The 60,948-nt window shown below is 47.2% G+C and overlaps 1 protein-coding gene across 1 annotated transcript; it reads right to left on the reverse strand.

Annotated features, from left to right (window-relative positions):
• Positions 1–33,871: 33,871 nt before the first annotated feature.
• On the reverse strand, positions 33,872–57,720 carry Psat1 (phosphoserine aminotransferase 1). Its single transcript, XM_003472228.5, has 9 exons — positions 57,563–57,720; positions 55,095–55,155; positions 54,029–54,098; positions 52,187–52,392; positions 51,294–51,466; positions 48,684–48,853; positions 43,126–43,254; positions 39,186–39,323; positions 33,872–38,455 (listed from the first exon to the last, which is right to left on the reverse strand). The coding sequence occupies exons 1-9, from the start codon at positions 57,620–57,622 to the stop codon at positions 38,350–38,352; spliced, it is 1,113 nt and encodes a 370-aa protein (XP_003472276.1). The 5' UTR covers positions 57,623–57,720; the 3' UTR covers positions 33,872–38,349.
• Between the last annotated feature and the right edge of the window lie 3,228 nt (positions 57,721–60,948).

Raw genomic sequence — 60,948 nt, forward strand, 5'->3', positions numbered from 1 at the left:
TGCCTGAAGCAGGAAGGACGTCCGGAAGGGTTCCAGCTTAGTTTTTAAAACAGATGCTCCTCTCTCTACTTACATGTCCAGAGAATATCAGACTCTTCCCCAGCCTCCATTTCCTGCAAAGCATGCGTCCAAACCCTCACACACCCCCACACTCTCCACTTCCCTATGGGGTCCCCTCTCAGGGCCACGGGAGTGGTCACTAAAGCGCTGAGTGACAAGCTCCGACCCCTTGGATGACCGTGGCTCTCAGGACCTCTAATCCCTCACTCGTCCTCCAACACACAAGACCCTGTCCCACCCAAAGGCTTCACGGGTACTGTTCTTGCTCTCCCCTCAAAACACTGTTCCCTGGATGTGTTCACTTCCCATCAGGCCTCCACCCAAATGTCGCCTTCTCAGCAAAGCCCAGCTGAACTCTGTTCAGAAGGATGCCTCCTCTCTCTTCCCTGACTTTTTCCAAAGCTCTTGTTTTCAAATATACCACGAGCTTTTCTTGTATTTCCTCACTTCATCACCATCAGGAATGTGTGCTCCTGGAGGGCAGTGATCTGTTTTTCTATCCCAGCAGGCAGACCACGTACAACTCTTGTGTTCAGCTGCAGCCAAGGGACCGCAAGTGCAAGAGGCATTGAACAGGACAGGGAATAACGAGACACGGTGAGGCACAAGTAAGGGTGCCACACAGGCCCAGGTGAACTAAAATGGAACACAGGCAGTGACCAACAGAACCGCAGGCACAGAGCCTGTTCCTTGTGAGCCAGCATGGGCATAAGGTGTTCTCAAACCCGCTTGGTCACGGAACCTTTTTAAGTGCACGTACCTGACAGAGTTCTTCAACAGGACCTACTTTGGGAAACCCAAGCATAGGTGTTCTCTAACATTTCTCTCTCTGACACTAAAGTTTAAGGAGCCTGAGTCAAATCAGAGTGATTTAAGATATATAGGCCACATCATCTTCTGGTCATGACGGTGGAAATCCATACTCAATGTGACATCCAACCAAGACCTAGCCTGCTCCATCACTTACAATCCTTTCAGCTTCCAACGATAGCAAACCGCAGTAATGTGGAAAAGACCCCCAACTGTCTCACAGGACAGGAAACCTGGGAGCCGGCATCCCTGTTCTAACGACAGCATAGCAAGATCAAGGACGCACCTGGCTTTTTTTCTTCATTAACTCAGGGTTATATGTTGGTTGCTCTTGCTCCAGACGTGTGTCACTGAGCGCTCTGCACTGGGAGGAAGACTGAGGTACCAAAGCCTTTTCCTCATTATCTGGGACCCCAATCTTTCCTAGAGGTGCTAACAGACTCATCAGTCAGTGCCGTGCGGCCACTTAGAGCTGCAAGGAAGGCTGGCAGCGCGGAGTGGGGTTGGCCCAACCACACTCAGCGCTCTCATCCATCCCCTAGGCCTGAGGAAAGACTTCTATACCCTAGGGCCAAATGGTCTCCATGCCTACCTGAACAAAATAGGGATCTGTTACCAGGGGAAATGTGGGGACAACAGCAGCTGTGGCCATCAGAGATTGTCTGGTTAATGGCTTTAATCGCCAACACCCAGTTTTTGTGTGTAGGAGCTTGGTTTTTTAAGACAGGGTGTGGTTCACATGAGATCCTCCGGCCTCAGCCTCCCTAGTGCTGGGATGACAGGCATGAGCACCACACCAGTCCCACCCCAGCAGCTCCTGATGGTACAGGGCAGTGGTGTAGTGGGCTGTCTATATCACTGAAAGCTCTGCTATTGTGTTTATCTTGAATGCATGTGCTGTTTTTCAGTATTCACATTTAATTTCAGTATTGGAACTTTATGATAGTCAGTGGGTTTCAGGTTGCAGTTTGGGGCACTTGGTCTCTCTGAAGTTCAACATGGCTGGTATGGGGGATGGTACCACGGCCAACATTGACTAACCAGCAATCTCTGCCATGCTGTGCTTGTTCACAACCAATAAAACAAGTGTCCTGCTTGACAGCAGTGACCACAGGGCACAGCGCAGAGGAGTAAACGGCACACAGGTCCCGGGCTGTGCATCTGTGACCCTGACTGGATAGTCCCCAGCCTGTAACAGGCGAGGGTCAGTATGTCCCAATCCAACAGCAGCTCCTGTTTTCCTCCCCAGCAAAATGGGTCCCCAGAATCGTACCTGTGCTTGCTGGGTACCTCCCTGTCACCGGCTCACACTGAGGCAGAAAGGATGCAGCCCTGGGGAAGCAGAGGCAGGCAGGATCCCACTCCCTCCCGGCAGCTGTCACAGAAGCCTGAAGCTGACCTCACCAAGTGCTGAGCAAGATGAACTGCTCTGTGAGCACAGCCATGAGCAAGAACCTGAGATAAATCGATCTGGAAACTTTGCAGCTGAAAAATTATCTCAACCTGTGAGCACCAGTATTTCTGCACCATTTTTAGTATCTATTTTTACAAACCATTTTTCAAAGGCATTGCTAGCAGTAAGTCTAGGGCATCCCATTGCCAAATCTGAGCACTTTTACGCAAACTTTTCCTCTTTCTGAGCTGCAGGAGTTCGATCAAAACATTTCACTTATTAAAAGGTCCACACGGCAAAGCTGGCCCTGCCTGAACACAAGCTCTGTGACTGCAGGGACTTCTGCTTTGTCCTTCACTGTCCCAGCACTGCTTCACCAGATCGTGCAGTGGATACTGTTGAGTTAATGTCACAGGATGACTGTCACTACTGTGCCACGTAAGGTCTCCTCATCAGGGGAACCTGAGGATTACGGTCCTAATGAGGGCCTCCTTCGAGGTCAGTGGCAAGCCCCAGCTAAGAAGGCCGGCTGTGCAGGAGGATGGCAGGCTGAGTCAGGGCCACTGCTACATTCTTACACGGGAGAGTCTCAGGGGAGGGAACGGCAAGGGGACAGCGTGGGCCGGGAGGAACAGCTGTCCTGTAAGGACCTGCAGCCACACTTGGAAGTCACGTGACCACAGTGACAGCAAACAGTTAGGAAGCGTTAGACCCTAGTCTGGGCGCTCACTCACACCACCCCACTTAGTCAGCAGGCGGTGAGGCACACTCCTGTTACACTCCTCTGCTGTCACACCAGGGCCACCAAGATACAGCAGCGCCCAACGTCTCACACACAGCCACACAAACACCTTGCACCCACAAGAGGCTCCTGTGTGTGTGCGCGTGTGACATCTCCCCTGTGGGAGCACTTTGCTCTCAATGCAAGGACAGGACGGGGTGGATGTTGTGGATCTTGACCCCCCCCAAAAGCCAGACTTGCCTACTCAAATTCCCAGAAACAGGTAGCAAAGTGGATACCAGGGCTGAGCATTAAGGGAAACGGGGAATTGTTATTCAAATGGTATTGAGTTTGTTTCGCAAGATGAAAATATCCTGGAGATCTGTTTCACAACAACATGAACGTGCTTTACTGAACCATACAATTAAAATGGCTAAGATAATAAATTTTATGTGGTATGATTTTTACAAGAAAAATAAAAGAGATTGTACCTAGCAGCTCATCGAGCATTATAGACATGGCACTGCCTGATTTAGTAGGAACAGGAACCCAGGAGCCCATCCTTTGCTTCCTGTACTGGACACCCCCACTCTCCCCACCAGAGCAGCCCCAAGGGTCCCTGGGGTGAGGGGCGGGGGTGCAGCTTCTGAATGCTCTCCGGGGACTCCACAGGTCAGGTCACCCTCTCCAAGCATCAATCTCAAGCCCTTGTGGCCCCTCCATGTGTAATCAGTCACACTCCACATGGTCCTTGAGGCCTTCCACGTGTGGCCCCATCCACGCATCCCCATGCCCTCTACTGAGCCACAGCTGGCCCCGCCCTGTCCTCTGGTAGGACTCTGACACATGACGTCATGATGTCCTTCTGTCCACTCCCTCTGCTCGGCCAGCCCCCTTCCGCTGTGCTCAGGACCGATAAGGACAGTGCACAGGCCCTCTCTGTAGTGGCCCTGTCTTCCTTGTGTCTGAAGCAAAGCCATGGGCTCAGCCAGGGAGGCAGCTCAGAAGTCATCTCTCTCTCCACCTTAGCTAGGGCTGAGGCTCTCACCGCCCTCCAGCCGCTCCTCCAAGCTGCAGGGGCCACCCAGCCCTGCCCCTCTTCATTCAGGGTGCTTTTCAAACACCAGGATCTTGCATCGAAGAACCAAAAAGTACTGGGGACAGACTTTGCCTCCTGCCAGAGCCCCCATCCCAGTGAAGAAGGCAGACGTGGAGGCCAAGGAAAGGAGTCTCTGCTGTGATCGACCAGTAGCCTATGCCCCAGAGAGCTACAAAGACAGGTAAATGGGGGTCTTTACATTCTTAATTTAAAAAAAAAAAATCCCACTAAGCCACCAGGCATGTTGGCCCATACCTGTCATCCCAGCACTTGGGAGGCTGTGGCAAAAGGATCACCAAGTTTGAAGCCAATCTGGGCTATAAAAGTGAGCTCAAGGCCAGCCTGAACTGCATGGCGAGACCCTTTTCTGTCTCAAAAGAAAAAAATCCCACTGAAAGGCAGAACAGTTATTATATTTGCCAGTGAAACTTGACATCCTCCTTGGATCCCAAGCAACAATCTCCATCACATGTTCGTTCTACCAGCATCCACAGTGTCCACCACCCTCTCAGTACCCACAATGACCCTGGCACCCTGGACATGGAGCGGATGGAAGGAGGTCAGAGTAGGAAAATGAGGCATTTGAAAGGGAAATCCACACCTCCTGCTTCCGATCGGCATCAAGCCCTTGGCCCACCACAGGAAATTATTTGGCTACCCACTTCTCTTTGTTGGGAACATGGTGATTATACACATGAAAGGGAGTAAACAAGATAAATAACACAATGCAGACTAGATTGTTCACTGGGTGAGCAGAATGGAAATCATTTGAACGTATCCCTGTGGAAAAAATAATCAATTTTTCATAGACTTGTTATAGGTTTCATAAAATATATTGCACACATATTTTTAAAAGTAAGAAAATGGCTTTTTAATGATACTTAAAATATATGGCATGGCAAGAATTATTTAAAATGTGTATCTGAGCCCTGAAGTTTGGTACTGCCTGCTAAAAAATAGATGATTTGGATAAGCCTGTCTTCTTGGGATAAATGCGAGAGCTAGTTCATCTTATTATAAAGCTAATATGAAGGAACTTGGTATTTTCAGGCAGTTAAGTAATTGGTATAAATCCTACCAAGATATTAGATCCTTAAACTTGTACCATTTAGCAGTTGCCTGTTGGTCTGTGTATGCATTAAATAACTACTCTTAACAGAAGCTGGCAGAGCATTTTCACACAGGAAAAGTCGACCAGAAGCAGAGCAAACCCAGTCCTCACCTTCAGAAGTGTGGTCACCATGAATTTCAGGGCACCAGCAATTTAGGAGTGAAGGATCAGTGGGGCTGGAATTCCCAATCCTGCACACAGGCAGACTGGCTCCATTTTTATGAGCAGCTGGCTGGGCTTTGCAGGCTGACTGGCCAGCTCCTCACAGAAGCTCTGCCCCAGGCCCTTGCCCAGGTCTTCAGAGCCCAAACAAGAACACAACAAACACAACAGAGGACCAGCACCTTCAAAGCTGTCTCTGGCAGACCAGAAGTGGTACCAGAAGGGTCCCCAGGGCAGGGGTACCCATTGATCATCCTTTGAGAAAACTAAGATTTCCTTCACTTGCCTGGCACATAAGCAACACTTCATACACAGCCAGCATCCTTGGGCAATGGGCTCCAGGTCCTCCCTGTAGGTACCAAAACTGAAAGGGGCTCATCTCCCTTATGTGAAGTGGTGCATTGCATGGAATTACCCATGTGTGCACATCCTCTTCACCTCATCTTTAATGGCTTCTAATACCTAATATAAAGCAAATGCTATGTAAACTTCCTACAGGCAAACGCTGCAGAATCTCTCTCGTCTGTTTCTAAGAGCTCCAAGTACTTATTTTCTTGTGTTTCTTTACCAGGTGCCTCTGCATCCACGACTACTTCCCAGGGTTACCAATTTGGCTAAATGCAGGCTTTAAACCTGCTTTGTGCTCTCCCACAGGATCTGAGAAAGAAGCAGGTGCCCATACCTGGGAGTGTGGGAGGAAGACAGTCAGTAGTCTATCTTGGGGAAATCTGTTTCCTGATGAATACATAACCATGAGTACACATCCCCCACCAGTTAAAAAAAAGCGAGGCCATGGATTCTTAGTGACTTTCCTCCTCACTTGGGACAGAATATTCAATACCTACAACTTAAAGGAGGCGAGGTGTATCTTGGCTCTTGCTTTAGAAGTCTCAGGTCTTGTGCGGCCAAGGGCTGCCTGTATAAGCATCATGATTAATGTAATGATTCCCATGTTACCAATGTTTATGTTGACTCTCCCTTTTCATGCTTGCAGATAATCTGTTGTGAAATCCCCTCCTCCTGCTTTTGTTTTCTTGCATGCTTGAAAGTGTAGTCTGCTGGGTCAGAGAGGATAGTGTTCAGGGAATAATGACAAGAAAAATCTGTGCATGTTTAATATAGATGCAATCCTTTTCCAATACTTTCCACCCACAGTCAGTTGAATTCATGGATGAGGAACCCTGCGGTGGAGGCCAGCAGTACAGGATGAGTGGGTAGGTGGGCAGATAAGAGAAGGGCAATAAATATTTTTTTAAATCTGCTGGAATCATGGCACTTTTTGAGGCGCAGGCAGGATGACTTTTCAGTTCAAGCCTAGAGATTTAGCAACTTAGCAGGACCATAACTCAAAAAATTTTTTTAAAAAAGCCCAGTGTGAAGGCCCTTGAGTTCAATCTCCAGTACTGAAAAAAAGAAAAAAGAAAAAATATTACAAACTACTTTGAAGCAGATCCAATATATGAAGATCCAGACCCCGCCCCCAACATTGGGCCAATTTTCTGTGCCTTGAGTCCAATTCTTGCACCAGGTTTTGCCTGGCACCCTGCTTTCAAGGGTCTGAAGACTGTAAATGTCACCGAGGTCAGGCAACTCCTAGTCTGGCTGAGAAGACAAGCAACAAGCCCACAACACAAAGTTCATCCCACCGACAGCGTCAGGAGTGAAAACGTCAGGCATTTCCAGAAGGAAAGTTCACTAGGGCCTGGCCCCTGACAGGTTCCTGCAAGCTCCAAGAAGGGTGCTGAAATGTGTAGGATGACTCCAGGTTACTAACAGACAGAGGCTGTGAACTGAGAGCAGGGAACTGAGACTCAGATGCAGAAACAAGCTCAGTGCCGGCCAACAGCAGAGCTTGGGGAAATCGAGCTCACTCAGGCAGGGCCTGGGAAGGAAGAAAGGGCAGCAAGCAGCCTGGGAAGCAGCTTGTTTGTTATACAGGGCTGGGATCTTGAGCAGGAGTGACAGGGAGCCGTCAGAATGGTGAGAATTCACCAGGATTTATTTTTAAAGTGTGCTCCCCCTGACACTGAGTTAATGATTTCCATTTATGCTCAGCTTTTCAATATCCCATCTCAGTGATTCCCGACTTACAAGCCCCAGAGTTATGGCAGAGGTCCCCGAAGTCATGCAAACACTGCCTAGAGAGCTCGCTCTCAGAATATTGCCACTATTTTGTTCTAATACATGTAGATACACAGTGGGAGATACAATGCAAATTCATTCAAAAGCAACAGTAACCCGAGTTGCCCCAGGCACCAGCCCACGGTGAGGAATGGAGTCACTGTAACAATAACCTGGTGTCACTGGCTGCAGTCTCCCTGGCTGCTGCTGCTGCTGCTGCTGTTGCTGCTGCTGCTGGGCTCCAGCCCTGAGGAAAAGGGCCTTTCTTAAGAGCTCCCGAGGATGCAGAAACAAACCCTGCGTCTCCAGAGAGCCACTGGGCGGCGCTGTGCCCCAGCACCCTGTGAAGCCTTCCCACAAAGGCATCCCAGCAGGAAAGGACCTGCAGGATGCTTTCGGGGTGTGGAAGAGATCTCATTCCTCTCCCCATCTCCTCAACCCCAGTATCCCCAAGCAGCGATAGCTGAGGTGCAATATTTCACTGAGGATTTTTTAAAGAACAACAGCACTCCCGGTTTTTACTTTCAGCCTCTGATCTGGAAATGAAAACTGTAGCATTTGTACGTGAGTCCTGTGGAAATCAGGGGGAAAAGCACAGGGACAGATCCTGCCCTGAGCAGTACCCACCACTGTCCCGTCTGTATCTGTGGTCCGAAACAATCCTCTCTGACCCAGCAGACTACACTTTCAAGCATGCAAGAAAACAAAAGCAGGAGGAGGGGATTTCACAACAGATTATCTGCAAGCATGAAAAGGGAGAGTCAACATAAACATTGGTAACATGGGAATCATTATATTAATCATGATGCTTATACAGGCAGCCCTTGGCCGCACAAGACCTGAGACTTCTAAAGCAAGAGCCAAGATACACCTCGCCTCCTTTAAGTTGTAGGTATTGAATATTCTGTCCCAAGTGAGGAGGAAAGTCACTAAGAATCCATGGCCTCGCTTTTTTTTAACTGGTGGGGGATGTGTACTCATGGTTATGTATTCATCGGGAAACAGACTTCCCCAAGACAGACTACTGACTGTCTTCCTCCCACACTCCCAGGTATGGGCACCTGCTTCTTTCTCAGATCCTGTGGGAGAGCACAAAGCAGGTTTAAAGCCTGCATTTAGCCAAATTGGTAACCCTGGGAAGTAGTCGTGGATGCAGAGGCACCTGGTAAAGAAACACAAGAAAATAAGTACTTGGAGCTCTTAGAAACAGAAGAGAGAGATTCTGCAGCATTTGCCTTGAGAGGTGGCCATGGGGAAGGGAGCTGGCTAAAACAGGGTTTCCCTGTGCTCTGCTGCCCTGTGCATGTGACCCACTCGGAGCAACACAGTGAACATCTAGGATGCCGAGCTGGGCTTGGAGGACCCACTTTGTGTTTCTTTTGCGTGTCTCTGTGCTGCCCATAAGGTGAGAGCAGGAAGTCTAGTTTAAGGTTACAAATGCATGGAAAATGCAAGGCAGGAGGCCCAAGAAATTCTTCTAGCTATTGCTTCTGCAAAATTAGGTGTGGGATGGTAGCACAACTGGGATACGAAATGTGAGGCACTGACTTTCAGGGTCTTGCTCACTGAGGGGTACCATCAAGCACCCCTGTAAGGGAGTGGCCCCCTAAAGTCTATATCTTGGTGTTTCATTGCTGAAACAAAATATTTGATGCCAAAAATGAAGCAAGGAAAGGTTTATTTCTTACAGTTTTTGGAGGTTTCATTCCATCCAGCTAGCTCCAAGGCAGGGTGGTACAGCTGAGGAGCAGTTGTTCATGACAGCCTCAAGTGACAAGGCCAAAAAGGCAAAAGGGAAAACACACCTCCTTCCCTCCCTTATACTGTATGCTGGGTCCACCCCCAGGCAGGTGCAGCACCCACACTGCCGATCCCAGCACCATGCAATGAACCATTCACAAATGCTGGGCTCAGCCACCTCCAGGACTGCATGAGCCCTGGGAGGCCACCCAGACATGAATCATAACACCTGGCTACCCTGCTTGCTTCATCCCAGTGCTCCCTGCCTCTTCCTGTGACCAATCACAGTGCCAGTTAATTATTTAAATCATTCCAGCAAAGACACTATCTGCACACACACACTATATACAATACTTCATCATTTTAAAAACACATCTCATGGCCTCTTCCTAAGGGTTTCTGAAAAAGATGATCCAAGTATCAGAATTCCTACTCTACAGAAGAAAGACCAGGAAGCTTAGGAGATGCATCCCAGGTAAGTCACACAGGTAGCCAAGCAGCTATCAACCCTACCCAGTTCAGTCCTCCACTGATTCCCATGCAAGAGTGTCTCCAAGACTCCACACGCACAGACACAAATGAATCTCTCTGAATGCATCCCAGCACCCAATAGTCTGAGGTATGAGCATCACTAGTTCAAGCCCAGGTTACATAGCAACTCCAAGGCTAGCTGGACTACACAGTGCTGCCCTGGGGCCAGAACAACAACAAAATAGAATCCATACCACCAGCAGGAACTCTTGCAGCTGCTAGTGGTTCTCAACTCTGGCTTTTCCCCAGAGATGGAGGGAAATGATATTATATAGTTCGAGTGGCCAGCAGCCCCAAGTTCACAGGAGTGAGCTCTGTCAGGCACCAAAGCACCTGTTCCTCCAGCCAGCTTAGGATATTAGCAAGATCCTGACACTGCATTTCATCAGAATGAATACCTCCACTCTGCCCTCTCGATTTATTTTTCTTGGTTCCCAACTGGTACATTTTTAAGAACTGAAAGCTAAAATTGGCAGAACATACTCATTTTCCAACTCTGCATTTTTTTTTTTCCAAATCTAAATCATACCTGGCAGGGTTCATTCTGTTCTCGTTTCCCTGGTCTCTCAAAGGAACATGGATTCCTCTCCTTGCAGCCTGGGATTTAGATACACTGTTTAGCTAAGCCTTTGCTTCCCTCTTCTGTTGGAAAGAAGAATAGCGTTCAGCAAACACAAACCCTGAAGTGGAAAAACTGCTAGAAGGAAACTATGGTGGGATGTTTACATAAGCTGTGTAAAGTGACTCTAAAGAGGGTTTATAACACTTGAATTAATACTTCCCAGAAAAAGTAAACTTTAAATCAGATAAGATCAGATCGGGATAAATTGCATAGCCACCTGAGTAGCTGAGCAAAATCAATGAAGTGATTCTTTGGTCACTGGACTAAGAGATTCAAGATTGATTTTTCCCCCTTTTAGTAAAATATGAAACTCCCTGGTAACGTGAAGTATTATTGGAGTCCTATATCTTATAAAGATTTATGTGGCAAAAGCAGTGCGATTTATCTAAAAATTTTCTCTCAGCAGCTATACAGATGGTTGAATTTGCATGATCTCATCAGGCAATGATTTTTAAAAGCATTAACCTCAGAAATAAGGGGGAAAGGTTTCCTGCTAAGTACCACGGTTCTCAATCATAAAATTAAATATTCCTTTGCAAACTCAGTTATATCCTAATCAATTATGACCTCTTGCAATATTCAATGCTCTGCAGGGAATTTTGAATTTCTAAAGGACTTTATGTGGTCCTGAATGTACTCTGTAATGGAAAACCTCATTGCAGGAAGTTTTTCCATCTGAGGAAGAGCCTACCTACTATGGAACACTGTCATAAAGCCCTATCATTTCCCCAGTGTATTATGCACGCTCACCTTGTGTCAGGCACTTTATGGACACAGGATAATAACGAGTTACTATATTCTCATTTGTGAGGCTGGGAAACTGAAGCTTGAAAGTAACTTACCTGAAATGACAAGGTTTCCAGGGAGGCACCAGGGAGTCTCAGCCTCGCTGTGGACAGCTCTGCTCTCACCCCGTCTTGCACGAAGGCACACCAAAGTCCAGGACTTCTGTTGAGTTGAGAAGTGCCAGGAAAGCTTGCTCAATGCAGCTTCTCACACCCCACACTAGAGATTCTGACTCCGTGGGTCTAGGCAGGACCCAGAAATTGGTTTTTAACACATGATACAGGTGGTTCTTATCAAGGAACTATGGAAATCATTTTAAACCAGGAATCAGCAGAGAAAGGGACCAGACGGGATTTCTGCTTTTGTGGGCCAGGTCCCCACCTCACAACTATTCCTCCCTGCCACAGTAGCACAGAAGCAGCAAGTTAATTTGCAGATGAATGGGTAGAGTTCAAGTCCAATAATTTATTTCCAAAATCAGGGGACTGGCCATAGCTACTGATCCCTCTCTGAGACCAGTCATAGTACCATTCTTTAAAACAAAAAATTAATACTTGCTATCTGCACCTCATTAATGCTATATATCAAAGACAGCTAAATTGGGTGTTGTGGTGCACACCTATAAATAATCTCAGCACTCAGGAGGCTGAGGCTTGAAGATTGCTATAAGTTTGAGGCCCACGAGAGCAGCATAGCAAGTTCAAGGCCAGCCAGAATTACATAGTGAGACCCTGTCTCAAAAAAAACTCAAAAAACAACAATGACAAAAATCAAAAGGCAGTTGATCCACATGAGCATCTTCCAGCAGGATCAGGAAACATCTCCCACATTTAGGAATCAAGTCACAGTTAGATTGCCCTCCCTCTTCTGGAAAGAGCTCTTGGAACAGCAAACCCCTTCTGTCTACACAACTGCATGACTCGGGTGGACATTAGGTCAGGCAGAGACAGAGGTTCCAAGTCACCATGTGGGTGTGGGTAGTGTGTATCATTCTCAGCTGGGCTATACATGTCTTCTTCCACTAATCACACCAATTTAACACTACCACAGGGGATTTTGCCTGTATAACTAAGGTCCAATTAGTTGACCTAAGGGTTGAAAAGTTTCTCTCTTCAAACTTGAGTCTAGAGGTCAGAGACAGGCAAATCAGAGGAAGTCAGGGAGACAGTCTCTGGCTTAGGGTAAGGGGGTCACAGGACAAGCAATGGGCAGCCTCTCGGAGCTGAGAGTACACTACCTGAGAGCAGGTCCCAGTCCCACAACCCTAAGAATGCACTATAAATGCTTCTGCGAATACACAGTGAGCTTGGAGGAGGACCTCAAGTTCCAGATGACGCCCAGAACCTTGACCAATGGCTTTGACACCAGCCTGAGCATAGCAAAGAATCTAGTCCTGCCATGCCTGGACTTTCACCACATATTGCCAGATAAATTTATGTTCTGATAAACTTCTCTTTGTGGTAATTTGATATACAGCAACAGAAAACTAATCAGAAAACCCTAGAGTTTTTTGATGTTTGAATACTACTGGGCATGATAAAGTCCAGCAGTTTCTGTGATTTGGTTTGGTCTGGTTTAGTTTGCTTTGGTCTGGTTTGGGGTTTTTGGTCTTGGTTTTTGCTGCACTGAGGGTTGAACCATAGGCTCACCTAAGCCTTTTTGTTTTAAATTTAATTTCAAGACAGGGTCTCACTAAGTTGCCAGATTATCCAGACTGGGTTCAAACTTGAAATCTTCAACCTCTCAGAGTTACGGGAATTTCTGGTTACAAATGCAGTGTCTTATGCATGGGTTGACCTGGATTCTCACATAACTCCACCAGAATATACAGCCTTCCCATGTTGAATGTGATTATCAAGATGCCAACTGCAAGGACATCTATCCGAGACCAGCCTGCAGATTTGTTCCAGCCCATCTGTCATGCACAAAGCCTCAAATCAGATACTGGAGATGAATGGGTGAGAGCCATAAAGATCAATAAGGAGTTAATGCCTTATCTTGGATAAGAGACTGGTATTAGAAAAGCTAATTATTAGACAAGAGTTACAATTGGAATGTAAGGATACCATACTGGAGCTCACAAAACAAGATAGTTTTAAACAAGAAAAGATGGACTTACATGCAGAGACATGTAAGTAGGTAACAGGAGCACACAGTATCTGAGAGATTTCAAGTGGAAAATGTGGCAGCAGGGTGTATAAGTCAGCTTCCCCACTGCTGAGACACAATACCGGACACCCACAACTTACAGGATGGGAGGTCCAATTTTGGCTCATGATTTCAGGGGATTCAGTCCATGGACAGCTGACTCCAAGGGAGAAATTCATGGTGGAATAAGGCTGCTTAGTTCATGGCTTCTGGAAAGCAGAACAAGAGAAGGTGGCATAGAAGAAAGCCCCAGGGACAGTGTCTAGTACCTTAGTTACTTTTCTCTCATTGCTAAGACAAAATACCCAATGCTCAAAATTTAGGAAGGAAAGGTTTATTTAGCTTACAGTTTTTAGATGTTTCAGTCAATAATCAGCTGGCTCCATAGCAGGCTGGCATGGCTGAGAAACAACAATCCTTGGCAGCTGAAGATCGCAAAAACAAGAGCAAAAGGGGGGGAACACAGCTCTTTTCCTTCCTTATAATGCATGCAGGCTACCTGCATCAGGGCAGAGGTAGCACTCACACCCCCAACCCTAGCACTAGACAATGAACTAACCCAAACTGCAGATTCAGCTGCCTCCAAAAAGCCCCACTCCCCCACCACGACTGCATGAGGCTTTGGGGGGACATCCAGGCACGAACTGTAACATCTAGAATGTAGGCCAGGCTTCCATGAACCACCCATACACACCCAGGAGCATGTTTTACTAATCTGCTGGGAGTTTCTTAATCTAATGAAGTTGATATCTCAGGATTAACACTCACAGAATGCCATGAGACTTTGAACTATGTGACACAGTAAGTCCCCAACTTAGAAACACTCAAGTTGAAACTTTCACAGATAATGAACACAGCTTGCATCACAAACGTTCTTGCATGAGAACAAATCTCCAAAGTAGCTTGAGTACCTGCTAAACACTGTCATAGTCGTCTGCTGTGTGTTCACCATAATACGTGATAGCGCACAGTTGCACAGTGCTCTGTCAGAGCCCAGGGTGTCCAAAACCAGAAGAAAGCATGGTGATGTGGAAGGACCACTAGGAGTGCAAAGAAATACACATCACATATTTGTGTCAGAGGTGTATAAGACTCACTCTAATCAGACTTATGAACCAATCCAACTCACAAACCTCCTGGAAAGGAACTCATAGTAAATCAGGGATTTACTGCACAGTCAGCAAACCACCGAGAGTTCCCAAGCCTTCGTCATGCTGTGAGTTCACAGCCCAGCTTCTCACAGACTCTCCTGGGTGCCTGCTATTTTTCTCTCCATTCCTCCTCAGGAAGATGGACTGATGCTTCACGCTGTCCTCTGGTAATGGCTATGCAGAAGGCATGGGATGTCGCTGGCATCACAGATCACTCAGACATAGGGGTGAGAGCCACCATTACCCCAGGGCAAGAGAGAGCAGAGGGGCCAGTCGGGGCGAGAGTGCCTGGGTTTAACACAGCGAGATTTCTATTGGCAGTGACTCCCCAGCAGCCGGTTAACAGAGATGTTTAATTGATCTTTATTGAGCAGAACCTTCCCTTCAGCTTATAAAAGAAATGATCGCTCCCCCCACCTATCTGAAGAAGCTAATGGCTTCAGTCTTCTTATAGCAGTGATACTTAATGACCGAGACTATCATAAAGAGAGTTTATTGTCCGTAATGCAAGCCACATTTTAAGCAGCCTTCTCCGCTGAGAATGCCGTGTTTGCCGCTGTTGATGTTTCTGGGTCTTTTCCCAGCTGACAAGGGCATCGTTCTTCCCCCTCAGGATTTGCTGCCCAGTGAATGGGTGCCTCCCACAAAATGATCTAAATAGGCTTTGGCCAAAGATCCTTGAGGACTCTGTGTTGGTGTCAATTGGATCCTGTTGGGCAGTGGCTCCCAGACAGGAGCCAAGACCCAGGCAGTAATTATTTGCTCATAAAGATTTTGCATTTTAAAGGCCATCGTGCCCTATTTGCAGGACTCAAGAGATGCTCCAGGACCCAGCACGGTGCCGGTGCTGGCTAGCCATGAAGAGTAGCTGAAAAGGACTCATACTTTCCATCAGCTCATTATTAAAGGGCTTAACTGACATGCGTCTCCCCCAGTAGCTTCAAACACTGCCAGCACAAAAGCTGGAGTCACCGCTTCCCAGTAGTAGGCTATCAGGAAAATGGCTTATTAAAGTAGGGGCTGTCCCTGCAGCCACTGCCAACCCTGTGGCTTGGAGGTCCGTGTTACAGGAGGGACTTTCCAACCCTCCTCCGGCTGTGCATTTTCCTACCCTTCACCTGCAGCTCCCCACCCACACCTCACTGTGCCACCCCAAGCACAATGGACGCCAAGGCGTGAACTGTTTATGAAAAGAGTGTCTTTTGGAGAAAAAAGACAAGAGTTTCTAAACTGTGGCTGTCTAGGAAAATGTCAGATATGTGCTCCATCTAACAGACCAACCATCACGTACCCAATGGCCCACAAGGAAGGAGACTGTGGAGATGCACCTGCAGTTTAATGACACCAGAAAAATGATCCAAGGGGGTGCCAGACCCGGGCCTGAGGCAGAGATGGCAAACCTGTGGCTCACGTGCCTCAGAGGGCTGTGGGTCACTGGGCGCTCTGAAAGGTTTGCCGTTGCTGAGGCCTTAACTGGAACCTGAGAGGGATGGCAAGGTCAGTTTATATCTCAGATTTTGGCTTCCACTTTTTTCTCTTTTTTTGATACAGGGTCTTGCTACAAATCCCAGGTTGGCCTCAAAATTGCAGTCTTTTTGCCTCAGTCTCAGGACTGGGATTGCAGGCACCATGCCCAGCTCATTCCATGTGGTGTCAGAGATCAGCACTTGGGACTGTGTCACTGATGTTGCCAGGTCTCTGTCAGGTACTATGGACTGAATCCTGTCTCCTGTGGTGTCTGCTACTTGCCAAAGCTGTTCTGGATACATTCTGTGTATTGGCCGTACGCAGTATGGGCCATTGTTATCATCCCCCCCCTCCCCATTTCACAGATGAGAAAACTAAGGCACAAGGACATCAGTGAATTGTTAAGACTGCTCATCAGCATGTGGAAAAACTCGGATTGGAATCCAGTCGTCAGTCCAATCATTCTCTGTTCTGTCTCGAAATCACCACGGAGGTCCTCCCAATCGATTGTCCACAGGTCTTCCAAAACCGGGCTTGAAGGCAGCATGGGAGGCATATCAGAGCATGCCGGGTTCTGCTCCTGAGTGCTACTGCTAGAGGCTTTGAGAGGCCAGGAAACCCAGTTCACCTCAGGGCTCATGGATGGGCAGGAGAGATTCAGGTGTGGGGGACCAAGGGCCCAATGTAGAGACCTGTGGGGGGGAGGGGGGGGGCTGCCACTCTGATCTCCGACCTAGCAAGGATACCACTTTGCAGCCTGGGGTCCCTCTGAGCGTGTTGGGCAGGCAGCAAAAAGACCCTGCAAGACCTGGGGATCCCTGCAAGAACTGGATGATTCTGAATTCTGCTGGGTTTTGTTTGGGGGAGGTGTGCACAGGCACCCCAGATGCTAGCTGCACACTTGCCTACTGCGATAATAAAAACTGCCAGGCGTGGTGGTGCACACCTATGATCCCAGCTCCGTAGGAGGCTGAGGCAGGACGATCATAACTTCAGGGCCAGCCTGGGACCTTCAAGAGACCCTGTCTCAGAATAAAACAGTGCTGGGGATGTTGCTCAGCACTCCCTGTGTTTGATTCCAGCAGTGTACTTCAAAGAAGTTTTTAAAAATTCACTCTCCAAATAGCACTGCACATTCCCTAGGGGACAAAAGTCTTCCCTTGAGAAGACTTCTCCGCCCTCTGAGAGCAACAGAAAAAGGGTTTCCTCAAGACACTTAGTTTTATCTGTTGAAAAATTGTCATGATATGCGCGATGTTCTGCACCTATGACATGAATCAGGCTGGTTTAGAGGAGCCCCGCCCTGCGCAGTGCGCAATCTGCCCATCCGCACACTGCAGGCCTCTTCCCCATCTGTTTACTCCTCAGATTGAAAGAAGAAGCTAATATGTCCCATCTTTTGATCATTCCTTTCCTCTTCCCAAACCTCTAAGATGCTAAAGGTACCCTAAGAACCTAAGACATCCTCAGAATTCAAACTCCCTGACTTAAACTTGGGCTGGGTCAGGAACTGACCTTTTTCAGTTCCTGGGATGAAATGTAAGGAAGTAAAACCTACACTGAACCTCTGAATTCCTGCCCAAGCCATCAGTGTGACAGGCATGAGCTGCTAATAACATTTTTTCCCTCACTGCTGAAGCGATAGATAAAACGATTTTATAGCTCTGCCCCCTTTTCCCTAAAGTAGGCTGTATTAATTAGGAAATAAAGTAGTGACAGGGTGGCGTTAATGGGCTATTAATGCCTGCCTGTGGCCTGAAGCCAAAGGACAAGTGAGTGGCCACCACCTGTAAGTATTCTAATAGCCAATTAAAGCCCCTCCTCAGTGGGCTCCTTTTCCTAGGTCAAGAGCTTTTCAATTTAAAAAGTCGTGAAGTTTCCGAGCAGGCTCAGGTCCTCTTCAAAGCACCCTGTTCCTTCCTCTTCTTGCAATAAAAGAAGATGAACACACAGAGGATGAGGGGAGAAACAAAGGAAAGGTGGGGGGACAGGGACCACCATCCTCTGACCCCAACTGCTGGAGGCAGGGGGCCCCAAAGTGTGAGTTATTTACTCCACCCATTTTGTGTCTGTCTGTCTGTCTGTCTGTCTGTCTGTCCAAGCCAGAAGAGGAAACTGACATTCTGTAGAAGCCTATTTGAGAGTCTATGTCGTCCTGCAGAGGCTTGTAATAGGGTAAAATAAATGCCTAGGGCAACTGTAATAGCCAAGGCTTGAATTTATGCTTTATCTTCGCATGGTATCTGTTTCTGATAACTGAAAATGTACAAGTGCTTACTTGGCTCCGGTGAGCATGCCTCTCCCATCTCATTTAATCTCCTAAGGGACAGACTCCTAAGGGAAGGGCTCTGATGAGAAACTAGCACTGAGGGGTACATGGTTTGCCCAAGACCACACACATAGCAAGGGGTCAGAGAACCAGCTCCCCAATCCAGATTGCCCGGGTCCAATTCCAGCAGCACCGCACTGGACTCCATGCCCACAGGTCTCCAGTTCACCTTGACTTGAAGGTCAGGCCTCTCCCTGTGATGCAAACAAGTAAAATTCCCCCAGACCTTTTCTCTTCCTGGAGACAGAGGTCTTGCTCTACCAGGAAGCAAAGGGCAGGCAAGAGCCAAAGCTACAGTTCAAGTACAACCTACAAGTGGCAGGTGTCTTGCAGGATCTGGGACCTTTCCAACACCTGCAGCCTGAGATCCTGCAGCGGAACAAGGTCTGCATATTAAGATCTCATGCGCATACTAAAATTTGAGAAGCACTAAGCTGGAATCTGAGTCCTAGCCCTGGAGTCACAGTGTTCTCTGCACCTAATAGGAAGCAGAGATTGACTGGACACCTACTCTGCCTCATCACTTTGATTCCTCAACAGCTCAGAATCTGCAAAGAATACCAAGGTACACAGTGACCAAGGACAAAACTTACAAAAAAACAGCACAATGAAAGTTGCATCAAACCCAAAGCACCTTGAAGCTTTAGCATGCACAGGGAAACTCGCACCATCGGCAGGAGAGCAGCTAGAGTCTCCAGAGCCCACAGTTCCCTGAAGATACCTGCAGGTACACAACATCAAAACATACAATAGGAGCCCTATTCTCTGCATTTCTGTTTACCATAGAACTGGAGCAATTAAGCAAGAAAAATGATTTAAAGCATCCAAAGTAGGAAAGAAGAAAAATCACAGATGACGTGATCTCTGTAAGTAGGTAGCCCAAAGATTCCTCCAAAACACTCTTAGAATAAATAAATTCAGTAAAATTCAAGATAGAAACATATGAAAATCAGATGTCCTATTACACAATAACAATCAACAATATGAAAAGGGAAATCAAGAAAATAACTTATTACAACTACATCAAAAAGAACAAGATACTAGGATTAAGCAAGGAAGCAAATAATTTGAATGTGGAAAAAAATTAAAATGTTGAAAAAGCCAAGTCCCATGGATTGGAAGGCAATATTGTTACAATGTCCATCCTGCCCAAAGCAATCTATAAATTCCATGGAGGCCATATCAACATCTCACTGGAATTTTTGCATAAATAAAAGGAAAAAAATATAAATTTATATGGAATCTCAAGGATACAGAGTAACCAAAACAATCCTGAGTGAACAAATCAAAGTAAAAACCTCACATGGAAACATGATCAAAACATGTTTCAAAATCACATTAATCAGAATAGTATGGTTGTGTCATAAAAACAAATATAGTCCATGGGAAAGAATTAAGAATTCAGGAGCAAACCTTCACATATACAATCAAATGATCTATAACAAGGGTGCTAAACCAAACAATGAGAAAATAGACTATTCAGCAAGTGGTGTTAGGAAAACTGAACATCCACATAGAAACAGGGAAATTTAAGCGTATACCACATACAAAAATCAACTCAAGCTGGATGAGATGTGTGCATCTACAATCCCAGCACTCTGGAGGCTGAGGAAGGAGGACTGCAAATTCAAACCCAGCCTGGGCAGCTTAGCAAATGAGAGTGATCCAGTCTCACAGTATTTTTAAAAACCTGTGCATGTGGTTCAGTTCAAAGATCCTCAATTCAATCCTTATTACCACACACACACACACACACACACACCTAACTCAAAATGAATTAACTGTCTAAACACAACTATGTCTGAAACTATAAAATTCTGTCATAGTATGTCTGTGGCCCCCAAGCCTCATGAATTATGGAATGGACCAAATCTAGCATTTGTGATTAGTTCACTGTCTAGCGCTCAGATTGGTGGTGTGAGTGCTGCACCCGCCCAGGGGTGGAGCCAGCATACAGTGTAATGGCAGGAAGAAGGTGTGTCTGTCTCTCTTGCCCGTTACTGCCTCGCTGTTTGCAGCTGCCATGAACTGCGGCCCTGCCACGCCACCCTGCCTTGGAGCCTACTGAGTATGGACTGAAACTTCCAAGAACTGTAAGAAATAAACCTTTCCTTCCTTAACTCTGGGCGTCAGGTAGTTTGTCCCAGCGACAAGTAAAAAGTAACTAAGATAAATTCCTAGAAGTAAATGTAGAGGACAACTTCATGACTCTGAATTTGACATGATTTTTTGAATATAACATAAGGGCAGGCAACAAAAGGAAAAACAGATAATGGAACTACACCAAACTTAAAATTTTCTGCCTTTCAAAAAAAACAACAGAGCATATCAGCATTCTACAGAATGGAGAAAAATAATGTTCAACATCCAGAAAATATAAAATGTCTACAACTCAACAACAGAAATTCAGTTAAAATCAGGTAAAAAGCTGGACATAAAGGCAAATGCCTGTAATCCAAGCACTTAGGCGGCTAAGGCAGGAAGGTCATAAATTTGAGGATCTGGGTCACATAGCAAGTCCAAGGCTGGCCTAGACCCCATAGCAAGAGCTTCTTTCAAGAATAAAATTGGGGGGGGGGTGCAAACAATTTAAATAAACATTTCTACAAAGAAGGTACACATAGAACCAAAAGGATTTCTAGCAGCATTAATCATTGGGGAAATACAAATCAAGACAAAAACATCACTCATAGCCTCTACCAAAAAGAAAAAATGTTGGAGAGCTTGTGTGCAAATTGGAACCTTCATGCACTATGCATGGGAGTGTAAATTGGTACAGTTGTTAAAGAAACCTGTATGGTGGCTTTCTTAACTTAAAAGTCAAGTTAGCATCTGAAACGTAAATCCCACTTCTGGACATAATCTCAAAGAACTAAAAGCAGAGTGTCTGAGACAGACTGTTCATGCCTGTTCCCAGCAGCACTGGTCACAGAAGCCAAGAAGGGGAAACAGTCCCAGCAGCCATGGAGGAACAAATGTGTAAACAAAACGAAGGAGCATGGTCCACGCAGCAGCAGGTTGTCCCTCGACCTCAAAAGGAAATCCTGTCACATGCAAGTGCCTGGAGGAACCTCGAGGACATAATGCCACGTGACATAAACCAGTTGCACAAAGACTGTGTGACTCACTCTCTAAAGCAGTTAAAGTCCTATTTATTAGTACATGCGATACATAATCAAGATGCTCATTGAGGGGAACTGGTACGCGCACACCCCACACTGACAAGCAGAATGGTGATTGGCGGACTGAGGGGAGGAGAAGGAGCATGATAGTTCTTCAGTGGGTGTGGAGGCCAGCAAGAGTCAGATTAGCAAAATAAAAAGTCCTGGAGATCTTATGTACAACACAGCGCATGTAGGTAACACTTCTGTGCTGCACACTTGTCCGTGGTTAATATGATAAATGCTACGGTACATAACTTTACCATACTAGAAAACAGTGGCATTAAAAGCACGAGGCAAGTGTGAGAAGTGAATGCATACTGTGGGGTCTCTGAATTCAGAGATTCAAAGAAAAACATCTAACTTTCTGGGCTAGTTAAAATCCAGCACAGCCAGGAGTAGAAGGAAGTGAGAGAGGGCGTCCCGAGGTCCCTTCTGGACTTAGGGTTTAATGCCTGCTTATTGAGAACCTCTGTGTGCATTTGCTCAGTACTACATCACGATGGAGTTGTTCTCTGCGTCCTAAAAGCTTATGATCTAAGAAGGCCGGAGAAATGGAGGAGACATAAAAAAAAATGTGAGAACAGTGCAACAGCCTTAATCAGACTGTCTTTGCTTTGCTTTGCCCGTAAGTCACTGGCTTTAAATTTAATATAGTGTCACGTCTTTATTTTTCTTGAAGTTTTCTTAAAAGATCATATAAAGATTTTCTTCCATGGTAAGACTTTTATATTGTATTTTTCTTAAAACGGAGTATGGTACATTTACCCTTCACCACACGATTGCTTATAGCTCACCTTGCTTTATTAAGAACACTGCTAGAGGCTTCTGTGCCCCTAGCAATAAAAATGTATTTTCAATCCCATTCAAACCAATGAAAATCTGAGTCTTCAGAGCACAAGATAATGAAAATTCTCTAGATGGGTGTCTTTTACTACTTTTAATCTGTTAACAGACCCCGAATGTCTCAGACAGAAAGTACTCTAGCGTGAATTACTATTGTTAATAGCATTCCATCCAGGTAACTCTTGATTATGCCAATTTCTCACAAATTTGGACAGTTTTACTATCTCTATAACATCTCTAGGGAGTGAGGCAGGGAAGAGACCTGTGCAATTTGTTTCTCAAAATACACACAGAAATATAATGGCACATATATACAAGAAAACCTTATACATAATGAATGAGGAGCACTGAGATGCCAATTACATTTAGAAACGTGACACTTGTCCCAAAATGCCCCTCCCCAGGGTAGACTGAGAAATCTTAGGGACAACCAGAGCAAAGTTGGAAATACCTTGAGAGTCATGATGTCTGAACCCTGGACATTTTGGAAGCCTCCCTCAGTAAGGCAGATGCAGAAGTGGCCCCATCTCACCTCCTCCCATACTTCGTCCTTTGCAATGGGATGGGACAGCTTCCCTGCAAGACACGGGGTCCATTCCGCCAGCCCTAAATCTGTCCTGAGACTCCAATGCATTTTAATCAATAGAACAGAGCAGAAATGACAAGGAACTGCCTCAGGGCTAAGGCCCCAGTGAGTCCAGCAGCCCCTATGCTCCCAGCTGGGGTCCTGCCACCAGTGCCACCAGCTTTTCACCTGCTCCCTGCTGGATGGTGAAGCCCCATCTGTGTGGGAGCCCCAGGGGACCCCCCAGCAGACCCCTCAGCAGCAAGGCCAATGCCAGCGGGATATACTGAGTTTTAGAAGAAGAGGAGCAAATAAATATTCTGTATAACTGCTCCACAAACATGTTGTTTTTCCAAAGCATTTATGATCTTGTGAATTCTTTTATGGACGTTTTAAAAATAATGAAAACTGACATTGAGGGTAACACATAGGTGTAATCTAAATGTATACATTATGTACAGTCTTCGGCTTACAATGGCTCCACTTACAATTTTTTAATTTATTGATGATGCAAAAGTGCTTCAAATTCAAGAGAAACTCCATTTTGATCTTTTTGTTAATCACAAGGGTAAACAAGCCACACCCTAGTGTTCTACATTGCCAAGCTACAATGCTCGGTAGGCTAGGTGTATACAGTTCCCACTTCCAACAGTTCACCTGAAATATTTTCTCAATGCATGGTCCTACTGTAGGTGGAGAAGCAGCTGTAGCAGTAGACAATCGATGAAGGTAAACCAGACTTGAATGACAAAATAATGCAAAGAGGAAAAACAGTGAAGAAACAAGCCAAGCTAACCAGAGCTGTGTGGGGGTGGCGGAAAGCACCCACCGTTCATGTCTGGCTCTTTGCATGGTTTTGTTAACAAGTGCATTCTGATTTGTGTATTTGTGGAAGAAAACAAAACATTAAGATTATCCAGAAAGAAGGAAGCCACAAAAGATGGTGGCCAAGGACAGAGACCACTCTCATGCTATTAAAGGGTGCCAGCCTCCCTGACCCGGGCCTGGGACACCTCCAGGAACTGCCCCTGGGGTGGTCCTGACCTCCAGCTGGGGAGGACAAGGGCAGGACCCTGACTGGAGTGAGGACAGGAGTGAAGACAGGCAAGACCGGGCCTGTGAAAGTCTAGGCTCCAGCTTGGGGGCTGAGCTCGGAAATGCTAACAGGGCAGGTGCAGAGAAAGGAAATGAGCAGGGGCCGTGTTGATCTCCAGCTTCATAAGGTGGGTTTGATTTACATCTCTTACAGAAGTTCAATTCACCTTGCTCTGAATAAAAAAGATGAAAGTTATTTAAACCATGTTGGTGACTTTACACACCATTCATCTCGGCAAGCTGGGACCCCTGTGTGGGAGACAGAAGGCATCAAGCTGCCTCTGTGGCAAGGAGTCTCAGACCTCAAGCCAGAAGCATCTTCCCTCTGCATTTTTCCAGGGAGGGTGACAGAGCATGAAACTTTGAGAAAGAATTATTTTGTGCTAAAGGCACTTGAAAATTTTAAAAGCAAAGTAGTAACTTAAAATGGGCCTCCACATCAATGATGGATTAAGCATCAGAAGAACTTCTGCTTATAAATAGTCTCTTTGGAGGCAGCTGCACGTGAAGGGCGGGAGCGGCAGTGCCGGGCTGGAACAGAGCCGTGGCACGGGCTGGCGTGTGGCTCAGCAGTCCAGCTCTCGCCTGGCACGCACAATGCCCAGGTGCAATCCCTAGCACCACAAAAAGAAAAAGACCACAGCACACGTTTAGGGACTGACTTTGAACTGTGGGGGAGACAAGAAAGAACTGGAATGTCCCCATTCATTGACTGAGAAATGTTAACGCTGGTATAAATGTTATAGAATCAATTCCAAAAGAGTATGTATCAAGGTCTAAATAACATTAGTGATGCAAATTTTTCCAGAATTTATGTTTTTTTCACTTGTTAGGAAGCATTTGTTATTTTGATAATAGTACTTAAAATTGCAATTTCTAAACATGAAATAAAATATTTATAACAGGAAATTTCTTTTAAAAATACTGTCACAAGTATAGTTTTTCTTTTAAAAAAAAAAAAAAAGTTGGGGCTGGGGATTTAGCTCAGTGGCATAAGCACCTGCCTGGCAAGTGTGAGGTCGTGAATTCGATCCCATACCAAAAAAAATTTTAAGCAGGAGAAATAAAATATTCTAATCTCCCTTCTTCTTCCAGAAACCAGCAAATTAAAAGTCCCCAGTGACAGGTGCTGGCCTTTGACAGGAGAAATTCTTCCTTGGGAAACCAGAGTCAGAAAAACAAACAGACCTCACTAAAATAGGCTTGATCTTCTTTAGCCTCTGCCTATAATTTACTTTTCAAAAACTGCTCTCATTGCTCAGCCTAAGAGAAAAGCTTGTGGGCTCTGCCACTTCTCTGGGTTTTCATTTCCTGTACGCACTGGGTGTTTCCTCCTGTTAATCCATCCTGGGCCAACTGGGCTGGAGGCCCCTGGTGCCTCAGATGGCGCAGGGGAAGTCCATCCCCTGCTGTTCGAGCACTAGGTGATCGTTAATTGCGATAAGTCAACTTCTGTATTTTATTTTAAAACAAAGACTACAAACAATGGTGCAGAAATCAAATCAACATAATACAAAATTAACACTGGTTACTGTATTTCAAGTTACTATCTTCAAACTAGTTGCTCCGATTACAAGACAGGCATGAAAATATGACCTAATAGTGAAAGCACAAATCTTTCTTTTGATGAACGGAGGTTCGTAGTATAATTAGTTATCTCCCATGTGTGCATATTTTTCTCTTTCTTTCTTTTCTCCTTTTCTCCATTGCAATTGTTCTTTCCTTTTGCTCAGTTTCTTTCCTTTTCACTAAATCTACTGTACATTTTGGTTTTTATTTACTCTTTCAGTTTTTTACACTAGAGTCTAATTTATTTCACTTATGAGTATGATCTCGTTGCATCCATTAACCTATAAAAGCCTTGAATTTTTCCTTCTTTATAGCTGAGTAACACTACAGTGTATAAAAATATCACCTCGTTTTTATCCACTCCTCAGTTGATGGGCATTTGAGTTGTTTCCAAGACTGGGCTATTACAAATTGTGCTGCTATCAACATGGGTGCACACATATCGTTGTGGTATGATGTTTTTAATTCTTTTGGGAGGATACCCAGAAGGACAGTAGCTGGGTTGAATAGGACCTCTAGATCTAGCTTTTTGAGGAATCTCCATACTGATTTCCACAGTGGTTGCACCAGTCTACACTCCCACCAACAGTGGAGAAGGGTCCATTTTCCCCACAGTCCCGCCAGCATTTGTTATTGCTTGATTTATTGAATCTATGCTCATTAGAGAGATTGTCCTGAAGTCCTCTTTTGTGGTTGGGTCTTTGTCTGGTTTTGGAATCACAGTAATACTTGCCTCTGGAATGAGTTAGGAGACTTGGTGCTCTTTCAGTTTTGCTGAAGAGTTTGAGAAGTATTGGCATTAAATCTTCTCTAAACTCCTTGTAGAATTCAGCCGTGAATATCTCAGGACCTGGGTTTTTGTTAATAAGTTTTTTATTACATTTTCAATTTCATTAACTGACATAGGGTTATTCAAAATGTGTATTTCTTTTTTATTGTTTTGGTAATTGATGTTTCTAGGAATCTTTCAATTTCTTCGGTTTTCTATCTTACGTGAGTAAATATTTTCAAAGCAGGTATTGATGATCTTCTGAATTTCCACAGGATCTGTAGTGATTTTACCCTTTTCACTCTTTTTTTTTTCAATTTTAACGGGGGTAATATTAAACACAATAAAACAGAACAAAACAGGACATAAGAAAGCAATGTGAGATATAAATTTCAAAGCTAGACAACCTGAGATCTTCACAGTCTACCATATTGTCTCTTGTTTTCTTCCAAATAGTTGTCATGTCTTTGCATACAGAGAAGTCATACAAAACAACATAGTATAAAACTGATCTGAACAGAATGAGGAAGGTATTTTAGGTCTTCAAAACCAGACAATAGAGAAGTCACCAATGGCTGTCATAGAGTCTCTTGTTCTCTTCAAAATACCTGTTCATACTTTCATGTATACTGAAGTTCAACAAAACAAAACAGGCTAAAATAACATCATTAGTTAGAACAAAGCAAAACAGGGATAAAAGTATTTGTCTTCAAAGACATAGTCAAAGGAAATCCCCCATTTGCTACATTGCCTGTGTTCAACCTCTCAAGGGATATCCAGATCACTGGCTCCCACTTGCTAAGGGCAGGGTGAGACAGGGTGTGATGTTTGATTCTCAGCCCGAGGTACCTACAGGTTCACAGCCACTCAGCAGGGAGCAGGATGGCTGCTTGGTTTACCAGCACTCCAGGTCCCAGCATGGCACGGGTCCCAGTAAATGCTGGGGCTCCTGTCCTAGGCCGCCGGAGCCTGCCACACTCATAGCCACTCACCAGGGAAAGGAAGCACCCTTTCCATCCGTTATTGCATGAATTTGAGTTTTTGTACTTTTTTTGATAAGGCTGGCTAGGAGTTTGTCAACCTTATTTATTCTTCCAAAGAACCAACTCTTTGTATTGTTTTTCTTAGTTTCAATTGCATTACTTTCTATTCTGAATTTTATAATTTCTACCCTATGGGCTATGAGCTTTTAGAAATTTCATGTGTAGTATTAGGTTATGTGTGCTCTTTCTGATTTCCTGCTATAAATTTCCCTCTTTGGACTGCTTCCATTGGGTACCACAGATTTGTGTAAGTTGTATTTACATGTTCATTTAATGGTATTGTTTAATTTCTTCTTTAATGTGTGACCTACTGGTTGTTCAGGAGGAAGCTACTTAATATCCATGTGTTTATGGACTATTTGTGGTTTCTTTTGTCATTTATTTCCAATTTTATTGCACTATGGTCAGATAACATGCATGGGATAATCTCACTTCCCTTGTATTTACTTAAGCAGGATGTATTTTAGGGAACATCCCATGTTCAGCTGAGAATGTGTACTCTGCTGTTGTTGGGTGGAACACTGTTAACGTCTACTAAGTCCATTCATTCACAGCTTTGGTTTAGTTCCCTTATTTCTTTGATTTTTTGTTGTTGTTGACCTCTTTGTGACAATGGCATATTAAGGTCCTTTGTTATAACTGTATTATTGCTTATATGTTTTTTCATGTCTATTAATATTTTGTCTCACAGAGCTGGGTGCTCCCATATTTGGTGCACATATATTCATGATTGTTATTTCTTCCTCTTGAATTATTTCCCTAACAAGTATGGAGTGACCATCTTTATCTGTTTTAATCATTCTTGGCTTGAAGTTCACATTATCTGCAGACAGAATAGCTACCCTTGCTTTTCTCTGGGTTACTGTTGCACAGAGTATTGTTTTCCATCCTTTGACTTTTAGTCCATGATTTTCATTTTAAATTACATGTATTTCTTATATATAGTCTATTGTCAAATCTTGTTTCTGAATCCATTCTGACAATTTATTTCTTTTGATTCACGAGTTGAGGTCATTTAAATTCATGTTATAACTGATATAACTGATATGATATGTTATAACTGATATGTTTTGCTTTATCTTTGTCATGGTACCTCCTGCTGATGGTTCCCTGCTTTTCCCCTTTGTTTAACTGCTTGCCTGGCCTGGTAGTTTCTGTTGTTGTTCTTGGAACTGTGGTCATTTTGTGTGTCTATAATATCACTCATTACCCTTTATAGTATTGGCTTTGTAGTCATGCAGTTCTTCAGTTGTTCTTTGTCATGGGAGTATCTTATTTCTCCATTAATTTTGAAAGATAGTCTTTGGAGATACATCAATCTGGGTGGGAAGTTGTTTTTTGCTGCTGTTGTTTGTTTTTTTAGGGCTTGAAATACGTCACTTCAAGCTCTTCTTGAGAGTTTCTGTTAAGAAGTCTTTCACAATTCTATTTCCCTTATAGGTAATCTGTTGGTTTTCTCTAACAACTTGTAATATTCTGCTCTTGTGCTGAATTTCTGGAATCTTGATTATGTGTCTGGGTGTACATCTATTTTGGTTATAGCTAATTGGAGTTCTATATGCTGCATGTATCTGTATGTCAGATTGTTTTCCTATATTTGGAAAATTTTCTATTACCTTTGCAAATTGTGTGTGTGTGTGTGTGTGTGTGTGTGTGTGTGTGTGTCTGTGATATCTGTGTTACTCCTGCTTTTTTGACATCAATTATTCTTATTTTTTTTTGCTTCACCTTAAAGCAGATGAATTATTTCCTGACCTTTTGTTGTTTTCAAGAGGTCTTTCATTACTGTTAGTCATAACTCTGATTTTAATGTCTGAAAGTTTGTCTTCAGGTTTGTTCAAGTGATTTTGCCAGCTGTCAATGGAATTTTTAGTTGTCTGGATATGTTTGAATCTGGTTCATGCATTCTATTTCTTTCCTATATTGATCATTCAGTTTCCATCCTCTTATCATCATCTATTTTTTAAATCTATTTATACCCCAGATTTGCTGAGAAATTACTTTATAAATGTTGACCTTTTTTACCTAGAGATTTTTTTTATCTTATTTCCTCTGTAGCCTCACAGATTTTTTACTTTGGTTGATATCATTTCAGAAATTTTAGATGTGTATTTTCCAACTTCTACATTGATGCCTCCTGGGTTTGTTCTGGGTAGGCTGGAGATGAGACCGAATTTTGCTTTTTCATCTTGGCATTTTCTATTTCAAAAAATTTGTATTTTGTTTTCTTTCATGATCCTTGTGAGTTTTTATAGTAGGAAGCTATATCACTAGCCTCTCTAGGAAAAGTCTGTTCTTTGGGGATGTCTTGTTTGTAGGAAATTCTTGGTTTGTGTTTGTCCCAAGATCCTATCTTCCCATTTCGGTAAGGGTGGAATGTCGGTATCTTTTGGCTCAGTCCAAAGTCCTCTGTTGTAGGGCTGTGGTGAGGTCATTACCCCAGAGCTTCCCAGTATTGCTACAAAAGGTAAAACTGATTACAATAGGAATGGCATCCCAGCTAAAGCAGTAAAACTGGCAATAACAATAATATCACACACAATTTAGAAACTGACAAACTAGGGTTAACTATTGATTTTGTACCTAAGACCAAAGTTACAGAACAGAGCCAGTCATACATTAGGAGTCTGTATGCAGGGTTTTTCCTTGGTAGAGTGGTTCTATCCTGTGGCAGGGAAATTTAGGGATGGTAGTGTATAAACTAGATAACCAGGAAGGAAGTAAAAGCAAGGCTGGAGGACAAAGGATGGTCACACAAGGTTTGGGAAACTAGAGAAGGGGGGAGGGAAAAGCACATGAAGGAACATTCTAGGGATTATCTGAACTTGGTCTCTGGGATGCGGAATGGGATTAGTTTCTGTGTCTGGAGTTCTCCCCAGCCATTTAGAAAAGAGAAAGAAAAAAAAAAAGGAAGAAGAATAAAAAAGACAAAGAAGAGAGAAAAAACCGACAGAACAGGGCCAGTTACCAAGCCCTGGCTTCTTCTAGCACTGGTCCCGTGGTGTCGTGGGATGGCCATGTTTGAAAACTAAGGTCTAAGCTCCTCAGTCTGGCCTCCAATTTGAATTGCTCCAGCCTCAATCTCCCAAATAGCAGGGGTTACCTGGATGCCTGGCCTCTCATGATTTCCTTTAATGTGGCCATTAACTTAGTTGTCAGATGGTTCAACACAGCCACGAGTTCATTCTCCAGTGGAGATATCAGCCCGTATCTCCAGGCTGACTTCCCTCATTCCAGAGACCTCAAGCATGTGCTGATTCAGTTTCCACAAGTCTCCAGAAGAGAACCGATGGTTAACACGTTCAGGATGATTGAGTGACGTATTTGCCAATGTTGCTCTGAGAAAATCTTACCAGTATCCATCAGGTATGCTGGATGTAGAGCATTTTTCTATGGCTGTCAATTCCGTCTTCTGTTTAGCCAACACTTGCTGAGTATCATCCCTGAAGATGGATGGATGGTAGACAAGGGAAGACGCTAAGACCTTGAGCCCCCCAGGGGTGGAATCCAGCAGTATTGCGCACCTGTGGTCTACACATTCACCTGCAGTCTGTCACAAACCAGCTTCCCAGGCACTGAGGAGCTAACCCCTGAGGGCAGTTGCTGCCCTGGAGGGGAGGAAGGGACTTTTCCATAGGCGCCCTCTTGTGACCACTTGCTAAAACTGCCGCTTCTACAGGCTACCATACTGAAGGTTCATTCTTGTGACTGTCACTGTTCTTAAAAAGTCAAACGAGGGGCTGGGGATTTAGCTCAGCGGCATAAGTGCCTGCCTTGCAAGCAGGCAGTCGTGAGTTCGATCCCTGGTACCGATAAAAAAAGGAAAAAGACCAAAAAAAAAAAAAAGTCAAACAATAAATGCCCCCTCCAATGCCCACAATTTCTCATCTCTCTCCTAAAGTCCTGTCTTGATTTACTCCTACCCTATCATTCATATGTCAGCTCCAATGTGCTCTCCCATCTTCCAGTCTGGACTCTACGCATTTACCTGATACACTGCAACCATCTACTGATTGTCTGCCTCCTGGACTAGGCTGTAAGCTGCATGAGAGCAACAGAAAGAATTTTCTGGCAATCTACTCAGATTTCCACCTTGCATAGACGTGTGGGACCCTGCACCCAGCTCAGAAGAGGGCTTTCATTCTTGCCAAGCAACCTGTCCCAGTGGGCACCTGCTCTGAGACGGCCCCATCAGAGCACGTCAAGAATCCTGGCTGGGAGAACCAAGGTGCAGACCCTTCTGGAACCTGGCAGCACATACGAAGAGGAGCAGATCAGAACTGCAGCTGCTGTGTCATGATCACCAAGCAGAAGTAGAAGGGCAAAGTCCTGGCACCTACTAGGTGAACCCTGTGCAGCAAAGCAGACCAGAGCTGGCCCTTGCCTTTGGACTTTCCAGTGATACCAGAGATCTGGGGATGTTTTCCCTTTGGCCAGTTTGGCTCATTTTCCTATCTTTTGTAACCAACAAAATCCTGTACAAAACCTTTTACTGACCCCTGTATCCACAAGAATTTTGCTCATGGAAAACAATCTATGTCTGCTGAATGAACTGCTGGAAGAACTGGGGATGACTTAATGGAGGTTAAGACAGCTGGAGCCTTAATTTGAATGTATATTTCCTTACCAAAGAGGGAACACTGCCTTAGATTTAAATGCATCTAAAATACAGGAGTATTTTCCCTAACATATTCCATAACAGAAAGCTTGCCAGCTGTGATTATTAAAGTGCTAAGGATTTTTGCATCAACCTTGGGCTTTCAATCTCAGCCTTCCAACCTCAAAAGCTGGTTTTAAACTGGAAGAAGGAAACAGGAGTGATCCAGCCTCAAGCTTTCCTCTACACTCCCTGATGAGAGGGTCTCTCCCTTCTACAAAACCACCCTAACTCCTCACATTCCCTATGCTTCCAGTTTCATTTCTCAGACACTTAAAATGCCTTCAGCCTCTCACCTCGCTAGAGGGAAGCCACTAGTTTATTTTCTCCTGGGGACCATTCTGCTGAGCAGAACCATCACAGGTAATGCTTCTTTGGGTTGTTGTATGACATCTTTCTGAGCATAATCAGGCTGTGTGGTTCGCGGGCTGGCTATTAGATTAAATGCATATGTAGCCAAAGGGCCGTACTGGTCAAAAATAGCAAGACATAAACAAACTGGACAGGGCAGGGAAAAGAAAATTGTACAAGTTGAATTCGCTATATCCTGGGCAGAGAATTCTCTTCCTAGCTTCCAAAAAAAGCACACTTGCCCAGATTCTCAAAATATGTTTGTTATCCTCAGGATTTTCAGAATATATATCGTTCACCTATTGATTTTGACTTAAAAATGCACTTTTTGGCACAGCTTTGCTTATATTTTCAGTATTTTTTTTGTCTTTTGTTTGTTTCTTGGTGGTGGGGGCAGTTTATAAACATAAATGATAAATCACCTTCCCCGTAAGTAATTCCACTAGTCTTTACATGTAATTAGTGTGATGAAGAACACAGGATTCCAAATACCCTCCCATAAATCACTTACTAACCAGAGACGAGTGATCTGTTTTTGGGGAAATCTCATAGATACCAAGAGGACAAACCATGTTGGACACCCCTGCCAGTGTGTGGTGAGGACATAAGAGCTCTTCTATGGGTCTCAGCCGCAAATGGGGAACCAGAAGAGATCGCCAGGAACACGGGGAGGTGCCCACAGCAAGACCGTCTGCGGCGCACCTGGCCTGTGACCTTCCCAAACAGCTGATGACACACGTAGAAAGAGGCGAATGAGTAGCTGAATTTAGATGAAGACATGATCACAAAAATCCCCTGTGGTCTAGATACCAGCAGAGAAAAAAAATAGCTGCAAAAGTGTTCCAGGAACAACTGAGAACGTTTGAATATGGACTGCAGATTCGTTAAATGGATGTGTTAAATTTCTGATTGAAAAATAAAACAAATCTCTGACTTACATAATTGTGCTGTGGTCACACAGAACGTCCTTGCTCTTAGGAGATAAGGTCTATGCAGTTAAAAGGCACAACTTCCACAGCTCAGAAAAAGATAAGTGTGTAGGGAGAGTAAACACTGAAGCCAGTAAGGCTGAATTTTTTTTTTTTTTTTTTTTTGTCTTTTTCATTTTTATCGGTACCGGGGATCGAACTCACGACCGCCTGCTTGCAAGGCAGGTGCTTATGCCGCTGAGCTAAACCCCCAGCTCAGTAAGGCTGAATGTTAACACCGTGAATCCAGCCAGGCGCAGAGGCGCACAACTGTATTTCTAGAGCTCTCGAAGGCAGAGACAGGAGGATGACAAGCTCAAGCTCAGCCTGGACAACTCAGCAAGACGCTGCCTCAAATTTTAATAAAGGCTAGAGGTGTAGCTAAGCTCCATCACCAGGCAGGGAGGCAAGGGGGCGGGGGCAGGGGAGCAAGAAGGAAGCAAGGAAAATCTAGGTAAAATTCACACATGCATACATACTGCATCTCTATGGACACAGTTCTAGATAAACTTCAATCCAGCGCCCCAACCTAAAACCTAATTTCATGTCTTCTTAAGCAATGTGCACAGAAAGGAAGGCTTGGACAGCAATAGAACTGGAGTCAGCGAATTTATTAATCTGTCTGTATTTTTAGGAATTTATTTCTTCACTTGAATAAACATTTTAAGCTTCATTAAACTTACTGCAAGCTACTTATTTGTTTAAAAATTCAAAGTACAAGTGAGGGCCAAGGCTGTCATAATCTTGTGCTCTAACAAGTAAGCAGGGCTGGCAACCTAAAGAATTTCTGTATATATACTATTCTGTGTATAGTTTTTCTAATATATCAAGCATTTCCTTAGAAATTCCAATTTACATTTCTAGGACTTAAAATATGCAAGCTCTTGTTTCTGTCATATCAAGATATTTTATTCGTTAGCTTCTTTTTAAAATTTCAGTAAACCTTTGCTCACTGCTAGCTTTTCGTTCCCAGGATCGCTTTGATCAAGATTACCCATCCATTCTGGAATAATCCAGAGGTAATTAGAACTTGTTACCTGCTTTAGCCCAAAAGGAGCCAATTTATCACAAGCTGTCAGGGATTCTAATTTTCAAATTACCAAGAGCCCAATTATGGACAGAGGGAAGGAGCCATCTTTCCAATTAAAGCAATTGATTTCTTAGTGAACTCAACAGCATTTCACATTTTAATTACATGCATTCAAATCAAACGTGAGAAGACTCTTCGTCACTGTTTTCCTTCCAAAGAACCTGACAAATATTCATCACAGTGGACACGAGGCCAGCCTGGCAGTGCCCGTGGCAGAGCTGGACACCTCATCATCTATCAATGGATCTTGTCTATTTTTAGGGTCTCGGTGGCTCCTTTGGCCTTAAAAGGAGGAAGAATTACTTGTTACCCCACAAAGTTCACCCAAAAGCATGCCAGACTCTCCAGTGTTAGCCGCTAGGCTGTGAGGAAGCAGCATTAAGATCTCAAAGATGACCCAATGGGAGCAAGAGGAACTGAAGCGGAACCATTTGCTTCTTGTTCACAGAAGAGAAACACAACACGGTAAGCGCACGGCCTCGGAGCACTGAGTTACCAACAGTCGCAGGTCTAGCGTTAAGAGTCCCGCATGGAGGGGCTGGGGATTTAGCTCAGCGGCATAAGCACCTGCCTTGCAAGCAGGCGGTCGTGAGTTCGATCCCCGGTACCGATAAAAAGGAAAAAGACAAAAAAAAAAAAAAAAAAAAAAAAAAAAAAAGAGTCCCGCATGGACTCTGGAGGACTCGACACACTAGATCACGAACAGGTCAGTCTCAGGAGTATCCCTGGGAACTGGATCATAAACGGGGGTGGAGATAAGGCCATGGTGTGTGGAGAACATAGCAAACACAGGCGCAAGGGTGCTTCTGACTGGGATGGCACAGAGTGAGGATGATTCATAAAGAACTTTGAACAAGAACACTTCCCATTCAGCTGGGAAAGTACACTTTAGAGAAGCCCAAGGGAGGCAAGGCAGGTGCCCCCACCTAGCCCCTGTGGGTGCCCAAGGCCTGGTGTCTATCTACCTGGCTCCTGGTCTGCAGGAGGCCGCCTGCACCTGGCCTCCCCACCCCTACCCCTGCCCTGCTCAGTGAACGCGCAGAGGATGAGTCTAACTGCTTTCCCTAAGTCCACGCCCCACAGCCTCCCCATGGCTCCCCATCAGCTGCTGCCTATTTCCCAAAAGCGCTCAGATTTAGCGTTTTAAGGAACCTCTAGGACTTTAGAAGTTCTTATTCAATCATGGAATCACACTGGACCATTTCAGTAGAAAATAACTGTGGTCTATGCTAAACTTCTGAAAATGATCACACAGCTGAGATCACACCTCTGTCTTTCCCGCCCCACGTCCAGGGTGCAGCCTCGGGAAGACCTGTGCAAGTTGGGGGCTCCCAGGGCCAGCGCAGTGTCCAGCACCTCTCAGGGCACAGCTGGAGAGGAGCCCGGGGGAGGACCGAGCTGCTCCCACAGACAGCAGCCTCTGCAAGGTGAGGGCAGAACAGAGCTGCTCTGAGAGGAGGAAAGCTCTGCACAGTGAGAACAGAGAAACAAAAGCCCCTGTGCTGATAAACAGGAGCACAAGCCAGGCTGGGGCTGGCTAGTCTCACCCAGTGGGAACAGGGTCTCCCGTGTAGGAACTGTCACACGTGGCCAGACGGCAGCCACTTCCAAGGACATCAGCACCCGAGACAGAGGCCAGTCTAATGCCACAGGGCAGGGACTGCCCCCGAAGCCCGAGGTTTTTAACGTGGGGTGATCAAAATACACAGAAAATGTTTCAATTAAGAAAACATGTTACAGGTGTGGTGGTGCACACCTGTGACCCCAGCACTCAAGAGGCTGAGGCAGGAGGCTCATCATAAGCTCAAGGTCAGGCTGAACTATGGAGTGAGACTTTGTCTCAAAAAACAAACATATTACTGTAGTAAACACACGGCCATCAATCGCTCTGAAAATATTCCCCCTCTAAACACACGCACTGCATTGCTCCTGTCACGTTCTGAAGTTCTGAAGCCCTTTCATAAGTGACCAAAAATATGGCAAATGCCGAGCACCATCCAACAAAAAGGCTGCTCATAAACACAGTGTCCTCACCCGCCTTATCACCAGATCCAGGATGTAAAACTTCTGGCTCTTCCTCAAAGGCAAAATGACCACAAAAGCTAAGTATTTTAAATTGATTCAGAACATCAAAATGGCCACAGCATGCGGGTGTGGTGGTGCAGGCCTGTAATCCCAGCACTCAGGAGGCTAAGGCAGGAGGATCGCCACAAGTTTGAGGCCAGCCTAGGCTACGTGAATTCGAGGCCAACTTCTCTCAAAAAAAACAAAAAGCAAAAAGCAAAACAAATTCAGCAGGACAGCCAACTAAAGCCACTTACAAAAGACAACTTCCAGGACGGGGACAACTGTGCTCAATGCAAGGGGCAGCGAGGGCGCGGCGGGGAATGGCAATGTTATCTTGTACTGCAATTTTATATAAGCACTAGCTGCTCCTTTTGGTCACACCTCCCATGTGTCCACAGGGGCACATGGGAAGTCCAGCTGGTTGTGGTGGGAGGTGTAGATGGGCAGTGTCCACTCAGGCTGACACACCACAGCTGGCATGACATCAACGGAGATTCGAGAAACATTGAGAAAAACAGGGCTGGCTCAGACAACAGGCCTGTGCGACCACCTGGGAGGTAGGGAGGGTGCGCTGGGTAGCCCACTGCTGTCTGGGACACTGGGTCAGGTCCCACGGACTGGCCGGCTCTTGCTGCTGATTTACTGTGATCATTCTTCAAGTGCGTCAAGCCCCGGCTTTACCCCTTAACCACCGGAGGTCAGCGGGAGAGTTATTTCAACTCTCCTCTTACCCATGAGAATCCAGCCAGGGCAGCCGGGGCTGACCAGGGGCTCCACGCAGCAGCACACGCAGCTGAGTCCTCGTTACACAGCCAGAGGTGACAGCACAGGCTTCTGGGGCAGGTGGACAGAGGTCACCGAACCATGCACTGTGAGCTGTGTGGGAGCACTGCTGGCTGGAAATGTCTGTTAGAAAGCAATGGAAAACTACCACACTGCCTTGAACTTTTCAAAAATATTTGCAGAACACTCAAGTCTTCCACCTTCGATCAAATCAATTTACTCTTACCGGGCCCCATTTTTAGACTAGTTTTTCCAGCAACAAGTTTAAAAAACAAACATTTGTCTAAAAGGCCAGTAGAGAAGTTTTTACTGCCAAGGGTTTCAGTGTTTGAGGCCTTTAATATTCTCCACAGTCAACATGAGATGTTGACCAGAGCCCCACGGGGAAGGACCCTCCACTGGACCTGGAACTCGCGTGTTCAAAAGAGACTTTTAAAAAGTGAATTGTGGAACTTGCAGAACCTTTTCACGAAGCAGCGCATCACAGGGATTGGACACATTCTAAGTCTCTGCATGTATCACAAAGCACCATTTTATCAGAAACATAAAAGCATAGAGATATAAACTATGTGTGTTAAGAACCGACCTTAGAGTAGAACCATTTACAGTGAATCATTTATCTCTTCATGAGGCTAATGATATAAAGAGATGTCCCGCTCCACCCTTCGCCTGGAACTCCACAGCCCTCCCCATGCTGCTCCGAGCTGCGCCATCGGCCCTGGGAGCCGAGAGACCCACTGCTGTCCACACCTCCGCCCCAAGCCGGTGCCGTGTGTGCACAGCTTCAGAAACACCTGCCCTGTACAATGACGTCCCAGGCAAGTTCTGACACTGACATCTACCTAAAAACAAGCAGCAGTGAAGATAAAATTAGACCAGAATTTGTTAGAAAAGCAACAGGATGATTAAAAAGAAATTTCCAGTTCCAGTTGGGACTAAAGTGGCCGTTAGCTGGTGGTCCCATCAGCTTTGCAGAACTCTGCAAGTTTCGCTGTGTTCTTTGCAAAGTGAAGAATCCGCAATCACCACGTTCATTTGAAAACACTGCCAAGTCTTTCATGTTTCTGCAGCCACTTCCCATGGTTCTCTACCCTGCGGCACTCAAGGGCAGAGTCCAGACCACTTAGCGTGTGTTCACAGTTGATGCATTTCCAGAAAATTTTCCATGAAGGCCGCCAGCTTCTGCACATCTTCTACTGTGACAGCATTGTACAGGGAGGCCCGGATGCCGCCTACCGACCTACACGAAGATCAGACAATGAAGAACACAGGCAGCCAGGAGGGGGCTTTGCTCGGTGGAAAATGGTGGCCTGGCACATGCAGAGTCCTGGGTTCAACCCAGTTACACACACACACACACACACACACACACACACACACAGCCATCACCACACCCTGCCCCTCACTGCTCTCCTGAGAGTCACCACACCCCGTGTCCCACTGGAAACCCCCAACAGGTGGCACAGAGCTTTCGATGCTTTCCTTAGGACAGGCTCCCTCACACAGGGACAACCCCTACTACTCCTCTCTGATCAACTCCAACTAGACGCTTTGGACACAGAAACTAGAGGAGGCCAAGGAGAGCGCACTCTCTCTCTTTCCAGAGCTCTCTGGCTGGTGGACAGATCGCTGCCATGGCTGCTCACACGTGTGAGGATAGTGACTGTCCAGGGTCTGCATCGTTAATCTCTGACGCTCAGCTGGAGTCTCGGCAAGGTGCTGCCCCAGCTCGGGCAGGCTCTGTGCTGCGCAAGCTGCTCAGACAAAAGCCCCGTGGTGCCTCCACCCGAGAGCCAGGAGCCAGTGCTACGGGTTCTGTGGTCAGAGGCAGGGCCCCCTCCCAGGACAGATTCCCGCAATTACAAAATTGCCAGGCCCAGCTGAGCCAGCTCTTCAGTTCGTTTCACTCCGTGTGTGAAGTGGAAAACCCAGTCCCAAGCCAGCTCCTGGATGGGAAGAGGGGTACCCACCTATGTCCTTTTAGGGAGATCATATTGAGCTCCAGCGCCTTATCGAGGAACCTTTTCTCCAGAGCATCGTCTCCCTTGGCATTGCCAATGCGGAAGGGGATGTTCATCTTGCTTCTATTCTGCGGCTCCACTGGACATCTGAAAGCCAAGGACATTACTTTAGCTCCTGCTTCAGTGCGTGGGCTACCATCCACAAGTCTACAAGCTTAAAAGATGTGTTTTTTAGATGCAAGTAGGGGATTAAATCCAAACAGACAAGAATCTTCCCCTCAGAAAGCCAAGCAGGTAACTAAGGGCCTGGCGCACTGCAGGGCAGATGGGTCAGGACGGATGAAGACGAGCTTTCTGGCACTAACTGCACCCAGAAGCCGTAGAGGCCACCTGCAAGTTCTCTGACCTAACTGGGGTGCCAGGCTCTTGCCGGGGTGGCTGTAATGCCCACAGGATCCTGCAGAGTGCCCTCCCGGAACGAGGTGGATCTACAAGCATGGGGCAGCAGCCACAGGCCCAGTCATCTGAACTTGCACCTCTGTGCGCCACAGGGTACCAGGAGAAGGCGGCCACTCACACACAGCACTGCTGGACGACAAGAGTTCAAACACCAACAGCAAATGTGGCTTTGCACTGTCCAGATGTACACCTCCACCTTCTGCTCTGGCTGGGTGTTTCCTCCAAAGTTCTCCGAATTAAACCCAGGGCTTTTGCCCTGAGCCATTTACCCAGCCTGTTTTATTTTGTTTTGTGACAGGTCTCACTCTGTAAGTTACTAACATGTCCAAGAACAAGACTCAGACTTATAATCCTCCTCCTGCCTCAGCCTCCCAAAGTGCTGGGACTACAGGCAAGGGCACCATGTCCTATCAGGTCCTGGGTTTTACTTGGTTATTCTTCATTGTGGCTTCTCGCCTATTAAGACTAGTAACCTTTTCTATGTTATATACTTCAAATGTTTCCTGGTGTCTGTCATCTGTTGTTTTAACTATTTATGTCTTCAGTTGTATAACACTTTAAAATTTGAATGAAATTAAATATATCATTACTTTAATGCTTCTGATTTTTTCTGGCTTTTTTAAGGAAAGCTTTCTATACTCTGGCACTTAGAAATTCTTACCAATATTTTTCTACAGGATTTTTATAATTCTGTTTATTGTTTTCAGATCTTTATGACTGTTTAGACTTCATTTTTTAATATGGTCTGATCCAAATAACTAAAGTTGCCAACATGGATTGTCACTGCTTCAAACAGCATGTTATGAACATACCTTTCCTCCCTATTTAACAAGCAACTAATTCTCAAGTAAGCCTGTGTGTTTCTGGATTTCCCTCCCACTGAACTACTGTCTCTTCCTGTGCTGCAGTTTAAATGAACACAGTGTTACAGAATTCTGATACACCACTTGCTAAGTTTGTCCTGAACTAAAATTTTCAGCTACCCTTCTGCACAAATGTGAACAGATGTGTCTGATTAAGTTTCAGTTCTTGTGGCTATTACGAATCCTTGCCTCAGGACACACACATCCGCTCCTGGAGAAGATAGACTCCTGGCAGACACTGACACACTGAGCTCAGTCTCGTCACATTTCTACTCCTGAGCACCTCCGTGCCTTCTGCTGGCTCTCACACTGTTTAGGCAGAACGTCATGCTGTCTGCGACCCGCTCTCGCTGGGGTCCTTAGCAGCATAATCAAAGGGGACCCCGGCCCCAGACCAGCGCTCGTCAGAGTCCAGCACCCCTCTCGCAGTGCCAGTGCACATCCAGTCGCAGCCTGCAGGGCTGGAGCCTAAGTCACAGACAGCAGTGACGATCAAATGACACTCTATGCACACCCGCCAGGGAGGCCACTGCCTATGTCGTTGGTTTTAAGGTCTTCACTAGACCCTCCCACACACATTCTTCTCTTTCCTAAGGCCTGGTCTTCCATAGAGTAACAGAAGCGGCTCTGATCCTGACTCAGACTCGTGGCTTGTACATCCTTATAGTAAAGACACTCTTCTGAAGCAGTGTCTGCAAGGAGCCTCTGAAGCTCTTCACACAGCAGTGACTGCAAGTAGTGTCAACAGCTCACAGGTGAGGGATGCTCATGGTGTGCAATGTCTGTGGTGCTTTATCAATCAGTGCAAGACCGGTTCACCCCTCACACGCACCTGCCTTTCCACGTAATCCTGAGAGATACACCCATGCTACAGACAGCTTTAACTCTGTCACTAGACCAAGGTCACCACCAGCAGTGGCACAGAGCTCCTGGCCCAGAACACCAGGCCACCCTGCCCACACTGGCCCCCCACCTGGTCACCAGTGCTATGGGGCAGTAAGACTGCAGAATGAACTCGGAGTCTTCCAGGGTTATCTCATGTAATCTCAGGAGCAGGGTTTCCTAGAGTGGGGGCTCAGGAGCAGATGGATGACAGACTGAGCGACTGCACAGGAGAGTCTGAAGGGGAGGACTGGTACTGGATAGACGGATGAGGAAAAAGATGCATAAGCAAGCAGGTAAGCGCACAGGTGTGTGGAGGAGTGAGCCCACGCGCCCACCATGTCCTCGGGCTTTCCCACAGCTTGGCTTGCAATCTGGAATCGCCAAAAGTGAGTGCATCCAGAAGCTCTCCTGTTCCCTCAGCCAGACAGCAACTCCTGTCCCAAGCTTATGCGCATTCTGCAGCCCCTGGCTACAAACTCCCTGAACCTCTACCGCCCATCAAGCACACTGAAATGGCTCCAGTAAGCACTGTCCTGTGTCTGGGACAAGGAGGAAGACTCCCAACCCCCTTGGCCTCGTGCAGAGAAACAAAGGCAGCGAAGGTGCAGTGTGTGTCCTTCCCCCATCGAGATGGCATCTGCAGAGGAAGCCAAAGGCCAAGGTGTCCAGCCAAATCCAACTCCCCCAGGGCTTGCGGCCGGAGGTCCTCTGCACACCAAGAGCTCCCAGGGGCAGGCAACAAGCAGTTCAGGAGAAAGGCCTTGGCAGCCAGCACTCTGTCCCGGAGCTCAGAGGGTACATCTCACCCCCTCAGCACAGCTGGGGGTGGAAATGTGCGACACTTCACTAAAAACACAAGCCTAAGTCAGGACTGAAGCACCCTGTTTTCTACTGCATGTAGCCTACAGAATACTCAGAAAGGGCCTATCCCCTCATTCCCAGCAGGCAGGCATTTTGGTTCCAACAAGCTGAATCTCAAAGAATAACCACCATTAAGAATAGCAGTCCTGCCAGTCACGGCAATGGATGCCTATATAGTCCCAGCTATTCCAAAGGCTGAGGCAGGAGGAGATCAAGTTCAAGTCCAGCCTGGCCAACTCAACAAGCACCTGTTTCAAAATAAAAAATGCAAAGGACTGAAGATGCCACTCAGCACTTCCCTGAGTTCAACCCCTAGTGGTACCAAAAAAAAAAAAAAAAAAAAATAGGCAGTGGGGGGGGTGGTCCTAAGCCATGTGCAGGGTACATGCCTGTAGACCCAGGTCTCAGGAGGCTAAGGCGGGAGGACTTGAGCCAGGACTTCCAGGCCAGCTTAGACAACACAGCAAGGCTCCACATAAAACAAACTAAAAGAGGGTCCTGGCCTGGGTGGGCAGCGGAATGTAGACGTGAATGTATGTAACTGTATGTATGAACATGCATACTGCACACTCCACAGGAACACAATGTGAAGCTGGGCCCTGACAAATGTTTCTCCCAGTGACAACAGAGGAGGGAGAGTGGAGGAGGGGCCTATCCAGGCATCAAACCGAGACTCTTCCTCAGACTGATGTCTCCTCAGTGAGAAATGTCACCACCACCGACACACGTCCCAAAGTCTGGGATTCCTCGGTGTAGAGCAGGAGACAATAATTCAACTCCAAGCTCAGGGGAGCAAGACCGCCCACCCCACACCAGCACAGAGAAGGGGCAAGTCTTCCATTCACAGGAGGCCAAACGTAAGATGAAGCCCAGAGACTTACACGTAGAATCCTTGAGACTTATCGATGATGTCATAAATCATCTTAGATTTGATGGAGCTAAGCTTCTCCATGGCTGCTGCCCCACCATTGTTCTTAATCCACTCCAACACCAGGCCCATGACATAGATGCTAAAAAAGGATGAAAATGGGGATATGTTTAGACCATCTCTGCACACCTGGAAGGACGTTCAAGAAAACTGCTCTCAGAGCTGCACTTTGACAGGTAACAGCAAATCACATGTAGACAAGAGTATGTCACAAGAGTATGTAAGAACAAGAGTCAGCCCTACCCCAGACCCCAAGGGCCACTCCAATAGCACTCAACGAAGTCTCTTCAGCCCCTCTGGACCTAGCCCACACCCTAACACAAGCTGCCTGTGACTCCTGGGCCATACCACCGAATCCCCCACCCTCACAGGACATCACAAAAACCCACCTCCCTGGCCCCACCCAGCACTAACACTCTCCTTCCTGACCCACAGCCGCTCATGCACACTGCCTGCCTGCGGTATTTCCTACCACACGGCCCTCAGCTACTGCTCATGTGTGCTTATGTCCCAGAATCCAGTCTCAGAAGCCAGAAGTGCACACAGTCACCTCTTCTAGCCCTGAGTCCTGATTCAGCGCCTTCCTCCTAACCAGTTTGGGTGGCATAGCAGCTACAGTCACAGGCTCCCTCCTGGTCACAGTCCTGAAGCGGCTCCTAGTCCTATCAGACTCAATGCCCAGGACAACGACTCAGGAGTCTGAGCAGTTCCCACTGGGAACAAGAGCCACCTATTCGGGGTAGACACCTAGGTTTTCACCCGTCCTGCTCTTCTCAAATCCATTCTCCACCCAACATGCAGATGCCCGGCAAGCCTCCCCACTCTGGTCTCAGTGTAGGATGAAGGACCCAACCTGACCAATCAGAAATTTCCCTGGGGCCAGGCCTGTCTTCCTAGCAATTGGGAGGCTGAGGCCAAAGAATTGTAAGTTTGAGGCCCGCCTGAGCCACACGGCTAGTGTGAGGCTAGCCTACACTATATAACAACATTCTTCTACCTACCATGGGCATAATCATGGTGAGTCTCTCTTAGAATTACACAGAAAGACCAGTGAGCACGGTGTGTGAGGAGTCAAACAGTCTTGCACCTAGAAAGTATACCACAAAGTCCTCTGTGGGAGTTGTGCAAAACTTTGATGCACATCAGTGCTCAGTAAAACTTTGGGGCAGGAGCACCCAAGCTCAGCCACCTCCCCATTTACCAACACCTTCCGTCTGTTCACACCATGAGAAAGGGCTCGGGAGACACCGCCAGGCTTGGGAAATGCTAGAAGAGCTGGAGTGTCCCGGGGGGCCCCATGTGCACCAGCTCATTCACTGTCTCAAGCAGAGTCCAACCCCAGCAAGCACAAAAGCCAACAATGGGCTGCCCAAGGGTCTTAGAGAGAACAGCCAGCACCCAGAGCATCCAACAGAAGCTTCCAGAAGCTTCGGCTGCCTGGCTCTCCAGGAAACTCTGGCAGGAAAGGGCAACAGCAGCCATTACTGACAGAGGCAAGGTCAAGCAGGAAACAGCCCTGGGTGCCTACACCCTCAGCTGGGGCTCCTGGGCTAAAGACCGGGAAGTTGGGGGGTGGAGAAGGGGAAGACACGAGGGAATGAGCCTTACTGGAGCCTAGTGCAGTTTCAAACTGCTTTTACTGATGGCACAGTCCTAGGTCAAAGCCACTGCTGTCATACTTTACAGCTAAGGGAACAGGTCAGAATTCCAGCACTAAGCAGCCTGACCCCACAACCCAGCTCTCCTCACTAACACCAGGGCCACGTGGTCACTAGAGTCCCCCACGCCTTCAGGCACAGCCAGCGAGGCCAGCTGCTTCGGTGTGCACCTGTGCAAGCTGCCAAGCTCTGTCTGCGGTGTCCTCAGGCCCCGGTCACTGCCCACTCCTCTCCCACAACGCGCTCACCCTGCACACCACCACTGTGGGAGCCAAGCTTTGCCTTCCCCCGAAACTCTGTCACCCCCGAGTTTCAGGTCTGTTAGTTCTCCAGATCCAAAGCTTTGGAAAGGAGCCGTCAGCCCACTGTCCTGGCCAGGTGTCTAGAATGACACACGAATCCCTCAGGGGCTGCTGCACATCCACAGATGCAAAGACTCAGAGTCTGGGGGAATGGGTCTGTACTTGAGCATGCAGACTGTTCTTCCTGCCATCATTCCTGACACAATGCAGCCTAACAAAGATCTTCACAGCATGTACCCTGGGCTAAATATTGTTAAGTAATCTGCAGATCATTTAGAATATGCAGGAGGACATGCTTAAGCTACATGCAAAAATAAAAACTGTACTTTTTTAAAGACAGGGTCTTGCTAAATCTCTAAGTTGCCCAGGCTGGGCTCAAACCTTTGCTCCTCCTACCTCAGGGTCCCAGCATGCTGAGATTTCAGGTGTGTGCCGCTGCTATGCCTAGCTCCACACCGTTTTCTACAGGGGCCTTGAGCATCTGATAACTATTATCCACGGGGGTCCTAGAACAAACCCCAGACAGACCCCAGGAGGCACTGTGTTAGTCCTGGTTAAGATGCTGTTAGGGTGCACAGCAAGCAGTTAGAGATCACACTGGTGGCTCTACTCACTTGTAGAGCTTACTTCCATGTCTAAGTTACTTTAATAAATTTTTAAAGCAGTATAAACCATTCTCTCTGAGACCCGGCTTGGAAAAGCACACTGGAAAGTCCTGGGAACTCTCTCCTTGGCTGAAAGGTTCTGACTGCAGAAAAGCACTGGACTGGGAACTGACGCACAATTGTGTAAGGGGGGATCTGGTGGAAATAAGCGTGGGGTCACAACCCTTCCCGGGGAGCAGCTGCACATGGAAGCTGTCACGCACTTTCTCGCAGGCCCCACCTGTACCTCCCATTCTTGTAAGAGAGGTGGCTGGGTTATCAACCCTTTCGTTTCATAGTTTCATTAAAACGAAAGTAACTACTAAAATAGCAGCTAAATACTGCAGCTGAAACAGGCGTATTCTTCGGGCTCAGTTAGTCGTGGTAAGTAAAAGCTGTTTTGTGGGGTTAGAAAGGACATTCAGGCATCCTCTCCTCTACCCATTAACTGGCTCAACACGCCCACACCAAGTGCTAGGGCAAGACTGTGGCCCTTTATTCCACCCGAGTGTGTTGCTCAGGGCTACAGAGCAACTACGTGCAGCCCCGTCTACCCAGAAGAGCTAAAATTAAGTTCCTAGGGCCCACAGCCTTTCAGTTCCGGCAAAAACAAAACCCAAACCAAGCTTCAGTTCAAACTCCAGCCTACGTCTGCCCAATGGTGACACAGAGTCTTGAGGCGTTCTGGGCGCCTGGCCAGCTTCCCACAGGACTGGGGAAGGCGCCTACGCAGACGCTAATGTCTGCACAAACGCAGGGTCAGCTCCGGCGTTGGGCTCTGCCGTGCTCTGCAGCCCACAGGACGGGTCCCAGGCATCTTCTGAGCCACTGGGTCCTGGGATCCATGATGTACCCAGTCAATGTCTTCTCAGGGAGTAAAACAGAGCAAACAACTGGGGTCAGAATTCTTTTAATGCAGCATCTTTCATCCTCCACACTCACATTAGTGAGTTATTAGAATTATCCAGTCGCACCCTCAAGCATCCTGACGACCCTAAGCTGTCCTGATCTGTGCGGGGAGAAAGGACCCCCCCCCCCCGCCTTCTGCCCTTGTCTCTGCCCCTCCAGCAAGAAAGCCCTAAGAAAGGGTTTCTGTGTCTCCCCAGTCTTCTCAAGCCCTGTGGGCCAGCTGAAAGGTCAAGGGCAGGCCAAGACCCAGGAGAGGGCAGTCACTCTAGTGCACATCCCTAGCCATGGTCACCTCCTACGGGACATGTGGTCTGCTTCTCACGGCTGCCACTGAAACGTTTTCACCCTGAGAGGAATAGCACGTTTATCAGTGTGCTCATCATATTGCTTCAAGGTAATTCCTGGAGAGGTGCAGAGAGCACACAACTCACCTGCCCCTGGCCACCTCCTACCCTCGGCTAAGCCCTGGTCAGAATTTGCTGGCCCTGAGGGACATCTCAGAAACAGGTCTCTTCTTTATCTGCTGCTGCCCTCTCAGTTCTGCAGCTGACAGGGCCCTGCCTGCCCTAACAGCTCACTCACTGTAAGAAGGCCTGGCTCCACCTCCTGCACAGTCAGGCCCTCACCTCTCCTCTGCCCCAGGCAGTGCTGCACCCTGCTTTTTGGATCCCCTACACAGCAAGGTCACTGCTGACCTGCCCAGTTCTGTTCCAAAGCTTCCTGGTGGCTACTGCTGTTTGCCACTGCCTAAAACCTCCTATCAGTAAGTTAACGCTTACTTTAGAAACATATTTAGCCGCACAGGGGAAGGGGACAATGTCACAAGTGACCAGAGTCAGGACCAGGATACCCTGTCCCTAAGGGAAAGCAGGGTCACACAAAGCAGAGCTGCTTGGAATCCCCATTGGAATGCTAACTTTGGAGAAACTCCTTTCTCACGGTAAGCTGGAGCATGGAATCTCGGCCTGGAGGCAGTGCCCCAGGAGAAGACCATTCACTATGCTGGCCCAACCCCAGCCTGGAAGTGAACTTCCAGACAGAAATCCAGCCAAGCCACAGAACTGGACCGCCACAGGCATTTTTCTCCTGATGAAATTCTGCAAACTGGCACGCACACCGGCCATTCAGCTAGTAAAGCGTACTGAGTCTATGGGGCACACATACCCACATCCAAGACTTGGCCCACACCACCAACACCGCTTCTGAAAACACGACCTCTGCTTCCTCACTTGCAAAATGGGAAAAAGAATCACCCCAAGGGTAGCTGGAGGACTAATGGGTCCCTACCTGCACTCTGGTACATCCCTGGTGCCCTATGAAGATAAACCCATAAACTCTGACTCTGACTCTTCCTCTGTCTGCCCCTGCAGAGTCTCTGGGAACTAAGAACAATGGGCAGAAAACATGTAGCATTTGTAAATCACCCAATGCTAGGTATTCGCTAAGTTGGAAGCATGTACTCAACCTCACAGTACCCCAAGAAAAGGGTACCGCATCACTCGCAGCGAAACCTGCTGCACAGACAGGCTCGAGGACTTCCCCAAGGTCAACTTCCTCAGGCAGTGGGAAAGTCATAGAGTCCTGGCAGTGGAGGCTGAGGAGCAGAGGACACCTCCGCTGCAGGACCCCTGCAGACCAGGCTTGGAGATGGAAGGTGATCTGGGCCAGGTGGCACAGGCCAGCATGGGAGGAAGTGAAAGCCGCAGTCTCCCGAAGTGTTTCTGGGAAGCGGCACTGGCTGGCTGGCTGTGATGTCATCCGCAGAGAGCTCTGGGTTCACGGTGAACCAGGATGCCAAGATCCAACATGCAACACTCTCTCCAAAAACAAAGGGCCGAAGAAAACTGATCTAATAGTGGAGGAGAGGGCCAAAGGGAGGGGTGCTGAGCAGGCCCCAGAAGGCCCCCCAGTCACCGTTCAGGAAGATGCTCACTTTCAGAAGTCACTGCCCTTGGGCAGGAAGAACTGAGGCTCCCCAACCCGCTGCACCCCAGTTACCTGAAACACGGAGGCGTGTTGTACAGTGAGTTGCTTGCAGCCTGCACTTTGTACTCCAGGACTGAGGGGCACTCCCTGAGGGCGAACCCCAGCAGGTCGTCGCGGACGATGACCACCGTGACCCCGGCACAGCCCACATTCTTCTGGGCACCCGCAAAAATCACACCAAACTTAAAAATAGGAAGGCAAACCATGTTAAGAGCATGCAGCGTCACTTTCTTTTTTTTTTTTTTTGTCTTTTTCGTTTTTATCGGTACCAGGGATCGAACTCACGACTGCCTGCTTGCAAGGCAGGCGCTTATGCCGCTGAGCTAAACCCCCAGCCCCGCAGGGTCATTTTCATCAGTGCATGCGAACTTTCTAACTCCACAAGCACAGCCTGTGGGGAGGAGATGACCAACCCCACTTAGGAAGCGCGCACCTGGGTGTCTTGTGGGTTCCTGCAGAGTCTCTGGGAACTAAGAACAATGGGCAGAAAACAGCTAGCGTTTGTAAATCACCCAGTGCCAGATATTTACTAACTGCATGCAGACATTCAAAGCTGAACCCTTGCCTGCAAGGAGCTCGCCAAGCCCCACACTGCCACCGCCTGGGATACACCGTAGCTTAGAAGCCTCCACGCCACAACTGAACCAGTGCTCCAACTCGAGCTGCTGCCAGGGATGCAGCTGGGGGAGAACGTGCACCTCTAGCACCACAAAAAATACAATCAAACAGGGAACAGGCCTCAGAGCTGCTCACAATGCCACACTCCTAAACCCCATAACTCTAGGAGGCTGAGGCAGGAGGGTCAAAAGCTTAAGCCCAACTTTAGTGACTTAGTCAGATTCTGCCTCCAATAAAAACTCAAATCAGGGCATGCAGCCAGTGTGAAGGCCCTACGGACAATCCACTGCACAGAAAAATAAAGCCAAACAGAACAGGGTCTTTAAATATCCTTGGCAGCCAAGTGAAAAAACATCTTCTAATCTAGAAAATAAGTTATTTTTTGGCACTTTTATAATTTTTAAATGGTAAAAATGTTCAATTGCTTAAACTTTTTAAGTGAACTCTATGTGAACATTTAAAATCAGCAAAACTTTAAGTTTTTAAATAGTTTTAAAATCAAAAATCTACCCACACCAAATTTTTATATTTACACAGAGACAAGTGACGATGCTGAGGAGGAGGCCGCTGAGAGAAAGACAATACACAGGGCCCCAGGGAAAAGACACTGTGGAGAGCAGGCGCTTGAAGCTACGTGAGCAGACTGCGTGTGCAGGATCAGAACCCTCACGTGCCCTCCCGTAAAACTGGAGGACATGAGTGTGAGCAGCGTGACTTACAATTGGTACAATTCAGCACTGCCAGCGCCTGGAGATGACGAAAGGCAGACAATAGGACAAACACGGAACAGTCACACATGGAGTATATTCAGCCTTTACCCAGGCAGCTCCGAGGAGGGCATGGTGGCGCCACCTGGGGTCCTAGCCATTCAAGAGGCTGAGGCAGGAGGCCACGTCTAGAGTCAACCTGGGCAACTCAGTGCCACTCTGTCTCACATAAGGGCTCTAGAGAGGTAGCTTAGTGACAGAGCTCTGCTCAGGTCTCAGTTCCCCACATGCGCAAAAACACACACATACACATTTACACAGAAACACACATGCAGTCCTGACACATGCTTCCACATAAGCAAATCTTAACATCATCATGGTGAGTGACACAGCTAGACACCAAAGATCAAGTACCGCATGATTCCACTGACGGGGGGTCCCCGGAACAGCCCAGCTCATGGATACGAATAGGAAAGGGGGCTGCCAGGGGCAGGGGCTGGGGGGTGACTGTTGCCCATGGGTATAAAGCTTCAATCTGGGGAACAAAAAGGTTCTTAGCGATGGGTGGGAACGAGTACTCTCCATGCCAATGAAATCCACGCTTAAAGATGGTCAAGGCTGGGAGTGGCAGCAAAGGCCCTGAATGTCTGCACTCCAGGAGGCTGAGGCAGGAAGACTGCAAGTTCAAGGCCAGTCTGGGCAACTCAGTACTTAAGTGACTCAGTGATACCCTGTCTCAAAATAAAAACGGCTGGGGATGCAGCTCAGTGCGAAGGTCCTAGGTCCAATACCCAGTATCACTCACACACACACACACACACACACACACACACACACACGTTAAAATGATAAACCTGATGTTAAGGACACTGTAACACAAGTTAAAAAGTCAAAGCAGACCAGTTTGGCTGGTCCAGCTACTGCTTCTGCCCTCTCTGCAGGCACCGCCCCTTACTGAGGCACCAGAACCAGCCTAGGCCACCTGCAGAGGCCATGCGCCCGTGGCTGCCCGCAGCAAGGAAAGGGGGCTTGGCACCCCTGGGCTGGGGTAGATGGCATCTGCCCTTGGAGAGAACAGGACACTCCCAAAGCCACCCCGGAAGGCAGGAATTGAGTATAGCCGCAGAGCTGGGAATGTCAGGATTTAAACCTCGGGACAGCTGGTAACAGGCAACTATCAGCCATCAATCGGCCCTGCTTCCGGTCTGCTAGTCCCAGCTGGCAGCGGCCCTTCCCCGACTCCCCGACCCCAGCAGCAGGGCCCCTAGGAAGCCAGCTCAGCCCGCCTGCGCTCTACCTTTGAAACATCCACCGGCTTGGACAGGAAGTTGGAGGACATGTCGCAGACCAGCACCGCACCCTTGACATCAGGGATGAAGTCAAACTCCACGCCGTGCACAGTCTCGTTCGCGCAGAAATACACATAGGAGGCCTCTGGGTTGAGGGTCCAGGAGCTTGGATCTGGGATCTCTACCAGGGAAGACAAGTGTGAAACCCCGGACTCGGGTCCCCTCACGCAGAGGCTGTCAGTGGCAGACTCAGCAGTTGCCCTGCAGTCCCCCTCTCCCATTACTACTCCCAGGACATCCCAGAGGATGACCGTTCACACCCTCCAATGTGTTAGGCACAAATAACCTTGAAAACCAGCACAAGACAGGGGAGGCTTACTCCTGTCCCTCAGCTCTGTCTCTCCAACTCCTGCTGAGAACCCAACAGCCCCTCAGAGCCCCTAGCCCCCATCACCCTCAGCCCACATGAGTCTCATGGCCTGGGAGACAGGTGGGACTCAGGCGCCATCACACTGGCGACTTGCGCCAGGCCCCCAAAACTGTCTGGGGATGCCCAACAAAGGCACAGAAACCTGGGCGGACACAAAGCCATCTTCCCAGAAAGTGGGGACAGCTCTCCCTAACCAGGGAACCAAGAACACACAGGAACACCGGGAGGCACCACCAGGGCCCACGCAAGCCACCCTAGAGCCATGCTGCTCAGCTTGCGTCTCAGCTGAGTGGCCTGGGCCTGTACATGCACTGCTGCAGATGCTGGCTAGAAGTGGGCCACACTGCAGCTGCTCAGTGTACGCAGCACCACCCTAAGCAAGGGCCAGGAAGGACAGCTTCAGGCAGAGAGACAGGCCCGGGCATGGGGAGCCACCCGCCAGCCCCGTGGCACCCAGGTCCCAGGACTTACTGGTGTAACTCCCGAGTTTAGGGTGGACGACGTTCACGGTCCCAAACTTCTTAGCTTCCTCTGCGGCCTTCGCTGACCATGCTCCTGTGACCACGTAGTCAGCACATCTCCCAGCCTTCAGGCTGATCAGGTTTAAGGGAACAGCGCTGAACTGGCTGCATCCGCCACCTTGCACAAAAATCACCTTGTAGTTGTCCGGCACAGCTCTAGGCGGAAGCGCAGGTTAACAATCAGTGCACAGGCTTGGGTGGCCCAAGAAGAAAAAGTGAGGTCTCAGCAAGACATTGCGGGTGGATTTGGCTTTCAGTACGGTCCAGTCTCAGTACTTCTCTTCCTACCCCAATCACTACGCCGCCCTGGCCCAGTGATTTATGGGGGGCGACAGGGGAAGCCTGTGGCTACTGCCTAATCAAAGCACCTCCTCCTTTTCCTACTAACTCCCTGCTGTTCCCTGAGGAGATCACCCCTGGGCTCTCTGTCCATCAAGTGCCGCTAACCCCAGCTCCACACAAGCAAGCACACAACCCAAGCTAGCCCATGACCCAAGCTAGCCCATGGGATCAGGTCCAGCCCAAAGAGGCTCAAAGCCATGTGCTCAACGCCACATCTTTCAGGCCAAGGCTACAGTACCTTTTCCAATATGAACAGCACTGCTCCTTCAGTGTGACATGGACCACAGCAGGCAGACTGAGCACAAGTCAGGCAAGTACCCACCCGTGCTGAACCCCCAGCCGTGCAGCGGTCTCACACCCGTCACGGGACCTCCACGCCCACCTCACTGCTTGCCTTAGCAGGGTAACATAAAAAGGAAGGTCATGGAACACCCGGAACAGTTTCAACTGTGCTCACGCTTATGGAGTGATGCAACAGTAACCCCTAAAATATCCACGATCATCCCTAGGTGGTGGGGTTACGGAAAATGTCTGACTCATTTCTAAAGCTGCAGCTTGTTTCTGAACCTCTGACTATAAACATACATACCTTTTGTGACCAAAAACTAAAGGAGAGGCTGAAGATTTAGCTCAGTGGCACAGTGCCTGCCTGTCTGCCAAGCACAGGGTCCCAACATCAAAAAAAAAAAAAAAAAAAAATTTAAAGCAAACTCAAAGGGGCAGTCTGTTTTCAAGGCTACCATATTCACCCACATATGTGACTATATTTATATAACAAATAAAACCTCTCTTTCAGTTATGACCTGCTTAAGAATAAGATATCCTGGAGCTGGGGATTTAGCTCAGCGGCATAAGCACCTGCCTTGCAAGTGCATGGTCATGAGTTCGATCCCCAGTACCAAAAAAAAAAAAAATCCTAAGAATAAAGCATGAAACACAGGGCAGATAACAGCAGAGGTCTCACTTAAGCAGCAGAGCCAGGAGTTTAGAACTGTGAAATGATCCACAGAGCCTGCTAGAGATCAAAGTTTCTTCAGACAATCCAATTCCGCAAATGTGGACAGGTCTTGAATTTTTAAAAAATCTACCCTTGGTCAGGTGATTCTGACAGGTGGTAACACGCTCACACCTGGAGGCGTCCTAAACTAGATTGCAGGTAATTGTGCCTAAATCCCTTTCAAGCCAATTTAGCTACCACAGTGCTGAAAAATTTTTGCAAATACGAGGATTTCTCGTCATTGTATATACCACACAAACACAGAAGCACATAAACGCAGGCTGGCAAATACATTAAAAAGCATTAGGAGCTAATAGTAAAGTTGAGAGTAACGTGGGTAATGTTCATTTATGGAATATTCTGAACAACAGAACATAAGAAACAATGTAACAGACACTCAGGTTTATAGCACACAAAGCAAAAGTAACACCATTTGGTCTTTTTTTAACTTACAACAATTCTCGCACCAGACTCTCTGTGTTCCTAATAATCTTGTCAAAATCTGAGGACCTGTGACTCATTTCTGTAGAAAATAAACGACAAAAATAGTTTTATTTCAAAACCAAGTGAACTTAAAGAGTTTATGAAAGGTACAGGGAAACAATACAGGAAAATTGTGAGCCCACGCTCAGCATAGGGGACAATCCAAACTGCCTCTAGCTAAATCATTTTCATCTTCAGTCACTGCAGAATGATTTCTAAACTGTCACATTCAGTGAGCTATTTGTTATTTTTTTCACTTGATAACTCATCACTGGGGTCCCTGCAACTCTTCCTCACCCCACCGCATTCTCACATGCAGGAAGCCGGTGCAACCTGCCACACTGTAACCTCACCTCACAGAAATGCAACTAACTGCACGGAGCAAACCCTCAGGAAAATATGTAACTCGAATAAGCAATACACCTAATCCTAGTCTTTTAACAGCTCAGTCTTTGAAACTTTCCCCCAAAATAAAATTAAATTTAAAAAAATAAACCTTAGAACTCAAAGGCCCAATATTCTCCTTTATGTCTCATAAATACAAGAGAAATTTAACAATGAAATTACTCATGTGCAAGGTCAGAAAGTTTGAAACTTTAATAAGTTTGTATTAAAGTACAACAAAAACTCTAGTTCAGTGTGACGTAATATCATAAGTCATCAGTGGCGTAAATTATCTTCTGATCCCAGATCCTATAACTAACAAAAACTGGTCACTAAACAGTTGGCTGAGATGTCTAAGGTTCCTACAGACAACTACAGCAGAACAGAATACCAAATAATACATCACAGGTCATCAAGCTGACTACTTATATTTTTATGTCTGAGTACTTCATCGTTCTGTAAAGTGTACTCTATTCACTCCCAGGTTACAGGACAGTGCTATTTTGAGAACTGCAAGCAAACATGCAACCCAAGTTATTTAAATGTATCTACGAAGGATTAGGGGAAGACCCTGTAGAGACTTAGGCCCCATTCATTTAAACAAGTTCCCCTTGAAAGCTAAACATTCACACAATCCAAAAGCAAATCTTACCAAGAACACTAATGCCAACTCCTTTGTAGTCTAGTAATTCTTTTTGCAACTCCAGTAACACCTAGGAAACAAAAAACCAAATAGGTTATTTCTATATGCTGCGCACAGTGTTTGTCTCTACACTAAAACATTACTAAATAAATCAATCAATAATCTGGGGAACGGGGACAGGAAGAGAGTCCAACCCTGGCCTGGGAGGTTCCTCACCCCTGTCCCCATCCACAGCCAATTCCTCTCCCTCCTCCTCCCCTGGGAGGCTGGGATGCAACTCATAGTGCTGGGCCTGACACTCGGTGGGGTGACTGTTGCTAAGGCACAAATTCACCAATTTCCTAGGAAATATCTCCACAAATTTCACTCTTCACTCTCTTAAAAGTACAAACTGGAGATAAAGTTCTGGGTTCCGGAGTAACAATAAATCCTTAGGCCTCAATTATGCAAATCAGTCAATTTCCGATCCTTTTAGATCCAAAGCAGTGCTGTGGGCCACTGGTGCGGGGTAGGAAAAAGGAAGAATCCACCATGAGTCAAGATTCATCGGTGGGGCTGGGGCTGTAGCTCATGGACTGAGTTCAGGCCCCTGGGATAGGTCTTATCATTCCTGTGACCGCCCAAGGATGATCTCCAGCATGTAAGAAAAAACCATCCCACAGGGCTCAAAACAAGACTGCCAAAATTTTTTTGCTGAGGCTCAGAGATGATGCCCCAAAGGTTCATTATATGATTACTCTGTGAACTGAGGATCTCCATAACAAAAATAAAGACTAAAAAAAAAAAAATGCCACAATGCATGGACAAAACACTCTGTGGAAGAATCCAAACTCAAATTAGCTTCTTTGAAAACAGGGCTTGTTGCAACAGCTGTAATCCCAGCACTCTGGAAGCCAAGGCAGGCTACACTGCAAGGCTATCTCCAAAAAAAAAAAAAAAAAAAAAAAAATCTAGCTAATGAAGCATCGCTAAAATCTATACTGAACTGTAACTTGTCTAGAACATAATATTTTAACAATAAGAAAGAGGTGCTCTGACAGGGTTCTAGAACAGAGTTCGGTGTTGGTGCCTATTCACACTAGCTGATCAATACCCTGATCTAATCGGTATATGTGGTATGTGTGCTGTATGCATGCATTGAAACCTTACAGTACCCTATAAAATATGTACTGCATAATTATCACATGTCGACTCAAAAATAAACTTTAGTGAAGCCTTCCACCCAGTGAAGCTAAGTATTTACCTATAACAGAATCTCCTTCACTGTTGCTAGGACTTTAAGGTCTTGCTCTGCACATGCTAAGCAGGCCCATTCCACCACTGAGCTACCAAGAATCCTCTTAGAATCCGTTTTAGTACTTATTTTTCTTATAGCAGCATTTCTTTTTTTTCTGTCCTTTTCCTTTTTATCGGTATGGGGATCGAACTCACGACTGCCTGCTTGCAAGGCAGGTGTTTATGCCGCAGAGCTAAATCCCCAACCCCTATAGCAACATTTCTTGAAAAATGTATCTAGCCCAGTGTGGTGGCAGAGGCCTGTAATCCCAGCAGTAGGCAAGCTGAGGCAAAAGGATCACTGTGAGTTTGAGGCCAGCCTGGGCTACACAGTGAGTTCAAGGCTGGCCTAAACTACATGGCGAAACATTTCTGTCTCAAAGGAAAAGAACGAATGAACGAAAGAAATAAAGAAGAAAAATATGTCTATAAAAGTTTATAATCAAAATCAATATAAAGTTTTTTTAAATCCCTGTAGTCAAAAAAACACATCCTTTATAATCCAGTATTTATTTTTCAAACCGCAGAACTCAACTGTTTTTATCATTTACAACTAACCTATTTCATAAACTTAGAGCAGCACACAATACTACACAGCATCTCACAGGTCAACAGGCTAAGTATTTTCCAAGACTTTCATTTTCATTATAATTAGTCCATGTTCTTCACCATTTGGTAAAAAGTATTTTTCACTCCCAGGTTACAGGGCAACAGAGGGCAAAAATCCTCCTGAGACAAACAAATAATCACTGTATCACTGCTGCCAGCTGCCAAGGTAATCAACTCCGTGACCAATCACACTGGCGACGCACGCGTGAAGATCGCCGAAGCACAGCTGCAGGGCTCAAGGACTCCGTGCCCACGTGGGCCGCCCCCGAAACAAACGACCCTGCCGCCAACAAATTAGCACGGACCCCGGCCCCACAGGCCCCGCAGAGCCGGCCACTCGTGTCACAGAGCGGCGCGGGCCTCCCGCCCACGTGCAGCGGCGGCTGCCCGCGCGATGTCCACGCGGGCCCGGGGGCCATCACGCTCGGGCCTCGTACAGCAGGCCTCGCCTGGCCCGCAGAGCCCATCGCCGGGGCCCGGGACCGAACGCCCACCCCCTTCCCACCCTTCCCACGGGCAGTCGCACACGCGCGCGTCCTTCAGCAATGCACGCCGCGTTCCCCGCCAGCCCACGCGCGAGGGCTGCGCCTTACCGAGCGGGGCAGCTTGGCAGGCCCGGGCCCGAAGTTGATCACTTGTTTTGGGGCGTCCATGGTGCGGCACTTGGATGGACCGCGTCTCCGGCTCCGGCGCGAGTCTGCCGCGGCCCGTCCTATTCCCGCGTACCGGCTGGCGCAGGCCCCTTGCTGATTGGCTCTCGCGACAGGGCCCGCGTCCCCATTGGCCGGGTCCGAGAATGGGCGGGCTCGCTCCTCCCAGCTTTAGGGTTCCGCCCCCTGTTCCGGACCCGCGCAAGGCGCACGGCGGATTGCACCATCTGGAGGCCAGGCTGAGCGTGAGCGAGCGCCGCGGGGGGCGGGGAGGGACGCCTGCGCCCCCGCCCGGTCCCGCTGGGTCCGGCCCTTCGACCCCCACCCCAGCCACGCACGCCGCTGGGCAGAGCTCGTGCTGGCGTTCCCGAAAGAGCCAGTCTCCGAGCACCGACACGTGCTCCCCGTGCTCCCGGGCACGACGTGCAGAGCGGAGGGCGGCCCAGCGCCCCCTTCCCACGCGGAAACTCTGCCTGTTCAGCAGTGCCAGCTCCCCGTCTCCCGTCCCCAGGCCCTGGCAGCCACCATCCGCCACTTTCTCCAGAGTTGGACGAGGACTCTAGGATCTCCTGTGCGTGGGGCCCGGTGACTGTCCTGGCTGATCTTACTTAGCATAGTGGCCTGGGGTTCTCTGCCTCGCATCATTTTTAGTTGCTAACACACCAGCGGCACCGGGTGCATCCATAGCAAGCTTTGCACATGCAAGGGCCCTAAACATGTCATTTGAGAACAGCGCTGTGTGCCGGGTTAAAGGTTAGGGTGACACAGAGACTGGGAAAGCTGCAGAGCTTGTCAGTTTAACGTGCACGCGTGTGTGCATTTGAGGAGTGGCGCGCATCTGCTGACACTGGCATTCTCACCTTAAACCCTGCTGCAGACACAGGCGTCTTGTGGAGCAGCACAGGTCACCAAGGCCACCCTAGGGAGGATCAGAGCCTCAGGGCTCTTGTCCAGTCTGAGCCTGGCAGAAAGAGCACACCGGCTTTAGTTTACAGTGACTTCTATGGAGTTAATAATCTGCCAGTTGGCTTGGTCGCTCCTTTTCTGTATGGGGCCAGAAAAAATAAAAATCCTAAGGCGAAAGAAGAAAATAGAGGAGGTTCAGGGAAATTACCAGGGCAGAAGTCGGCTCAGGACTTGAAAATTCCTGCTTCTCCCCTCCTTGTTCTCCTACCCAAACGAAGTCATGGCTCAGAGCACCGAGCACTGCCTCAGGATAAGCTGTGATCATTTTTTAATTCTGTTTCTTGGCTGACATTCGGTGCAGAAAGACAGAAAAGATTTGTAGGCACTAACAAGAATGAGAAGCTGCTGGCGGCAAGAGAAGTTCCCAGAGAAAGGGGCGGCTGGGGAAACTCATGCTGATGGGAAGACCAGACAGGCAGGAAGGTGCCCTGCACGCAAGGGCAAGTGAAGACAAACACCTAAAAATAATGGTGCCACATTTAAAATGTTTAAAGCGCACTTCGTTTTTTTATTCATTGATTTTATTATGTAGTACAGGGGGCTGAACCCAATGCCTTGAGGCTGAGCTCCATCTCCAGCCAACGTCCCCCTTTTTTAAAATAATTTTGAGACCAGTTCAGGTTGGGCTTGAAGTTTTTTGTTGTTGTCATCGTCTTTTTCCTTTTCATCGGTACCAGGGATTGAACTGGCGACTGCCTGCTTGCAAGGCAGGCGCTTATGCCACTGAGCTAAATCCCCAGCCCCTTGGGCTTGAAGTTTTAATACACCTGCCTCAGCCTCCCAAAGTGCTGAGCTTACAAGTGTGTGCTGCCACACCCAGTTTAGAATCTTTTTCTGTTTTCCAAATGCTACCCACTCCCTGAGGCCTGCCTGTACCCTAGTTAATCCACAGCCTCTCTCCCCTTTACAGGGGCCTCCCTATTCCACCTATCCTGCTAGCATTTCTCTTTTTTCTGAAGCATGAATCACCTCCTACTTACTAATTAGCTCATTCACACTGATCCCCTGTCTGGTAGACACAAGCTCTGTGGGGGTCAGGCTTGCTTCTGCGTGGTTTGCTGATATTCCAGGCTCAGTCCTGAGCCCACAGTGAGCTTGGCACAGGGAGCTGCGGAACAAAAGAACAAATTTTTAAATGTGGGACCCAGTGGGATAAGCTTACTAAAGCACAGAGAGGTCTCAGTCTTCACCTTTGGAACCAGAAAACTGGGTCATTAGTTACCCCTCATCCCACTTAGCAGAGTTTCAAGGAAGTTTTCTCTTGCCCTGCTCTCACAGCTGTCCTGCTTTACCTCCAACATTTCTCAAATCTATCTGCTTCAAGTTCCCCAGCACCAGGCAGATACAGGTGCTCATCTTCACTACTAGAATTTCAGTGTCGTGTGTCCGTCCACCCCCCCCCCACTTGGCCCACGGTCAGTTTTTTAAACATGCATAAAGTAGAGCATGTACTTTCCCTGCCAAAAGTCCTCGGATGGCTTCCCACTGCGTTGAGACCAAGCTAGGTGCTGGAACACAGGCCAGTAATCCCAGCAGTCTGGGAGGCGAAGGCAGGAAGATCACAAGGTTGAGCCCAGTCTGGACAATTTAGTGACTTACAGGGACTGTCTAAAGAAGAAGAAAGAGGAGGAGGAGGAGAAAGGAGAAGGAGAAGAAATAAAGAGAAAGAACCTAAGGGCTATCTTAAAAGCAAAAGAAAAGAAAAATTCAAAGGGCTGAGAATGTAGCTCACTGTGAAGGCCTGGGTCCAATCCCCAGTGCCATACAACAAGAGAAACAGTCATTATTTCTTCAGCATTTTCAGCAGTGAATTCCTCCACCACCACCACTATATATTCAGGGCTGAAACCAGGGCCCCTTGCATGCCAGGAAGGTAGTCAACACAACCTCATCCCCAGCCCATCAGAAAGAACTTTTAAAACTTTTTTATCTCTCTAATTTTACAAGTGGTTATTGGTTATTTTTCAAGTGGGGCTAGGAGAGGCTCAAGGCCACCTGAACCCCTGAAGGTCTTAGGGTGCCGCTTTGCAGCCTCCGAGAGCTGGGATTTCCACAGAAGCCTCATGGGTGTTCACAGGTCACCAGACAGCTGGCATTCTAGGCCAGCACTGTCATCGAGTGATAGTGCGTTCAGGAGATTACCAAATAATTTGCTTCTATTCAGCTTTCATTAGATCCAGTCAACCTCCTCTGGGCAACAACTCAAAAGGTTGGAAGAGCTGCAAGCTGGGGGAACCGTGTTCTGTGGGGTGGAAGAAGTGGCTGGAGGGAGAGGGAAGGCAGAGTGTGTATGTTTATTTCCCAGCCTCACCAAGCTGGAAGTCCTCTCGGGCTGTCATCAGGAATCATCTGCCCACACGTTA

This window comes from Cavia porcellus, unplaced genomic scaffold (assembly GCF_034190915.1).
Source record: "Cavia porcellus strain 051 isolate PalLab524CR breed Dunkin Hartley unplaced genomic scaffold, mCavPor4.1 scaffold_1, whole genome shotgun sequence".
NCBI lineage: Eukaryota > Metazoa > Chordata > Mammalia > Rodentia > Caviidae > Cavia > Cavia porcellus.

What these genes read in the sequence shown, in the direction of transcription:
- Psat1 (XM_003472228.5), bottom strand. Translation starts at nt 57,622, where the DNA reads ATGGACGCCCCAAAACAAGTGATCAACTTCGGGCCCGGGCCTGCCAAG. An exon ending in TAAACTCGGGAGTTACACCA is followed by an intron (nt 51,467 to 52,186) that starts GTAAGTCCTGGG and finishes CTTCCCTGGTAG; the next exon opens with AGATCCCAGATCCAAGCTCC. An exon ending in AGCCGGTGGATGTTTCAAAG is followed by an intron (nt 48,854 to 51,293) that starts GTAGAGCGCAGG and finishes CCTATTTTTAAG; the next exon opens with TTTGGTGTGATTTTTGCGGG.